The sequence below is a fragment of the Ovis canadensis genome, chromosome 15 (assembly GCF_042477335.2).
Source record: "Ovis canadensis isolate MfBH-ARS-UI-01 breed Bighorn chromosome 15, ARS-UI_OviCan_v2, whole genome shotgun sequence".
Taxonomy (NCBI): domain Eukaryota; kingdom Metazoa; phylum Chordata; class Mammalia; order Artiodactyla; family Bovidae; genus Ovis; species Ovis canadensis.
The window spans coordinates 56,744,529-56,816,617 of NC_091259.1; the positions used below are offsets into that span (position 1 = coordinate 56,744,529).

The 72,089-nt window shown below is 38.2% G+C and overlaps 4 protein-coding genes and 2 pseudogenes across 4 annotated transcripts; 5 read left to right on the forward strand and 1 right to left on the reverse strand.

Annotated features, from left to right (window-relative positions):
- Nucleotides 1–3,247: 3,247 nt before the first annotated feature.
- On the reverse strand, nt 3,248–4,204 carry LOC138420064 (olfactory receptor 51H1-like). Its single transcript, XM_069553167.1, has one exon. The coding sequence runs from the start codon at nt 4,202–4,204 to the stop codon at nt 3,248–3,250; it is 957 nt and encodes a 318-aa protein (XP_069409268.1).
- A 15,380-nt stretch (nt 4,205–19,584) lies between these two features.
- Nucleotides 19,585–20,552, forward strand: LOC138420158 (olfactory receptor 51G2-like; annotated as a pseudogene).
- An 11,041-nt stretch (nt 20,553–31,593) lies between these two features.
- On the forward strand, nt 31,594–32,541 carry LOC138420159 (olfactory receptor 51G2-like). The gene has a single exon (XM_069553308.1). The coding sequence runs from the start codon at nt 31,594–31,596 to the stop codon at nt 32,539–32,541; it is 948 nt and encodes a 315-aa protein (XP_069409409.1).
- Nucleotides 32,542–48,985: 16,444 nt separating this feature from the next.
- LOC138421237 (olfactory receptor 51G2-like) lies at nt 48,986–49,933 on the forward strand. The gene has a single exon (XM_069555240.1). The coding sequence runs from the start codon at nt 48,986–48,988 to the stop codon at nt 49,931–49,933; it is 948 nt and encodes a 315-aa protein (XP_069411341.1).
- A 3,602-nt stretch (nt 49,934–53,535) lies between these two features.
- On the forward strand, nt 53,536–59,379 carry LOC138420392 (olfactory receptor 51G2-like). The gene is made up of 2 exons (XM_069553581.1): nt 53,536–53,650; nt 58,068–59,379. Exon 2 carries the CDS (start codon nt 58,110–58,112, stop codon nt 59,067–59,069), a length of 960 nt encoding a protein of 319 aa, XP_069409682.1. The 5' UTR covers nt 53,536–53,650; nt 58,068–58,109; the 3' UTR covers nt 59,070–59,379.
- Nucleotides 59,380–63,772: 4,393 nt separating this feature from the next.
- Nucleotides 63,773–72,089, forward strand: part of LOC138420160 (olfactory receptor 51V1-like) — an 8,476-nt pseudogene continuing 159 nt past the window's right edge.

Consider the following 72,089-nt stretch of genomic DNA (forward strand, 5'->3'; position numbering starts at 1 on the left):
TTCACTGTCCAGTAGAAATAGCAATCTTAAACTCTTTATAGCATACTATGTAAAGGGGGAGAATTTTTTTCTTCAGTTTTTAATCTCTGCAGTTGAAAGGTCAGGAGAGGGATTTATTAGAATATTGTTATTATTGGTCTCATTCAAGCTGTACAGAGAGGTGAGGAGTTCCTCATCGGAAATTTGTCTGCAGTCTTCAAAAAATGGAACAATGCTGAGAAATGATCCCCATTTCTCTATCATCATATTTAAGACTGTTAAAGTTAAAATGCCTTTGAGTGGAAAGACTCAATAAAGAGAAACATTAAATCAGATTTTACAACTTGTAGAAACATACTAAGAATCAGAATTTCATTTTATGTTTTGAAGGTACTCACAATATTTCTCAAATAACTTCTCAGTAAGATCAAAGATTACACATTTAAATATATTTTACTCCCTCTATTCTGTTAATATATAACAGATTTCAGGTAGATGAATGATTTTGAAATTGAGATAGATATTAAGCTTCCATGGTCTTTCTTTTTGTGATCTTTTCAGTCTTGCAGGCAGAAGTTTCTAATAAACCCAGTTTTCACTGGCTTACTTTCCTTCTAATTTACATAATTTAAACCAAGTCTCCAATTCATTAATTATATTTAGGTGCATGACCTGCTGCTGTTCCATGATTTTCATTAATAGAATGGAAGCTATATGAATATTATAGTTTTCCCTTCTGTATGACTCTGATGCCTTACTAAATATGCTAGACAAATCTGAAAAATATTTTTATTACTTTAGAGATCATTTTGAAATTTACTTAGAACTTCCGTAAATTAGTTTGAAATTCTTGCTAAAGCTATTGTATATTTATTTATTGCCATTGACAATTAAGTCTTTTATTTGTTTCCTAAGCTAAAAAGTGAAGAGGAACTAAAAAGCCTCTTAATGAAAGTGAAAGTGGAGAGTGAAAAAGTGGGCTTAAAGCTCAACATTCAGAAAAAGAAGATCATGGCATCTGGTCCCATGATTTCATGGGTAATAGATGGGGAAACAGTGGAAACAGTGCCAGACTTTATTTTTGGGGGCTCCAAAATCACTGCAGATGGTGACTGCAGCCATGAAATTAAAAGATGATTACTCCTTGGAGGGAAAGTTATGAGCAACCTAGATAGCATATTCAAAAGCAGAGACATTACTTTGCTAACAAATGTCCATTTAGTCAAGGCTATGGTTTTTCCATTGGTCATGTATGGATGTGAGAGTTGGACTGTGAAGAAAGCTGAGCACTGAAGAATTGATTCTTTTGAGCTGTGATGTTGGAGAAGACTCTTGAGAGTGCCTTGGACTGCAAGGAGATCCAACCAGTCCATTCTGAAGATCAGCCCTGGGATTTCTTTGGAAGGAATGATGCTAAAGCTGAAACTCCAGTACTTTGGCCACCTCATGCGAAGAGTTGACTCATTGGAAAAGACTCTGATGCTGGGAAGGATTGTGGGCAGGAAAAGACAGGGATGACAGAGGATGAGATGGCTGGATGGCATCATGGACTCAATGGACGTTGAGTCTGAGTGAACTCCAGGAGTTGGTGATGGACAGAGAGGCCTGGCGTGCTGCAATTCATGGGGTCACAAAAAGTCGGTCATGACTGAGCAACTGAACTGACAAGACAGAAAGCAGGACAAGTCTTCATTTGTTTATGACTAACCTCAAGACTTGATCCCAAGAGAATAATTCATTTTTCTTCTTAGAAAGTTAGAGAAAGGAGTTGAATCCTTGTTTTAGAAGCCAAAATGTAACCCTATATACTCTCAGTATGGAGTGGGAAACCAAACAAGATCCAATAAAGTATGAATTCTGAATGAAGTAGCAGGATGAGTAAGAATAACCATTTCTCACATTCTTATATATTATTTCTTTTCATACAGTTCCTTTACTTTTTTGTTAAAAACCATCAGATTGGGATATCAACTCGTACTCCAGCTCCATGAAATGGTCAAAAATAGTAAGCATATAGTCATAAATTTATCACCAATTTAAAATTTTATAATACCTCAACTTAAACAACATGGGAAATTAAGTGAAACTGAATCAAGTGAAATCTTGTTTTCTCAGTAAAATCAGCCCCTCTTTGATCTTTTACCACTTCACACCAGTCAGAATGTCTGCGATCCAAAAATTTCCAAGCAATAAATGCTGGAGAGGGTGTGGAGAAAAGGGAACCCTCCTACACTGTTGGTGGGAATGCAAACTAGTACAGCCACTATGGAGAACAGTGTGGAGATTCCTTAAAAAATTGCAAATAGAACTACCTGATGACCCAGCAATCCCACTGCTGGGCATACACACCGAGGAAACCAGAATTGAAAGAGATACATGTACCCCAATGTTCATCGCAGCACTGTTTATAATAGCCAGGACATGGAAACAACCTAGATGTCCATCAGCAGATGAATGGATAAGAAAGCTGTGGTACATATACACAATGGAGTATTACTCAACCATTAAAAAGAATTCATTTGAATCAGTTCTGATGAGATGGATGAAACTGGAGCCGATTATACAGAGTGAAGTTAGCCAGAAAGAAAAACACCAATACAGTATACTAACACATATATATGGAATTTAGGAAGATGGCAATGACGACCCTGTATGCAAGACAGGAAAAAAGACACAGATGGATATAACGGACTTTTGGACTCAGAGGAAGAGGGAGAGGGTGGGATGATTTGGGAGAATGGCATTCTAACATGTATACTATCATGTAAGAATTGAATCGCCAGTCTATGTCTGACGCAGGATACAGCATGCTTGGGGCTGGTGCATGGGGATGACCCAGACAGATGTTATGGGGAGGGAGGTGGGAGGGGGGTTCATGTTTGGGAATGCATGTAAGAATTAAAGATTTTAAAATTGAAAAAATAAAAAACTAAAAAAAAATAAATAAATAAAATAAAAATAAAATAAAATAAAATCCAGCATCATACACTTCAATTTAGCAGTTGTGAATACATGATTTCATCCAACTCATACACCAAAAACACTGAACTTGAGTTTCTATTGCCATTTCCCCTTACCACTACCAAACCGTCATCACTCATGAGCAATTGTGATCATTTATTTAAGCCCTCTGCTTCTCTTTCCCTCTATAGTTAGATTAGCTTGAGGGAAAGGCCTGAGTCTTTTTATTTTTGAATTCATGGTGCCTATCATACTATTTGGCACATAGCGGATCCTGAACAGCACTCTTCTGATATAGAGAAAAATGTCATTCTCCAGCAATGATACGTTGCACCCCATATCGCTTGCGCAGAGCAGCCTGGATCTGCCCGGATTTGAGACTGTAGACAAGGGGGTTGAGCACTGGTGTCATGAGGAGGTAGGCGTTACTCATGCTGGTAAACAGAACTGGGGAAGTGTTCTGAGTGTAGTGATGCAGCACTGCCACGCTGATGAGGGGCAGGTAAAACACAAATACTGCGCATAGGTGACAGGCACAGGTATGCAGCAATTTCCAGTTTCTGTCTCGATTCTCCAGCGTTAGAACAGTGGCCAAGATCTTCATGTATGAAACTAAGATGAAGACAACGTCTGCTGCAAATGTGAAGAGTACAAACACCAATCCATAGACACCGCTAAAAGTGACGTCCCCACAGGCCAAGTTCAGCATATCAGGGTAGTAGCAATAAGAGTGTGAGAGGATATTGGCCCCACAAAAAGGAAAGGTCCTGAGGAGGAAAGGCAGAGGGGCCACCAGGGTGGCACCGCGTATGACAGCAGCTCCACTAAGACAGGCGACAGTAGAGTGGGTCAGGATCCTGGCGTAGTGCAGTGGAGCACAGATAGCTACCAAGCGGTCGAAAGCCATGGCTACCAGGACACCTGATTCTACTGAGGAGAGGGTGTGGATGAAGAGCATCTGCGTTAAGCAGGTATCCAGGCCGATGAAGTGGACATTGAACCAGAAGATAGCCAAGACACTAGGCATTGTAGACAATGAAAGGCCTAGGTCAGTAAGGGCCAGCACAGCCAAAAAATAGAACTGAGGTTCATGAAGATTACGTTCTGTTTTAACTAGGATAAGCAGAAGAGCATTTCCCATAAGGGCTAGGACGTACAGGAGACAGAAGGGAATGGAAATCCATATTTGGGCAGCCTCCAGACCAGGTATACCAATGAAGGAGAAGGTGGGCCAATTAGAAACAGTGTGATTAAAAGACCACATGGAAAGGTGTAGGTCAGACTGAAGTCCACAATGCTTCTGCTTCTCACCCTATAAAAGAGAAATTGTGTGTCAGGAAATCTGATTAAAAGCAAACTGATTGCCTATATATAGAGTTACAAAATTAAAACATGAAGAACTCAAAATTGAGTTTATAACTTCATAATTATTCCTCTTGATATTACAAATGGCAACTAAGCACATGAAAAAATGTTCAACATCTTTATTTATTTAGAAAATGTAAATGATAAATACAATAAGATACCATTAGAATGGCTAGAATTAAAAATACCTGAAAATACTGTGTTGGTGAGCATATGGAACAACTGAAATTCTGATGGGATACAAATGATACAGAGCCTCTTTGGATATCAGCTTGGCAGTTTCACATAAAGCCACATGCATGCTTATCAAACATTTAACAGAACCCAGCAATTTCACTTCTAAGAATTTGCCCAAGAGAAATAAAAACACATATCCATACAAAGACTTATACATAATCAAATAAGCTTATTCATGACAGCAAGAAAAAAAAAAAGGAAAGAAACCAAACATACACCCAGTGTTGAATGGATGCACATATTGCAAAGATCCATAAGCTTTAATTTGAAAAGGAAATAACTCCTGATGGAGGCAATAGCTGAATGGGTCATTTGTGCTCTGTGAAAGAAAGCAAATACAAACCACCACATATTGTATGATCTCATTTGTATGAAATTTTAGAAAAGCCAAAATCAGTGATGGTTGATCAGAGATTTTAGAGATGAAAAGCAAGTATAAAGAGACTGAGTACAAATAGGCAGGAAATGACTTTTTGGAAGATCAAAATGTTCCATATCATGGCTGATGTACTAATCACACGATTTTACATGTTATTTAAAGCTCATCAAATTGTAGTTCATTAAAATGTATCTCTTTAGGGATATCTTCCCTAATTCTTTCCTTTCAGTCAATTCAAAAAGGAAATGTCACTGTAGTTTGAGAAATAATTTGATCTCCATTACTAGAAATTGATTAATATCTGGGATGGGTATCAGGCTATTTTGTTTTATACATTCACCTATTTGATTCCCTCTAAGTGGTACAACATACATACTACATAGAAAAACAAATTAACTCTATCCATTGTTGTGAGCAGTGACTTTCATTTTTTCTCCATCTCAGAAGGCTCTAAATCTCTATATTATTTTCTTCATTAGAAACTTCAAGTATTTCTGTTACTCTTCTGCTTACATTTATGCTTTTTCCCTTTTGTTATGGTTCATGTAAAATTTCTGAGCAATTTGAATATTCTAAAGTCACCAATTAACTTTCAAATTTTCATACTCAATCCAGATACCTTTTCTGAACATGTGTTCAACTGATACAAAGACATATGTAGTCAGTTGCTTCACAGGAAATTCAAATATATGCCCTAAGCAAAAGAGTTAATTTAATCCTTTCCAACCCATACAACTTTTTCATGTATTTTATTCAAAAATATTATTGATGGACTATGTGTTCAGTCATGTCTGACATTTTTGTGACCTCATGGACTGTAGCCTGTCAGGCTCTTCTATCCATGGAATTTTCCAGGCTGGAATACTGGAGTGAGTTGCCATTTCCCTCCTCCAGGGGATCTTCTTAACAGAGAGATCAAACCCGCCTCTCTTGTGACTCCTGTATTACAGGTGGATTCTTTACCACGGTGCCACCTGGTAAGCCCTAGTGTTGATGAGACTATTGTAAACGTAATGGCAGTTTATTTTACTGTTGGTAATGTCGCTCTGAAAAGCAAAGTCAGGAGCCAGACTGTCGAGTTCAATAGATGGCGCCATTCGAATCGGTCATTTGCCTTTGGCTGTTGCCTTTCTGTGCTTTCTTCCCTCTTTGTGTAATGAGGATATCAGTATCTACTGTTTGTAAGGTTCTAATGGGAAATCACTAGAAAAAATGCCTCATTATATAAAAGAAGCCACTTGCAATGTAGGACACCCAGGTTCCATCCCTGGGTCAGGAAGATCCCCTGGAGGGGGAAACAGCAGCCTACTTCAGTATTATTTCCTGGAAAATTCCACAGACAGAGGAGCCTGGCAAGCTCCAGTCCATGGGGTCACAAACAGTTGGACATGACTGAGCAAGTAACACTTTCAGTTTTTTCACTTCATATATATATATAGATCTATATACATCTGTATGTTTACATACAGATATGTCTATGCATAGGCTTCCCAGGTGGCACAGATGGTAAAGAACTTGCTTGAAAATACAGGAGACTCAAGGGAGCTGGTTCAATCCCTGGGTCGGGAAGATCTCCTGGATAAGGGCAGGGCAACCTACTCCAGTATTCTTGCCTGAAGAATCTGCTGGACAAGGGAGCCTGGTGGGCTACAATCCATGAGGTCACAGAGAGTCGGACATGACTGAGCATGCACAAGACAGATATAAATGCTGTTTAAAAAGTGAAAGTGAAGTTGCTTAGTCATGTCTGACTTTTTGTGACCCCACGGACTGTAGCCTGCCAGGCTCCTCCATCCATGGGATTTTCCAGGCAAGAGTATTGGAGTGGGTTGCCATTTCCTTCTCCAGGGGATCTTCCCAACCCAGGGATCGAACTCAGGTCTCAACTCAAGGCTACTGTTATTAACTCTCAACATTGCTCTTTACCTTAAACAAACTAGTAATTTCTTATCTGAAAGCTCTTCCCCTAGTATTTCTCCTTTAGTACATTGTTCCTACACTTTTCATAGTTTCTAAAATGTCAACAAGACTACATTGTACCCTTTTAAATATTTTCTCATAAGCAACAAAATAAACTTAATTTCCTTTGCTTCTTTATTATGAGGCACAATACATTTACAAAACAAATGTGCATGGTTCTCTAAGTTCATCACTAATATAAATGACATCCCTATGCTCTGTATTTTGTTGCAATAATTCTGGAGGTGCTGGGAGCCCTAGCTTTATGCATTATCATTCTGTGTCTTTAAACCTTTGCTCAAGACAAGCCCTCTGGCTGGATCACTCGCTCCTCCCTCTCTCTTGCATACCCAGTGAATTTCTATTTAGTCCTGAAAAATTAATCTCAGATATTGTGTCTTCTAGAAAGCATTTCTTGTATTTCTGCCCTATTAACTAATCTGCAAGTATTTGAGATCACATGCCTCTTTCTCTAGTGAGATTTTTTTTCTGAAAATATTTTACTTATTATGATAAATTTTTTTTCTAAATGAGTGGCTTAACAAAATGGCTGAGGCAAGTTGTTCGATTTCAATAATTCTCAGCTTTCATTTTAATAAATTTGTAATAAAGATGCTATATTAAATGTTGCTATAAGGATTAATTATATAAGGCAGAGCAAAAGCACACCGCATATTGCCTAAAAGTTAGTCAGCATTTGTTTTTGAGCTTTTATAGTATTCAGTTCAAAACAAATATATACATAAGTAAATTGTAGACATTATAAAATAAAATCCCATGGTGATTTGACAAGAAAATACTAATTGGTAAGAAATTGTAGTTTAACAAGCCAATGTTCCAGCTCAATACATAGCAGCTTAATCATGTGTTGGATAAAGTAAAAAAGCAGCAGAAGCAGCAAGAATGGCAGAGTAAGACAGTGATACAGGTGGAAAGAAAAACAGAAGAAAAGAACGGAGAGAGGGTGGAAAGAAGGAAGGGAGGTGGAGGGAAGAAAGGTGGGAAATTTTTAGAAAAAATAATTAAGGAACTTCTGATGCTCACTGCAGTGCTGAAACCAGAACATATTTCTTAGATCCTAGTACTTGAATTTCTATAAGCAAAGTACTTACTATATATAAAAGAGTGTACATCAAAATAATATATGAATGTTGAGTGTTTTATGTGTGTGTGTTGATTTTTCTCTTCAAAGCCCAACTAGAAGCCAAGTTCTTACACAAAGTTTTAAAAAGAGGCACTTTGATTTTAAACATTCTACCTTATACAAGGAAAAATGACTAATGCCCAGGTAGAAGCAGGTTAAAATCACATAATGCATCTTGTTATAAAAATATCCTACATTTACACATAAACATATACATAAACATACTCATTCAAATACATATGCCATGCATATATCTTTGTTATTAGCATAAAATCTTCTTGCTTTATCATAACCTGAGCTTCAAAGAGCTAATAGAATATAATCCTTTTGATTTCAGCTTTTAGTCATGTTTTTTTCTATTTTTTTTAAATTTGTTTTTTTATTTATTTTGGTCAAAGAAAAAACTTGGTTCTAAACCCATCCTTATAACAGCTTCTGAAAGGAAAAAACTGTTTTGCCAGCTTTCTCATTTATATTTTGTTATGTCATGTTGTTTTGTTATGTTACACTTCCTTATACCAATCATGCAGTTTTTAATGAGAAGCCCTGCTTGTGTCAGCTACTGTTCTAAACATTAGAGAGTCAAACATGTGTGAGAAATAAACCAGTATCATGGAAGAAACTTCACCATTATGATTTAAAAATTAGCTTTATCATATTTTTCCTCATATCATCCCAAGGGTAATTCAATCTTTCTGAGAACTAATATTACTTGTCAAAATATGTGCAATTATACCTATTTTAAAGGGTACTCAGAAAGATTGAACATAAAACAGAAGAGAGCTTATAATAACACCAACACAATTGGAAAACAAAGTTTACATAAAAGTTATAATATGCCAAGGTCTGATTTAGAGTTACACACCAAGTTTACGTCTACATCTAGATCACTATATATATTTTAACTTGGGAATCTAGAGGAAGGCTTTTCTGATAAGTTGGAATATAGGAAGTCTGAAGAAGCATCAGCTGGGATAAAACCAGATGTATTATCTGTGTGAAAGAATGACATCATTAAAATTACAGAGATTTTAAAGAGAACTTGGATAAAAAATATTGTGGCTGTCAAATTTTATTACTGTTTCAAAATACTAGCAGAACAGTTCTTCACCTGGATCAATTCATAATTTTCTTAATCTGGAAAATTAAGTGTGATTTTGAATGACTATTTTTCTAAAGCACAAATTCTCATTCAAATATCTTGAAACTTGTAAAAAAAAAAGATGACAAATACTTCTAGTGAGCACAAGCTCAATTTAGAGTGGAAAAAAAAAAAACTGTTTTGTTTAATGGGGTCAGGTGGAGAGGACAAAGAAAAATGTCCAAAATTTGCAAAAGCACTTATGTTCTTCATGGTTCAGCACCTAAAAATAAAACATGCTGATTTAGTTAAATTTAATGCATGTCTGCAAATTATATTTATGAGACTCTGGTCTCAGGACTCAGGGAAAGCTATCAAAACAAGAAACACAGTTCTTAAAATTTGGAAATCTAAAAATGTAGTTTATGTAAACACATATGCACACATAGCATTAACAAATATTCTTTAAATTGGTCATGAGTATAGTAATTATTAATTAGGAGAAAACAAAATTAAACCAATTATTTAACTTTAAAATTTACTGATTATCAAATGAAGGATTCTCCAAACAATTTAATCCCACACATCCTAACTCATCAACACTAGCCATTCCTGTTGGTCCCTTTATCCTGGAAAGCTGGTTATTATTGTACTAATTTACTTGAATGGATATCCTCAAGTTTACAATTGTAGCTCGTATTATTTATGTCTGAAGTACTTTACTTACTGTGCAATGAATGACTTTTTCACTTTTGGATGTACCTGGTGGCAGGACTCCCTGTAAGGCATGGAAACCCAGAGGATGTTCTGTATGAAGAAGGAGGGCCTTACGTCTAGTACTGGATTGTTGAACGGCACTTTACAAACCAAGAGAGGGTCTCCTAGGTGCCTAAACCTCTGCTAAAATTTTAAAAGCCCAGGGAATTCCCAACTTTCTGAGCCAAGGGCTTAAATTTAATTTTCACCCCGAGGGATCTTTGAGAAACAAGAGACCATGTCTTAAATATTGTACATCATAGAGCACCTTCTGTACTGAAGAAACCAAAAGCTCTCATTTTATTGGAACCCATTGGGTCTGAGCCATTTTTTTCTATATTGTATAAAGAACAAATTGGAATGACAGCATACAAATAGAACTGTATGATATTGACTGTTTCTGAAACAGTAAGCTCTTTAGTAAATAAAATAATAAATGCCTAAAGAATATGCAATGAGAAAAAGGCAGTCTCTTCAGCAAGTCGTGCTGGGGAAGTTGCACAGCTGCATACAAAGCAATGAAATTAGAACACATTGCCATATCATACACAAAAATAAATTCAAAATGGATTAGAGACTTAAATATAAGACCATGACACCATAAAGCTCCTAGAAAAGAACATAGGCAAAGCATTCTGTGCTGTAAATTGTCCCAATATTTTCTTAGATCAGTTTCCCATGGCAATAGATATACAAGTAAAAATAAACAAATAGAACCTAATCAAACTTACAAGCTTTTGCACAGCAAGGAAACCATAGACAAAGTGAAAAGACAACCTATGGACTGGGAGAAAATACTTGCTAATGATGTGACAAACAAGGGCTTAAATCCCCAAAATATAGAAATGGTTCATACAATTCAATAACAAAAAAACAAACAACCCAATCAGAAAATGAGCATAAGACCTAAACAGACATCTCTCCAAAGAAGACATGCAGGTGGTCAGTACGCGCATGAAAATATGCTCATCAACATAATTTGTTAAAGTGCAAATCAAAACTAAAATGAAGTACCACCACACCCCAGTCAGAATGGCCAACATTAAAAAGTCTACAAATAATGCAGGAGAGTATAAAGGGAACCCTCTTACACTGTGGATGAGAATGTAAATTGGTGCAGTCAAAATGGAAAACAATATGGAGGTTCCTCAAAAAACTGAAAATAGAGTTGCCATCAGTTCACTTCAGTTCAGTTCAGTCTCTCAGTCATGCCCAACTTTTTGCGACCCCATGAATCGCAGCACGCCAGGCCTCCCTGTCCATCACCAACTCCCGGAGTTCACACAGACTCACGTCCATCGAGTCCGTGATGCCATCCAGCCATCTCATCCTCTGTTGTCCCCTTCTCCTCCTGCCCCCAATCCCTCCCAGCATCAGAGTCTTTTCCAATGAGTCAACTCTTCGCATGAGGTGGCCAGAGTACTGGAGTTTCAGCTTTAGCCATAAGATCCAGCAATTCTACTCTTGAGTATATATATACTCAGACAAAACTATAATTTAAAAAGAAACATGTACCCCTGTTTATAGCATCACTATTTACCTAAATGTACATTGATTGATGAATGGATAAAGATGTGATACCCACCCACACACAGAATATTACTCAACCTTAAGAAAGAATAAAATAATGCCATTTGCAGCAACATGGATAGACCTAAAGATTATCATACTAAGCAAAGTAAGTCAGAAAAAGAAATACAAACACCACATGATATCACTTATATATGGAATCTAAAACATGACACAAATAAAATATCTAAGAAACGGAACAGACTCACAGACACAGAGAACAGACCTGTCGTTGCCAATGGGGTGGCATGGGGGAGGGAAGGATGGGGAGTTTGGGATTTGTGGATGCAAATTATTATATATAGGATGGATAAACAATAACATCCTACTGTAAAGCACAAGGAGCTATAATCAATATCCTGTGGTAAATCATAATGGAAACAATATTAGTATATATATATATATATGTTAGTATATATATATATAATTAAATCAGTTGGCTGTTCAGCAGAAATTAACACAACATTGTAAATCACCTATACTTCGATAATATAAAAAATAATAACTGTCTAAAAGTATTCCATACAAATATGTACTTGTACATTGTCAAAATTTAAAATATGCAGAGTTGCTTCATGTAAGTTTGGGGCAAAAACATCAATTATTTTCCCCAGAAGTAACAAAATAAAACTCTCTAAATTTATTTTCCTAAGTAGATAATAAAATATATTAAAGTAATTTAGTACAGGACATCAGTTTGTATTCTACTAAAACTTGTTTTTCTCTTTTCTCAAGAACTTATTATAGATGTATTTCCTGACTATAAAAAGTCCCTGTGAGTTTTTAAAAGATACTAAATATTGAATAACAGGAAAGTAATATAACCCATTAACTATTTTCCTGAATTTTAAATTGTTTCTAGTTCACCAATATGAATAATTATGCCATCTTGGTACATATAATTTGTGTGCACTTTTCGTATGTTTCTATGGGATAAAATGTTCACATTAAATTGCCAGGCCAAAATATATCTATTTTATAAATTCAATTCTTGTCAACTTTCCTTTAAAAAATGTTAGCTAATTTTATTTTTTTTATTTTTATTTTTTTTTTGTTTTTTATTTTTTTTATTTTTATTTATTTTTTTTTAGTTTTTTATTTTTTAAATTTTAAAATTTTTAATTCTTACATGCATTCCCAAACATGAACCCCCCTCCCACCTCCCTCCCCATAACATCTAAAACATTAAAATATAGTATGTACAGAAGTATAAATATTTGTTTACTTTCTTTCATATTTGTCAAACCCTTAAATTTTCTATCATGAAAAAACTACAGTGTTATCCCCTTAATTTATATTTTTATATTGATTATCAGTGAAGATAGGAATGTTTTGTATATATTACTGGACATTTGTGCATTTTCTTTTGTGAATTGTCTGACCAGGCATTTCAAAAGATTAAAATGGATGCTTCACCTTAGCTCAGGTACACTTTTTTAAAAAACTGATTAATTAATTTTTGGCTGTGCTGGGCCTTCGTGGCTGCTTGCAGGTTTTCTCTAGTTGCAGCGAGCGGTGGTCACCCTCTTCGTTGTGGTGCATGAGTTTCTCAGAGGTGCCTTCTCTTGCTGCAGAGCATGGGCTCCAAGCACATGGCCTTCAGTCATTGCAGCATGAGGGCTTCAGCAGCTGCAGATCGCGGGCTCTCTAGATCGTGGTGGTATACTGGCTTAGATGCTCTGAGGCATGCGGAATCTTCCCAGAACAGGGATTGAACCTGTGTCCCTGCATTGGCAGAGCTTCCTCTCCACTGTACCACCAGGGAAGTCTAGGTCTTCTTTTATATTATAAAATAGAGGCATGTCAATTATTTTTCAAAATATGAGTCCATGTACATATTTGATTAGGGAGCATGCTTAACCAGAACCCCCTTCATAACAGCCCTCGCAATCATTTTACATCTTCATATCCTTGTCTTGATTCTGCCTCAATTGTGACAAAATATTTGCATTTAAGATTATCTTGGGAACACTGTATGATAAAACTCATAGTTATTATCTCTTTTAAGAACAGTTTATTGAGATATAAATTAAATATATTAAATCTCAGTATTTGTAGGTACACAATTCTGACCCTTAACAAATATGCATACTTTCACATAAACATCAGTAAGTTCAAATATATATTTTAATCACACCAAAAATGCCCCATGTGCTGCTTTGAGGAACCCATTCCTCCAAGGACTCTTGGCTTTGGAAACCACTTCTTTCATTTCTGTCTCTACAGCTTTAGTGTTTTCAGAATATCATACAATGGAATTCTACAGTATATAGCTATTCTATTTTTCTTTCTTCACTTAGCATTATGCTCTTAAAATTCATCCATGTTGTTGCACATTTAGGAAATTCACTGATTTTTTTCTCATACCCAATAACATTACAATATTAGCTACAAAATGATTTGTTGATTCATTCACCATTTGATAGACATTTGCATTGCTTTGAGTTGGTGCAGTTATGAATATTTGAGTAACAGGTATATCAGTGAATATGATTTGATTTGATTTGGTTAAATACCAGTGAGTAAGGATACTATTTCTGACATACCATGTTGCATTCTTATCATAGATATGTAAGAGTGAGAGGTGCTCCAAGTTCTTTTGAGATTTTACTTAAAAAGTAAATCTGAGCACTGCAAAGAGGTATCAGATTTAATTTGTATCTCCTTAATGACTAACAACATTGAGTATCTTTTCATACCTTATTTTCTCTTGGTAACTTTGCTACTGAGCAAAGGGCTAATAGAAGCCAATACTGCAGTACCATCTGTTGAGGAAAGAGAATGCTTTATTGAGTGGTCAACCCCAAAGGAGACATGAGACAAGACTCCATCAGAAGTCAAACTTTCAGATTTAGGGGAGGGGGACAGGTATGCAGAAGTATTGGCTGAGCAAGTTCTGATTGAAGGGCTCTGGGACCTTGCATTTATGGTAAGGGTGGTAAAGGGGCTGTGGCCCAGAATCTTCCTGGACAATGGACTCTTTGCTGCTGGAAGTGTTTCCGCGTTCATATTCAGGCCATGTCCCAGTTCTTTGACTCCTTGCAGAAGAAACTTTGGTTCTACGTGTTTGAGGTCAAAATTTTCTCCTCTTGCTCATCTTATGGCTGCATGACGTAAGGTTTTACTCTGTTGAGTCAGAAAAACAAATCATCATCTTGTTAGAAACAGGATACGGCCAGCTTGGGGCTTGTTCTGCAGTTACACCTTTTCTTTGGTAAAGTTTTGTTTTTCTGTTAGTTTGTTTTTGCCATTTTATGGTATTTATTTTTAATTATTGATTTGTGACATTTTATTACATTGGGTTGGTCAAAACGTTCCTTCAGATTTTAAGTAAAAAGACACATTTTTTCATTTTCACCAAGAACTTTATTGAACAACGTATTTACTGTTTTGTTCTACTACCTTCTGCCATTTTTCAGGCAACCTGATAATTCTACGTTCCCAAAATGTTTTATCTTTTTGAGTAAAGAGCTGTTCCAGGTGCCTTTTCTAGTTTCCCAGGATTTGAAATTATTATTATTTTTTTTCACAATGAGAATTTTGTAAAGACCAAAATAAATGGAAATCCAAAGTTGCAATGTCTGGTGAATATGAATGAATCATAACTACCACTGTTTGATTTTCTGGAAGGAGCTCATAATAGAGGACTCCCCTTCCAATTCTGCCACATACACAATTTTACCTTCTTTGGATGAAGACTGGCCTTTGGTGTGGTAGATGGTGGTTCATTTTGCTTGTTCCATGATATCTTCTCTTCTACATTATTGTACAATATCCGCTTTTCATCACCCATCACAAATTGTTTTACAAATGGAAATTTCTTATGTTTAAGTAGAGAATCACATGCAGAAATATGGACAAGAAGGTTTTCTCCACCTATGTGGAACCCAAACATCAAAGTGATGAACATAACCAAGCTGGAGCAAATAATTTTCTTTTTTAAAATATTAATTTATTTATTTGGCTGGGTTGGGTCTTAGTTGTAACATATTGGATCTTCCTTGTGTTGCACAGATTCCCTAGCTGTGTTGTGTGGGCTCCAGAGTGAATGGGTTCAGTGGTTGTGGCTCTTGGATTTAGTTGCTTTGCAATATATGGGGTCTTACTTCTCCAACTAGCAATCAAATCCACGTCTCCTGCATTGCAAGGTGGATTCTTAACCACTGGACCACCAGGGAAGTCTCCATTTTCTGTATTCTTAATAAAGCAACTTTGCAACAAGGGAAAGCATTCTAATTCATTAAAGTATGAAAAGTTTACTTAAAAACAAGTGTTCCTTATTTATAATAAAACAAATATTTTCATTATCAGGAACTAAATGCAAAGAAACTGGACCTTGCACACATGAGATTTAACCTACTATTTATTACATCACAGACATACCTAAACAAGTGACTCAAGAGTTATGGCTTTTGAACCACAGTAGGAAGGCAAATATAAATTAGATCCATAATTTGGTAACTGCACTAAGAGGGAACACTTAAAAAAATTTATTTTTAATTGAAGGATAATTGCTTTACAGTATTGTGTTGGTTTCTACCAAACATCAATATGTATCAGCCATAGGTTAACCCATGTCCCCCTCCCACCTAAATATCCCTCTCCCTCCCTCCTCATTACACCCCTCTAGCTAGTTACTGAGCCCCAGTTTGAGTAACGGAACAGTTTTTTAAACACAGTTTCATGAGTGTTTTAGAAGAAGATGGTCAGGTTCAGATATTTGTAGGGGTTGGGAATCGAGGTCAAGATCTGAGATATTCCTTTTAATGTGGGAACTGAAAGGCACTGGATAAAGTTTATGGCATAACAGCTTAGACTTGGTGAATAGGATGTGCTCTGGACGTTAAAGGTCATCTTGATAAATTAATTAGCTGTTGTCTAAGTGATCTAAGCTGTTTTTCTTTCTTTCTTTTTTTTTTTAAGCTGTTCTTCTATGTGAGAAATTTATTATTTTCAACTAATTTTCACTCATCCAGAAAAGCATATTAAGTATTTGAATAAATTTATATTCAGGAATTCAATGAAATGAATGGTGATGTTATTTATTGCTTTACATCTTTAGCTTTGGGGGCAAGAATTTTCTTGAACAAATAAGAAAGTTGACAGAAGTATTCTAAGTTCGTAATCTGGATACAATCTATGTGGGTGTGGGTGTACTCAGTTCTGTTTATTATTTCACTGGTAGGAAAATACGTTTTTACATATAGTAGAGACGGAGTTGGATGGTATATGTTGTCTAGTCCAGTTCCAAGATTTTGTATATTTTTAGTTCTCAACAGCTCCCAAGAGGTTAAATTTATTCATGAATTCTGTAATGCTATTTCAAAAACAGTCATATTATTAAGACACTAAGACACACAAGTGTTCAATACGTATAGTGAACAATATATTCCTGAATTTGTAAGTATCAATATAAAATTTAATATCTTCTCTGTGCTAGGCCTTGATATATCTGATAAATAAGCAAAATAATAAAATACAGGAATAAGAAATACTTTTTTTGGAAGCGATCAAACTCTATAAATTTGAACATCTCATCAAAGAATTTGTCCTTGCATTTTAGGAAGAACTTATATGGGAAATCTCTACCTTGTACCCAGTGTTTTTCTTTAACTTACACTTTTTCCAAAGGTCATGGGTCTTTAACAACTTTGAGTGGAAAGGAAATTACTTATTTATTACTCTAAGACATGAAGAAAATTTAATGAGTTAAGAGTTTATGAATATAATGTAAATTTCAATATGGCTACCTTTAATTAGACAAACAGCAACAAAAGTACCTTTAAAAATGGCAAGCTGTTCCTTCTTTTTGGATGATACATGTTTCTCAGTGGTTTTGATACTTTATTTTACATACGTTAGTGGCTTCAATTCCACAGTGTCAGGATGGCCATAAAAAGCCTCAGCTTGAGAAGAAGCAATGGAGACAGCTAATCAGCCTACATTTTCACTGATTTCCTTATAATTATTTCTTCTCCACAAAAGAGAAAAATAAATACTCTGCAATCAGGGAGGAGATACTTTACGAATAACATTCAGATCTACACCAATGATAGCACTGATGTTATTTTAAAGTATATTTTGATAGAAGGGAAAAAGTGCTCTGCATCGTAAATGACCTTTGAAACACAGACCGCCTACATATTTACTGTCTGATATAAGGTAAATAAATTAATTTATTTTAATTTTTATTTCTTCAAATATAGCAATAATTTGTTTGGTTGATGTGAGGAGAAAGGGTGACTTTGTATGTAAAAAAGTAAATGATAAAAAACACATGAAAATAGCTTTTAAATCCCTGGTGTGACTCATCATAAGGAGCGTCTACTGCTATAATTACAATATTCCTAGCTGAATCCATGAAAATTTAAACACCAATGTTGCTGAACTGTGGGTTTTGCTAGCCTAAAAGGTTATTTTTAAACAACATAATGAAACTCCCTTAATATTCAGTTGTGTGTTTCCGCTTGTGAAAAATTAGTTGTGTGTATATGGATAGGGTGTGGAATAATGACAGGAAAGTATATATAGTTTATCATTTCGTAAGTCTAAGGCAATTTCTATATATATTCAATTTGGTTTCATATCTTAAAACATATAATATGAATTCAAAAATATGTGGTGTGCTTTGGACTGTAGCCCACCAGGCTCCTCTGTCCATGGGATTTTTCAGGCAAGAATACTGGAGTGGGATGCCATTTTTCTCTTCCAGGGAATCTTCGCGACTCAGCGATAGAAACTGCATCTCCTGTATCTCCTGAATTGCACACAGATTCTTTACTTGCTACGTTATTGGGGAAAAGACAATTGTTATTATTGGATACTAAAATAATGTTTTTATTAAATTCAAGAAGCAAATCTTGTCAGATTAATGCAAAAGTTTCCAAATGTTCAGCTTAAATCTCAACACTGTTCTCATTGCAGAAGAAATAGGATATATAATGCATCCATGAACTTCAATTTGACTTGTTGCTGTTGCTTAAGAGAAGGCAATGACACCCCACTCCAGTACTCTTGCCTAGAAAATCCCATGGATGGAGGAGCCTGGTGGGCTGCAGTCCACAGGGTCTCGAAGAGTCGGACACAACTGAGTGACTTCACTTTCACTTTTCACTTTCATGCACTGGAGAAGGAAACGGCAACCCACTCCAGTGTTCTTGCCTTGAGAATCCCAGGGACGGAGGAGCCTGGTGGGCTGCCATCTATTTGGTTACACAGAGTCGGACATGACTGAAGTGACATAGCAGCAGCAGCTGTTGCTTAGTTGCTAACTCCTGTCCAGCTCTTTGTAATCCCATGAACTCTAGCCCACGAAGCTTCTCTGGCCATGGGATTTGCCAGGCAAGAATACAGGAGTGGGTTTTCATTTCCTTCTTCAAGAGATCTTCCTAACCCAGGGATCGAACCCACGTGTCCTCCATTGGCAGGTGGATTATTTACCAGTGAGCCACCAGAGAAGCCCCCTTAGCTTGAGTAGCACTATCTAATATGTTGGAGAAGGAAATGGCAACCCACTCCAGTATTCTTTCCTAGAGAGTCCTATGGAAAGAGGAGACTGGTGAGTTGCTGTCTATGGGGTTGCACAGAGTCAGACATGACTGAGGCAACTTAATATGCATGCATGCATTGGAGAAGGAAATGGCAACCCACTCCAGTATTCTTGTCTGGAGAATCTCAGGGATGGAGGAGCCTGGTGGGCTGCCATCTATGAGGTCGCACAGAGTCAGACATGATTGAAGTGACTTAGCAGCAGCAGCAGCAGCATCTAATATGTATCATGGCTGACAAAGGCAGTAAGAAATACCCTAGAATGATATACTATGGTAATTAAAATTACAGGTATGAATTTGCATAAAATAAAAAATTTATTTAAAGGGCATTATTTTGGCATATTACTTTAAAATGTCATTATAGCAATTAAATGGCTTAGGTACAATAAGTATCAAGTGTATTTTTCTCATTTTTATTCAATAAAGTACAGTATCTGTGGAAATTAATGAAAACAAAGTCTCACTTTCTAGTCCAAAGCCTCAAATGCTCTCTATTGGGAAACATCATTTACTCTCATATTAGACACATATCAGGGCCAGCTTAAAAGAAGCAGTATTATAAGTAGTCAAATGCTCAAATAAAATTTTAACATCTGTGGAGGCAATGCATTTCATTTTAGGAAAGACATGCAGTTCTGGCATCAATAGCACCAGCTCCACATTCTCCACCTTCCAGGTGACAGGCATACCTGGGCTGGAAGCTGTTCACATCTGGATCTCCTTACCCTTCTGTGCCGTGTTCTTGGTAACCCTGTTGGGCAATGTGACCATCATGACAGTTATCACTCCATGTGCCTGTGTACCTCTTCCTGGTCATGCTAGCTGCCTCTGATTTGGGTCTGTCCCTCTTCACCTTCCCCACAATGCTAAGGATCTTCTGGCTGGATGCTAGAGAACTCACCTTATATGCTTGCTTCACCCAAATGTCTTTTACTCACACTTTGCCGGATTTTGAGTCAGTTATCATACTGGCAGTGGCCTTTGACCACTATGTGGCCATTTCTCATCCACTGCACTATTCTTCCATTCTCACCAGCAGTGTAATTGCGAGGATAGGTTTGGCCATTGTAGGGCGAGCCACGATGCTCAAGTACCCCTTCCTACCCTCTTGAGGAGGCTGTACTTGGGCCATTTTAATGTACTTTCTCATTCCTACTGACTGCATTCTGATATTCTAAAGCTTTCTTGCTCCAGCACTAGGGTCAATAGCATTGTTGGACTCTTTATGGTGCTTTCCAACATGGGCATTAATTTTCTCCTTTCTTACCTGTTGATTCTGAAAACCACCCTCAGTGTTTTATCCCATGATTGCTACCTCAAAACTCTCAACACCTGTATTTCCCACCTCTCTACTGTAGCCCTCTTCTTCACACCTATGATCTGCTTGCCTATACTTTACCAATTTGGCCCAGGACTTTCTCAAACTTCTTTGTACTCCTGGCCAACATGCATTTTCTCATTCCTCCTGTGATGAACCGCATCATCTATGAGGAGAAAATCAAGCAGATCCAAGATAAAATCTTAAAACTCTTCATCAAAAAAGACCTGAAGAATCCTGAGCCAAATTTATAACATGAATTTTGGAAAACAGATACAAGTCAATAATCACTATCCCAACTCTTCCAGCTAAAGTGACTTTCCTTCTTTACATAAGGAGGCAAGTAAAAGGGCTGAAAGTGTTTTATTTTCACAACTTACACTGGCCATGATTCTCCCTTTCAGCACCAGCCTTTGGTTTAATTTATCATGATAGTTTTCTGTGCCCAATTACTTAATGAATTGATGATTACTTTCATTTCAAATTTTGGTAGTTGTTTACAATTTTTTGTGTTTTTCTTCAGTTCTATAAAAGACACTTTTTTTTTTATTACCCCTTGTCCCATGTTTCTTTATCATTATCATATAACAGTTCCATTAAATACTTCAGTATTTCAATCCAGATTTTCTACACATGTAAAATTCTCTCTTTCTTGAATTTTCACTATTCATTATAATTAAGTTTAAGACATCTCATAAAGCAGCATTGATTGATTAGATCAGGTAAGTAGAAGCTTAGGATGTAGTGTAGTTATGTGAAGTGAAATTGGGAGGGTTAACTCTGGTGGGGACGAAATGGCAAGGTAAAATTAACACAAGAACTCAAATAACAGAAAATTGTTTCAAAATGATAATATAGTCAATTATACAAAAATTTTAGTCTCTTTCTTTTTGATCAAATACAACAAAAAAATTCTTGATTGTACAGTAAGATTTGTCACATTAGATGTGGCCTGATTATTTTCAAAATTGCATCAAGAGTATTAATTTATTATATGTATCTTTTAAAACTGCTTTAATGGAAGTTATCAGAAGTAATTTCAGGTTGGACTTTTGAAATTCTCTTTATCTGCTATACTGATACTAGATAACCAATATAACCAAGATAAGAATTTGTCATCAGGTTCTACCTACAGTATAAGTAAAATTGGGAAAATTACTCTTTCCTTGCAATCCCCCAAATACCTTACAATTTCAATGTTTGAGAGACAGTAAAATTCCTTAACACACAGGTTAGGCTAGAAACTCTGTATGTTGAGACACCTGCCAACTAATGTAAGATACCTTTGCAAGCATTGGCTACCTAAAGTTTCTTAAAAGCTTCTTTTCATATCTGATTAAATGAGAATTATTTCAAATATGATATTTTAGCAAGGGGGTGATTTCATTACCAATATTTCCAATTCAGTTCAGTTCAGTTCAGTCATTCAGTTGTGTCCGACTCTTTGTGACCCCATGAACCGCAGCATGACAGGCCTCCCTGTCCATCACCAACTCCCAGAATTCACCCAAACTCATGTCCATTGAGTCAGTGATGCCATCCAACCATCTCATCCTCTGTTGTCCCCTTCTCCTCCTGCCCTCAAACTTATATCATAGTAAATAAAAAAGAAGAAGCTGATGGAGGTGATGGAATTCCAGCTGAGCTATTTCAAATTCTAAAAGATGATGTTGTTAAAGTCCTATACTGTGTATGTTAGCAAATTTGGAAAACTCAGCAGCGGGTACAGGACTGGAAAAGGTCAGTTTTCATTCCAATTCTAAAAAAAGGCAATGCCAAAGAATTTTCAAACTCATTTCTCATGCTAGCAATGTCATTTTCAAAATTCTCAAGCTAGGCTTCAACAGTACATGAACCGAGAACTTCCAGATATGCAAGCTGGATTTAGAAAAAGCAGAGGAACTAGAGATCAAATTGCTAACATCTGTTGGATCATAGAAAAAAAAGGGAATTCCAGAAAAAAAAAAATCTACTATTGTTTCATTGACTACGCAAAAGCCTTGACATTGTTCAGCTCAGTTGAGTTGCTCAGTCGTGTCCGACTCTTTGTGACCCCATGAACCACAGCACACCAGGCCTCCCTGGCCATTACCAACTCCCGGAGTCCACTCAAGCCCATGTCCTTTGAGTCGGTGATGCCATCCAACCATCTCATCCTCTGTCATCCCCTTCTTCTCCTGCCCTCAATCTTTCCCAGCATCAAGGTCTTTTCCTGTGAGTCAGCTCTTCCCATCAAGTATTGGAGTTTCAGCTTCAAGATCAGTCCTACCAATGAACATCCAGGACTGATCTCCTTTAGGATGAACTGGTTGCAGTTCCAGGGACTCTCAAGAGTCTTTTCCAACACCACAGTTCAAAAGCATCAATTCTTCAGCACTCAGCTTTCTTTATAGTCCAACTCTCACATCCATATGTGACCACTGGAAAAACCATACCTTTGACTAGACAGACCTTTGTTGACAAAGTAACATCTCTTCTTTTTAATATGCTGTCTAGGTTGGTCATAACTTTCCCTCCAAGGAGTAAGCATCTTTTAATTTCATGGCTGCAATCACCATCTGCAGTGATTTTGGAGCCCAGAAAAATAAAGTCAGCCACTGTTTTCCACTGTTTCCCCATCTATTTGCCATGAAGTGATGGGACCAGATGCCATGATCTTAGTTTTCTGAATATTGAGATTTAAGCCAATGTTTTCACTCTTCTTTTTCACTTTTATCAAGAGGCTCTTTAGTTCCTCTTCACTTTCTTCCATAGGGTGGTGTCATCTGCATATCTAAGATTATTGATATTTCTGCCAGCAGTCTTGATTTCCTCCAGCTTGTGCTTCCTCCAGCCCAGTGTTTTTCATGATGTACACTGCATAGAAGTTAAATAAGCAGGGTGACAATTTACAGCCTTGATGTACTCCTTTTCCTATTTGGAACCAGTCTATTGTTCCATGTCCAGTTCTAACTGTTGCTTCCTGACCTGCATATAGGTTTCTCAAGAGGCTGGTCAGTTGGTCTGGTATTCCCATCTCTTTCAGAATTTTCCACAGTTTATTGTGATACACACAGTCAAAGGCTTTGTCATAGTCAATAAAGCAGAAATAGATGTTTTTTCTGGAACTGTCTTGCTTTCTCCATGATCCAGCGGATGTTGGCAATTTGATCTCTGGTTCCTCTGCCTTTTCTAAAACCAGCTTGAACATCTGAAAGTTCATGGTTCATGTTTTGCTGCAGCCTGGCTTGGAGAATTTTGAGCATTACTTTACTAGCATGTGAGATCACAACAAACTGGAAAGCTCTGAAAGAGATGGGAATTCCAGACTACCTTACTTGTCCCCTGAGAAACCTATATACAGGACAAGAAACAACAGTTAGAACTGGACATGGAACAACAGATTGGTTCCAAATTGGAAAAGGAGTACATAAAAACTATATATTGTCACACTGCTTATTTAATTTCTATGCAGAGATAATATGAAATGTTGGACTGGATGAAGCACAGGCTAGAATCAAGATTGCCAAGAAAGACATCAGTAACCTCAGATAGGCAGATGATACCACTTTAATGGCAGAAAGTGAAGAGGAAATAAAGAGCCTCTTGATGAGGGTAAAAGAGGAGAGGGAAAAAGCTTGTTTAAAACTCAACATTAGGAGAATATGTTGCCTCACCAATTTAGGGACAATGCCCCTTCTCAGCTTGGAAGCAGTTATGGAACAAGAACGATGCCCCCTTTCCCTAGGCAACATAATTCCCCTAAAAGAAAAGGGAGGAATGAGAGAGTCATTTCCTAGGCAGGTTGATAAGAAGTCTAGGGGTCCCCAAGGAGAGAAGGGTCTGGAATTCTCAAGGAGGAAGGAAGGGCAAACTTTTTTTCTGTCTCTACATTCCTTAGGATTATATAACAATAATGTATTCTGCCTGAGGACAGTCTCTGGATTAAACCTTCTGGCTAATTCTGTTATCTTAAAATGTAAATTATGGGTGTAGGTCTGGTGAGGTCTTTACAACCTGCAGACATTCTTTGGATTCATTGGAGAGTATATAAACTCATTGCTAAGATCCAACCAGTCCATTCTGAAGGAGTCAACCCTGGGATTTCTTTGGAAGGAATGATGCTAAAGCTGAAATCCAGTACTTTGGCCACCTCATGAGAAGAGTTGACTCATTGGAAAAGACTTTGATGCTGGGAGGGATTGGGGGCAGGAGGAGAAGGGGACGACCGAGGATGAGATGGCTGGATGGCATCACGGACTCGATGGACGTGAGTCTGAGTGAACTCTGGGAGTTAGTGATGGACAGGGAGGCCTGGTGTGCTGTGATTCATGGGGTCGCAAAGAGTCGGACACTACTGAGCGACTGAACTGAACTGGACTGAACACTAACAAGCGGGTAGTCTTTCTGCCCCCTTCTGATGCCTATGTCAGAAGCTTTCTCTATTTCCTTTATACTTTAATAAAACTTAATTACACACACATATACACACACAAAAAAAAAACCTCAACATTCAAAAAATGAAGATCATGGCATCTGGTCCCCTCACTTCATGGCAAATGGAGAAAAAGTGGAAACTGTGATAGATTTTACTTTCTTTGGCTCCAAAATCACTGCAAACAGTAACTGCAGCCATGAAATTAAAATAAACACTTGCATTGTGGAAGAAAAGCTATGACAAACCTAGACAGCATATTAAAAAGCAGAGACACCACTTCGCACACAATGGTGCATATAGTCAAAGCTATGGTTTTTCCAGTAGTCATGTACAGATGTGAGAGTAGGACTAAAGAAGGCTGAGCACCAAAGAATTGATACTTTTGAACTGTGGTGTTGGAGAAGACTCTTGAAAGTCCCTTGGACTACAGGGAGATCAAACCAGTCAGTCCTAAGGAAATCAACCATGAATATTCATTGGAAGGACTGATGCTAAAGTTGAGGCTCCAATACTTTAGCCACCTGTTACAAAGAGCCGATTCATTGAAAAAGACCTTGAGGCTGAAAAATATTGAGGGCAGGAGGAGAAGGGGGCAACAGAGAATGAGATGGTTGGATGGCATCACTGACTCAATGGACATGAGTTTGAGCAAATCTGGGGGATAGTGAAGGACAGGGAAGCCTGGTGTGCTGCAGTCCACAGGGTCACAAAGAGTCAGATGTGACTTAGCAACTCAACAACAACAACAACACAAAGAAGACAGACACCTCCTAAACCTGTACAAATAATCACTGCCCTGAAAATGAGAATATTCACTCATCAATATTTGACAAGATTGACTGTTGACTTGTTCTTAGATATCTGTGCTTTTTCAGCAACTCCAAAACTTCTCTATGCTGGTTATTCTCTGGTCTCTCTGGATAAATCTACTCACTGCATTTTCTGGTCAGTCTACAAATACAAATGTTGCCTTTTTCAGCTCCAAGCACCTCTCTCTACTAGGCTACATACAAATTGACATTTGACTTGGGGATAATTATATGCGTCTGCTATACAGAAATCTTAAATTCCACAAGCCCAAGATAGAATTTATTCTCTGCTGCTCCATCCTCTACTGCTACTCCCTCCTGCTCCAACTTTAGAGTCTTCCGTTTAGGTGAATGGCATGTCTGTTCTCTTCTTCACTCCAGTCAAACTATATGAACTATTGGCCCTAGATGATCCTCAATTTCCCATAATTTCCACTTACTAATATTGTAGATTTACTTTCTTAATATTTTTCCATAAATCTTCACTTCTACATTCCCATTGCTCATGCCTCAATTTTGATAGGAAAAAGTTGCCTCAATTTAGAACCATTCCACTGGTTTGTTTCCTTGTCTGCATGCTCAAACCACTCCAAACAGAACTGAAAAATCTAAGCATGATTATACTGCACATGTATTTAAGCTATTCCATCATTTCTCTTCCCTTGCAGGTTTCTCTTTGCTCACAACTACCACTATTATTTATTGATAATTTTCTAGCTCAAAATGTTCATTTCTGATTATATATTCTATGCTCTGAAATAAATAACCTTCCTATTTACCCTTCTGATGATCTCTAGCAAGTTACTATAATTGTTTCTGCTATACTGTCTTCTTTAAATATGTTCCTCTTTATTTAGGGGCCCATAATAGTACCCATCTAGCTTTGAATTGAAAAGCCATGTTAATTCATGGCCCTTGACCAAACTCTGAGAACTAACCCTCTGAAATGTTCATATAGTTATTGAGTAATAGATCATTATCTATGCCCAAAGTAGTAACCCAGGATGAACCAGATTGGCAGCATGTTTAAGATTAACATAAAATTTATTATGTGTACTTGTTGCTTTGGGGTCATATAACCAGAAACTTTGAAGAGCTCTCTCGCTCCAGGCTTACCTGGATAGAGACATTTCTCATATGTCTCTGATATTTCTCATATGTCTCTGATATTTCTCTCATATGTCTAGACTGATCCTTCAAGAAATAGGAACACTGAGAAGACTCTTATGTGACCTCTCTTGGCTTCCCTGGTGGTGGTAGTGATCAAGAACCCGCCTGCCAACGCAGGATACATAAGAGATACAGGTTCAATCCCTGGGTCAGAAACATCCTCTGGAGGAGAGCATCCATGGCAATCCATTCCAGTATTCTTGCCTGGAGAATCCCATGGACAGGGGAGCCCGGGAGGTTACAATCCATAGGGTTGCAAAGAGTCAGACAGGACTGAAGCAACTGAGCACTCATGCATGAGACCTTTCCAGCCTTCACCAAAGTATATCCTTTTCTTGCTGTCCTACAGAGTGTCCCTTGCTACATTAAATCTCAGCCACAAGACCAGCTTTATGGTGAGTTGCACAAGTGTTTTAGTGAATCACTGAACTAGGGTGTGGGTGTAGGACTCTTGAGATGGCCCCTCTTTATCACTATATCATGTCCAATTTGGTCCCTACATTACTTCCCAGACCACTTCTGTATAGCTCCACACATTCTGTGACCAGGATCTGTATCTTATATCTCTCTCCTTTAAAACAAAACCCAGACCCCATTTCACATGCTCCTGGTGAATCCTTTTAATCTCCTCCACCATCATAATCATTTATCAGGAAAAATAAAGAACCCACTTTTAGGAAGAAGGGAAGAGGATAGGGAACTCATAGTGGAAAAGTAAACTGTATATTATTTTATCAAAGATCAAGCAGTAATAAATGAATTTATCTTGGAGGATATATGTTAAGATTATCACTTATGGAAGTAATGCTCTAGATATTCAACTCTCACCTTTCTAGATATTTATAACTTGAGAAAATATTATCTGGATTTGGAGGAGGAGGGTTGGAGAATATAAAGGATTGTATATACTGCAGATCTAAAATGTATATGCTAAGTTGCTTCTGGAGTATCGACTCTTGCACAGACTGTAGCTTGCCAGGCTCCTCTGTCCATGTGATTCTCCAGGCACAAATCCTGGACAGAGTGGTTTGCCATACCCTCCTCCTCAAGGGGATCTTCCTGACCCAGGTATCAAACCTGCATTGCTTATGTCTCCTGTATTGGCAGGTAGGATCTTTACCACTTGCACCACCTGGATCTAAATATGATGTCAGATATTTCTGGGGCCAGAAATCTATGATCTGTATGATGACTTTCATCTGTATGGAGTTAAGAAAGTAAGCCTGAAGCAGAGGTGACTGTGTGTGCTAATCTTATACCATACATCCTTTGGAGAGCTGGCAAAGATTCACAAAAATTAGCAATGGACAGTTCTGTCTGCCACATGCACATGTGATGCTACTCTGAGAACCTATACCACAGGGACTGAATGTAAGCCTCCAGGGAGAGCCAGAGGCAGTGCTTTATAAACCTGCTCGCCTGAAACTATGCTCAACACAGGAGCCATACAAGGTCCCAGCTGCACTTGATTTGCAGAATTTGTGCCCCTGCACTGGGGTCAGGTGAGTGAGCAAAAACCCTTGAGCTAATTTAGCTCAAATCACACTGTATGTATATTGGGAATGGCAGTCAAGAGAAGTCATGGGCTATCCTAAATATGGTTGCAAACTCGACTGTGAAGATTTCTGAGGCAGGATGGACATTTGTTGGAGGTATACAACATCTCTTTTTCTCATGTATGATACATTCTATATCTTTGGGAAACCATCCCTGGCCCCTCTTTCCTCACCCAATAATCACTCAATTCTTGCCATTTAGTTTAAGATCAACTGCAAGTCCATAATTAATGTAAGGAAGAAGTAATACCTAAAAGAAAAGAAAAGGAAGGCAAGGAGGCAGGGAGGGGGGCTTTCCAGGTGGTTCAGTGGGTGAAGAATATTCCTGTGATACAGGAGACGCAGGACACGTGGGTTTGATCCTGAATTGGGAAGATCTGCTGGCAGGGGACATGGCAACCATTCCAGTATTCTTGCCTGGAGAATCCTCATGTACAGAGGAGCCTGGTGGACTACAGTCCACAGGGTTGCAAAAGTCAGACATGACTGAAGCTACTGAGCATGCATGAGGAAGAAGGAAGGAGGCAAAGAAGAAAAACTGGAAATATGGTTTATAAGTCTCACACTACATTGTAATAGAGGCAACACAATGTATTTATCAATGAAGCGCTCATGATGAAGAGCTACGTAGAGGTCTTGTCTTAAATAGTTTAAAGAACTGATAATATTAAATCTATATGGTAAGATATTTAAAAAGCACAGTAGCTCTGCATTTATGCTCTGAAGAACTGATATGATTTAGTTTAGGTAGCATTTCTCAGGGCAGTGCAAGAAACTCCAGGACTCTGTGCAGCTTTAGTGCTCTGAAGCAGCACTAACACCTTTAAAGTTCTATATGGCCAGAAAGCCACTTAGCATATTGGCATTATAGCAACATTTCTCAGAAAGTTGCACATTCAAAAAAAAAAAAAAGACTTTTGGAATTCGACTTACACTATTTTCTATAACTATTAGACACAGATCAATAAGCATGCATTGGTTTGTTTTGCAAGCTCTGACCTTTGTCCAGATATGCTCTGTCTTCCATTGCGTGGTAACTCCTTTCATTTTAGCATTTGTTTGTGAGACAGTCCAGACATTTTTAGTGTATCTCTCTTCTCCATGTGTAAATGAATTCTAAAACTGTATGACTGTTCCTTGTGTATGTGTGTGTGTGTGTGTGTGTGTGTGTGTGCTCAGTTGCTCAGTCATGTCCGACTCTTTGGGACCCCGTGGACTGTAGACTGCCAGTCTCCTCTGTCCATGGAATTCTCCAGATAAGAATATTGGAATGGGTAGACTATCCCTCCTCCAGGGGATCTTCCTGACCAGGAATTGAACTGGGGTCTCCTGCATTGCAGGCAGATTCTTTTCCAGCTGAGCTACCAGGGAAGCCCTTGTATAACTATACTTCCTCAGAATTTGGCTTCATATATACCATATTTGCTCTCTGCAAAGCCCAGCTATGTGGCAGACCCATAATAATTACTGAATTATGCTGGAAGAACTAGTTCACACCACTAACCAATGCAGTACCCATTGCTGGTTTTCTTTCATACATTCCCTTCTCTGGTAATTCTCTGCATTCCTAGTGTATCTGTGATTTTAAACACACTGTAATTAAAAGCGTGTGTAGTGCAGGGAATTCTACTCAATGCACTGTGGTGTTCTCAATGGGAAGCAAATCCAAAAGGCAGGGAGATATATGTATATTTATATGTACGTCTTGTTTATTTTACTATCCAGTAGAAGCTAACACAACATTGTAAAGCAACTATACTGAAATATAAATTAATTAATTAAAAAGTAAAATTTGTCAAAACAGGTGGATGGATACTAAGTCCACTCATTGCCCATCTCTCCCTCTGTAACCACAACTCAGAAAAATTTTATTAGGACAATATAGATAAATCATAGCACTCACCCCCCCCCCCTCACATTTCAGTAGTTTATCTATAAAAAGATTTAAAAAACAGCTTTCCTTTTTCTATTGCAGATCCTTCTTTTCTCAAATAGAATAGCATGACACCTGCCATCTTTGCTTTTCTTATAGGTGTTTCTCCTTCTTCTTCTCCTTCTTCATCCACTACTTGCCCTACCATCAGTGCCAATATGATTTTACTATTCAATTGCCATGCCTTATTTTGGGTTTGACGACATCGCTCACCTTTCATAGAATATCTTTTCTGGATTTTCCTTAGACTAAGAGTTAACATGTGAAATGGGGACTGCAGGCATTCTTCATGAGTCTATACAGCAGCATTATAGTTGGTTTACGAAAAAGAATTAGGCTAAAATGAAGATTAACTGTTCATAACTGCCACATACATAAGACTGCCCAAGGAGATGTTGACAAACAGAAGCATCATTCAATGTGAACAAAGTATCATTTGAACTCGATGAACTAAGATTCCACACTTTATTCCTTTCATTAATAATTGTCCATGAGGGAATCAGGATCATTAAAAAGGTGAGTCGTGGAGAGCAGGATGCAGATAGAGAGTTGGAATCCTTTATGTGTCCCATAGTTAGTGCCCTCATGAGTTAGCTTATGGATGTGTTCTCTGTTGACCCATGGGTTAGTGGACTTTCAAAAACATAAGCTATACATCATCTGTAAGTATATTATTTAAACTGAGTACATAGCAGGAACTCAGTAATTGTGCATGGCATTGAGATTATACTGTATTTCTAATGACAAATATTATCTAGTTTTGACCTTCCTTCTTTCACAGATCTATACCAGATATTCAAATATTTTTTAAACATCTGAAACTAGGATTAAGAAGGGACATAAATCCAGGAAAAATACAGATAAAACGCAAACTCTTCCTAGTATTTGTCACAGGTATTTGTTCTGATGTCCCAACTGCCAGAGCAAAAGATAGATCTGGTTATATCAGGAGGTCAGACTTACTGTTAACATTCTTATACACTTTTTTTTCTAACTACCAAGAAGTCATTGAATACAATTATCCAAATCTCGGTTTGTTTAGAACCCTATTATTATGGTACAAAAACTGATTTAGATTATGTACAAGGACACTGCATTTTCAATACAGAGTTTTGCTTTGCCTTTTTTATTCATTAAAATATCTGCCTATGAGAAAGAAATTTTCTAGAAACCAAAGGCCTGATTTGCTTCTGTAAACTAGGACAAACCACCCAAAAGAGAGTGTAGCATTATACCCTAGGGTAATGTCTAAAGGAATAGGATTCAGTATTGTGAGGAGAAAAGAAGAGCAATATTTATCTGAAGGCATGGGCCAGGGGTGCCATATGGGATGAGATGATAGGAAATGCTATAAAAGAGTAACTGTTTGCTGTCTCCATAACTTCTAAAGGGCAAAATTCTCTCAGAGTTATGGCAGTTCCTATCAGCAATAATGCCAGCAGTTTCTTCTTCATACTGATGGATTTCCCGGGACTGGAGGCTGCTCACTGCTGGACAGCTATTCCTGTCTGCTTCATCTATGTTCTCTCTTTGCTGGGCAACACCACCATACTGCACATGGTCAAGTCCATTCCCAGCCTCCGCACACCCATGTACCTCTTCCTCTCCATGCTCTCAGTGGCTGACCTGGGCCTCACAGTTTCCACACTGCCTTCCATGGCAGCTGTTTTTCTCCTGGGCCAGAGGAAGGTGGGAGCTGCAACCTGCTTTGTGCAACTCTTCTTCATCCACACATGCTCAGTAATTGAGTCAGCTGTGCTGTTGGCCATGGCTTTTGACCGCTGCGTGGCTATCCGAGAGCCCTTACGCTACGCCACCATCCTGACAGCCAAGCGCATCGGGGCCATTGGACTGGCCAGTGTGACCCGTAGTGCTGCCCTCCACCTGCCCCTGCCTGTACTCCTTGGAAGACTGCGGTTCCCACCTGTGAATGCACTGTCACATTCCTACTGTGTTCACCCTGATGTTCTGAGGCTGGCCAGTTCCAGCACAGTTGTGAACAGTGGCCTTGGGCTGTTTGTGATGCTCTCCACATTGGGTGTGGATGCGGTCCTCATTCTCCTCTCCTATGTGATGATTTTGAAGGCAGTATTGAGCATTGCTTCCAATGCTGAGAGACTCAAAGCTTTCAACACTTGCATTTCCCACATTTGTGTTGTATTATTATTTTATACCCCACAGATCAGCCTGTCCATGATCCATCGCTTTGGGAAAAAGAAGCTGCCAGCTCAGATATTCATGCTTCTGTCCTATTTGCACTTTCTTGTACCTCCAGTGCTCAACCCAATTGTCTACACTGTCAGAGCCAAAGAGATTCGAGTATGCATTCTGAAGATGTTTCAATGCAGAAAGTTCTGAGCCTCAGGGATAAAACACTGGTTATGACAGCCAGCCTGCTGACTGAAGATTTCTCAGAGAGGAGGCAGAGAATTCCTTCCATCTGGCCTATCAATTAATTTTTGAAAAACACTGACTGAAATACATCATAATGTTTTTCTAGCCATCAAAACAGTGCCTGCTTAATGAAAAAAGGAATATGCTTCTTGTTTGAGAAAGTCATTACCAGTCTGTTAAAAAACTCAAGATTGTTATAGAGGAGACTGACAGCCTCCTGAGAGTATCATTTTCATGTAAAAGCAAGCAAATTAGATAGGATTCAAAAACTGCATCTAAGATTTTTCCCAACTAAAAATCTAGAATCACAAAATTAAACTCAAGAGGACCTCACTTGGTTTACTATCTAAACATCTGTAAAAAAGTGAAACCAAAATGTTTTTCTTATGATCTGCATACTAAGTAGAGAGATGAGTTACACTGGAAAATGTAAACCCAGTGGAATTCTTCAAAAATTGAAGTGTACTTAAGAAATAAATGTGTTCGTTATCATAATAAAGTGAAGTGTATCACAATGTGAATATTATGCAGCTCAGAATTTCTTTAAACTCCAGTACATCTAAAAAGCAGGCACAGCCTCTAATATTTTCCAGCCCTTTGAATGTAGTTAAAGCACTGCTCCTCACTTCCTTATGGAGACATAGGATATTTTGTGCCCTCAGAAACTATCATGTTATAATCTTTGAATGATGAATACCATGTATAAGTGGATTGTCTCTGAAATTTAAGGAAGATTTAAAAAAATAAGCAAAGTTGTCATCCTGTAAGACCATTTTTATGAGAACTGACTGGATTTTATAAACAAGTCAAAGCTAGAGAAATTGATTTACTTTGTCAGAGTCTCTTTCTTTCTGGACTAAATCATTAGCTAACTTCTCTGATGGAACTGATCTTTGCCAAAATAAACATTATCAGGTCAAGTAAGTCTGTCCCTCACATGCTAATATTTTCCATCAAGTTGTACCACATTGGGGATTCCCTGATGGCTCAGATGGTAAAGAATCTGCCTGCAATGTGGGAGAACTGGGTTCAATCCCTGGATTGGGAAGATCTCCTGGAGAAGGGAATGGCTACCGAGTTCAGTATTCTGACCTAGAGAATTCTGTGGACAGAGAAGCCTGGCATTCTACAGTCCATGAAGTTATAAAGAGTCGGACACGACTTTCACTTCACTTCTCTGTACCATATTAACAGTTTCTTATGATGTTAGGATGGAAAGGAGATGGGTAAATGGGTAATGGGTAAATGCAAATTACCCATATTTTATTTCTCCCTTACAGAGTCATTCATTTAAATCATATTTATTTACCTATGCTGAGCTAATCCCTAGTCAAAGTATAACGAAACCAAATTGGAATATCTCTTTCTCAGTGTGAAAGTTTAATTCATCAGGGGAAATAATATTGTAAACAAATAATTCTCTAGTAATTTGAGGAGGTTTGGTGGCAGATAGTACAAGTTAGAATGAGGACACATGGAAAGATAGGTCCATGTCCTTATTGGGATATCAAGAGACACACCTTTGAACACTTACTAAGATTTCCCAAAATCTGGAGGAGTTAGGCATAGAGAATAAGATATCATATATAAATATTGAATTTCAGCTTACAAAAATTGAATCTACTAAATTAGTATGACTTTCAGATAGCTTGAGAAGAAAGAAAAGATTTTAGTATATATCCTGAATACCAAATTATGAAACATCAACAATATTTGAAGAAAAATCTAAAATCATCCCTCACTAGTATAATTAGTCCCATGTAATTAATTCTCATTCTGCTGGAACTTGGCTTGGTAAACTCATGGCTCCATCTGCACTACTAATGTTCTGGAGATTGTTATTCAGTCCATCAGTAAAATCTCAAAATTGTTTAAGTAATGTCATCACAACTCTCTACCCAAGAATTAATAATTGGTACAGTTATTCATGGGCTTCCCAGTTGGCTCAGTTGTAAAGTATTTGCCTGCCAACATAGGAGATAGGGGTTTGATTTTTGGGTCTGGAAGATCCCCTGGAGAAAGAAATGGCAACCCACTCCAGTGTTCTTGCCTGGGGAATTATATGGACAGAAAAACCTGGTGCACTGCAGTCCATGGGGTCACAAAAAGTCAGACACACTGAGTGGCTAAGCGTGCACTCACAGTTATTCATAGGAGCTCTGAGACAGTCTTTTTTAGTTGAAGAAGAAGCCATCTGTCCTGTGGCTTATTTCAAGAGCTCGCCAGGGAAGTGCCAGAATAAAACAACAACCAAAACAACAAAACCATTTGCAAATAATGAAATACTTAAAATGTCTATGTTCATTTTATTACTGACATTTTTCAAAAGAGAAAGATCAGATAAGAGGTCATGAAAAGACAAGGAGTTTGTTAGTTCCTGTGGCATTCAAAACAAATATAATAAAGTCAAGTTAAGAAAAAACAAAGAAACAATGGGTATGAGTTTGAGCAAACTCCAGGAGATAGTGAAGAACAGGGAAGCCTGGCACGCTGCTATCCCTGGGGTCACAGAGATGGACATGACTTAGAGACTGAACAACAATAAAATACTAGACAAAATGTCTATATGGATAATGATTTTACCTATTTTCAAAGAAAGTATAATATCTAATTTATAAAAATGAATGAATGCAATCTTCATTGAGAAAGAAATCTTGAGCTATAACAATATTATACTGAGACATAAATATGTATAATTTATAAAAATTTATTAAATACATATCCAAGACATAGAAGTTCAGAGTTTCAGAATAGTTTTATAGGTACTAAATGCCTGCATTTTCATTAAACTGCCAACAGAAAACTATTGCTACATTCAAATTAAAGAAGTAGGTCATGACCAAGTAAATATTTTTTAAAAAATAAATTAAGTTACTATTAATACACTAGTTTCCTTCTATCAGGCAAAGCTCCTTTAGGTTTCTGACAAATAGATATGGATTATGAAGAGCAAGACATTAACAAATCTCTAGGAAATACCATACAAAGAGAATATAACTTGTGAGATATTTATACCAACAACATTTTAATTGTACCAATTTAACCTAGGGAAAACAGAGCATCTCTTCTAATCTGACAATTCTTCCTATTGAATCCATCCATCATAATATACCAAATAAACTTAAATACTTATAGCACCTCTCTTTTTATAAGGTGAAATAACAAATCTTTGTGATTTTCCAGTGGCCAATGGGAAATCTGAAAGATTGTTTTAAGAAGAAAGATACTCTGAAATTTTTTTTTGACCGCTTTAATTTTATTTTACTTTTAGGATTCAATTTTGGGAAGGCAAAAGTCAAAAGTTGTAAAATATCTGTACATTTAACATAGGATCCTAGGTACTTGAGAATACTTGTTTATTTATTTGCAAATGCCAATAAACTTTTAAAAAATAGAATGTAACTGACTATAAATAACCTTAGCTGTTTTCTAAATGAGGAATCTTTTTAATAATCAAAAACATAATAAAGTCAACATCACCATAGAAGGTTATTCTGTCAATAAAAAGAATCTTTCCTATATAGGGAGATCATATATGTTAAAAGTATGAACCTTTATACTGAAGATTAGGTAATGAACATACAGAAAAAAACTCATCAAAATCTATATTTAACCAAATTGAACTATAATTCTGACTACCTTGTGTTTCATTATATTTTGTAGTATGTCTCTGAAAGATACATTTCTAGAATATGGAAATATTGAAATCCTAGAATCTTGCCAGAGGGAATATAAAATAGCGCAGCTACTGTGGAAAAGAGGTCAATGGTTCCTCAAAAAGTTAAACAGAATTTCCATGAGATCCAACCATTCCATTCAGGTACTTGAAAGAAGTTAAAAAACAAGTATTCAAATGACACTCATATGTGAATGTTCATTGCAGTATCATTCTCAAAGGCCAAATGGTAGAAACATCGTCAACTGATGAATGTTAAACAAACTGTGGTATACATAAGAAATGGGATGTTATCCAATTAAGAAACAGAATAAAATTCTGTTACATTCTGTAACATAGATGAACCTTGAAAACTTTATGCTGCAAGAAATAAGCCAGATATAGGAGAAGAAACACTGTGTGATTGAAACTGAGCAGGACCCTGAGGGAGCCCTCTTGGATAAAAAACAAAACAAAATGGCTCCATTTCCTGTTTACAGAAAGAAAAAAGAAAGAAAGAGAAATAAAAGACTTCAGTCTCTTAGGCCTTCTTGGATTAGAAGACTCAAGCAGTTACTGATTAGGACAATAGTCACAAGACTCCTAGTTCCTTCTGAAGGGATACAGATAACAATCTGATGCACACCTTTGAGCAGTTCTACAGTAAACCAAGGCTTCCCTAGTGGCTCAGCAGTAAAGAATCTGCCTGCCAATGCAGGAGACACAGGTTCCATCCTTGGGTCCGGAAGATCCCCTGGAGAAGGAAATGGCAACCCACTTGATTATTCTTGACCCAGACCTGCTCCCTCTGCAGGTGGAAGATGTGACTACATGCTGACCTCTAGGAGCATGATTGGAACCAGAAGTTAATGACTGATATTCCAGAAAGAGCATGGTGTTGCAACACCACCAACCAACCAGAAGGTCCATAAGCTGAACACGTATCTTAAGACCCTCTCCCCTACACTTTTTGCCTTTAAAAATGTTGGTCCTGGGCCAGCCAGCAAAATGGATTTGAGATAAGCCTGTGTTTCCCATGGGCTTCCCTAATAGCTCAGTTGGTAAAGAATCCACCTGCAATGCAGGAGACCCTGGTCTGTGTGTTTCCCAACTTCAAAGTTGGTGCCTACTTGGCTAATGACTTTGCTCCAGGCTCTGGTGCTGCAGTTTTCTTGGTCTCACTGTGCATCAGGCACACAAACTTAGTTTCAACAATATGATGAAATTTATATTAAATTCAGAATATGGAAATTTATTAGTTCACTTTGGGAATATACTTATTATCACTGAACTGTATACTTAAAGCACTTAAAAATGTGAAATTCTAATTTGAAATGTTTTGAATATGAAGATAGAGAGACTATATCTGACTTATAGTGAGAAAATAAATTAAATTCAAATAATCCTCCAAAATAATTTAGGTCTTAGTTAAAAGGTAGATAAAATTCCCTTCTTAGTTACTCACACCATTTGACTATCTTCTTTCACATTTTTGTAAAAAACTGACTCAAAGTCTACATTTATAATGCAACACTTGGGATTTGGTTTTGGTCACTAATCCATCTTAAAGTGTAAACCAAAGAAATCCTCCCAAATTTTTGAATTAATATATAATTTCATAAGTAATTATACTTTCCAATTTAAATAACATGCAATCCCTAATTTTTTTTATTTCTCCACTTTGCTTAAAATTTGCAATGTCACCAATGTATTACAAAACTCATTATTCTCAATATTTTGATTACAACTAAAATATCATCATCATTAAAAATGAGTGTAATCCTCAAATCCAGTATATCAATTTTTGTTATTATATTCTATCTTTCAAGCACGTTTACTCCTTGACTTCATAGCATCTGTACTTTACCCTTTTTTCTGGTCCCAGTTTTTTTCATCTTTCATATTCACTCTGGATCACACATACTCCTAAAAAAGCTCCATCAGTATCCTTTCTTTCTTGTTTTTTTATTTTTTGCATTTCTCAACTTTGGAACCATTTTAAATATCTTTATATTTTCTACTCAACACCTGTATGTTTTAATTTTAATTAAGAGTAACACTAGATTCTTTCATATTGTAATAGCTACAAATTAATAATATTAAATTTATTTGGCCATTTGGTGGCTTAAATGTATATATTTGAAACTCTCGCTGACTTTTTTCATAATCCACAGTTTAATATCAAATGTTAGCAACTCTTCACTTTCATTTGCATAAAAAAGTCTGTATCTAGATATACCATCAAATTCTTCTTTCCAATATCAAAGAAAAATTGTAATCTCCTATATTCAAAGAATATCAAACTATCATTACTTTGAAATGTATTTATTTTAATATTATCTGAGATGTTCAATTTTGCTCTCAATCCAATCCTCTTTTTCTCTTGTTTACATATTATTATTATTATTATTAGAAAATATTTCAAGCATGCAAAAATGCAGAAAATGATGCAACAAACCTACATATATTTTTCGATTTGATTCTTCTGAATTATAATTTTTTGCCACAATTGAATCCAAACTTTTAAAATAAAAAGAGTTACAATAAAGGGAACGATTCCTTGCTGAATCAGACCTCCAACTCAGTTCCCAAAAGTAACCACATAAATTTCAGTTTGTTGATTATTTTTCCCTTTCTCATTGAAAGTAAAAGTATTAATCATTCAGTCATGTCCAACTGACTCTTTGTGATCCCATGGACTATATCCTGCCAGAATCCTCTATTCATGGGATTCTCCTGGCAAGAATACTGGAGTGGGTTGCCATTTCCTTCTCTAGGGGATCTTCCCGACGTGGGGATTGAATCCAGGTCTCCTGTATTAAAGGCAAGTTCTTCAATATCTGGGTTACCTAGAAAGACTATATTTAATTAATATGTATGTGTATATAATAAGCATATGCATTGTATATATAATAAGCATACACATGGTATATCAGTTCAGTTCAGTCGCTCAGTAATGTCCGACTCTTTGCGACCCCATGAATCAGAGCACGCCAGGCCTCCCTGTCCATCACCAACTCCCGGAGTTCACTCAGATTCATGTCCATTGAGTCCGTGATGCCATCCAGCCATCTCATCCTCTGTCGTCCCCTTCTCCTCCTGCCCACAATCCCTCCCAGCATCACAGTCTTTCCCAATGAGTCAACTCTTCGCATGAGGTGGCCAAAGTACTGGAGTTTCAGCTTTAGCATCATTCCTTCCAAAGAAATCTCAGGGATGATCTCCTTCAGAATGGACTGGTTGGATCTCCTTGCAGTCCAAGGGACTCTCAAGAGTCTTCTCCAACACCATAGTTCAAAAGCATCATAACATGTTTAAAATGCTTTTCATGAAAGTCACCAAATTTTTTAACATTATTGTCTTTGAGATTTGCCAATATTATTATATGCAACTTGAATATATTCATTTTCATAGTTGTGAGCTTTTGTTTGTTGTTCAGAATATAAGAAAGAGCTCCAGAGATTTAGCTCTTCCATTTACTCTTGCCTTTCTTTACTCCAAATATTACATTTAGTAGGATAGAATAGGCTTCTAGAACTCTACATATTCTTTCATTTCCTTAATATCCTCAGACTCAAACACAATATCTGCATGGAAACTTATGGAGAAATTTCATTATACCTGCTACCCTTCTGGGAGAAGGCAATGGCACCCCACTCCAGTAACTTGCCTGGAAAATCCCATGGACGGAGGAGCCTGGTAGTCCATGGTGTCGCAAAGAGTTGGACACAACTGAGTGACTTCACTTTCAGTTCTCACTTTCCTAAATTGAAGAAGGAAGTGGCAACCCACTCCTGTGTTCTTGCCTGGAGAATCCCAGGGATGGGGGAGCCTGGTGGGCTGCCATCTATGGGGTCGCACAGAGTCGGACATGACTGAAGCGACTTAGCAGCAGCAGCAGCAGCTACCCTTATATATATCAGACTCTCATATCATCTCTTGACTTTAATTCTCATATGGCAGCATAAAATTCCTTTTTAAATTATTTTTACCTTTTTGTTTTGTATTGGGGTATAGCCAATTACAAATAATGTTGTGACAGTTTCAGGTGAACAGCAAAGGGACTCAGCCATACATATACATGTATCTATTCTCCCCTAGACTCCCCTCTCATCCAAGCTGCTACATAACATTGAGCAGAGCTCCCTGTGCTATACAGTAGGTCCTTGTTGGTTATCCATTTTAAATACAGTAGTGTGTACCTGTCCATCCCAAACTCCCTAACTATCCCTTCCTCTCATCCTTCCCCCTGGCAACCATAAATTCATTCTCTAAGTCTTTGAGTCCCTTTCTCTTTTGTAAGTTCAATTGCATCAATTCTTTTTAGATTCCACATATAAAGGATGTCATATGATGAGAGTTGGACCAAAAAGAAAGATGAGCACCAAAGAATAGGATGCTTTTCAACTGTTCTGTTGGAGAAAACTCTTGACAGACCCTTGAACTGCAAGTGAATCAAACCAGTCAATCCTAAAGGAAATCAATCCTGAATATTCACTGGAAATACTGATGCTGAAGCTGAAGCTTCAATACTTTGGCCACCTGATGGGAAGAGTCTACTCATTGGAAAAGACCCTGATGTTGGGAAAGATTGAAGGCAAGAGGAGAAGGTGATGACGGAGGACAAGATGGTTGGATGGTATCACCAATTTGATGGACATGAGTCTGAGCAAGCTCTGGGAGATAGTGAAGGACAAGGAAACCTGAAATGCTACAGTTCATGGGATCACAAAGAGTCAGGCATGATTGAATGACTGAACAAATATGATATTTCTCCTTCTCTGTCTGATTTACTGCACTCAGTGCATAAAATTCTTTTTAACCTATATTCTGGTGTTTCAACCAAATTTTTACTTTCACTCTATGTTTTTTCTCCTCAAACAGTAGGCTGAATTCTGGCTTATCAAATATCCCTACATTTAACCTGTGAATGAATATATTACTTTATGTGGCAGAAGGAACTTTGCAGATGTAATTAAACTAAGGATTTTGAGATGAGGACATCAACCTGAATTTTCTGAGTGGACCTGAGGCAACCACAAGATTTTTGTAAAGGGGAGGCTGTCAGAAGAGAAGACATTATATTGATGGCTTTGAAGGTAGAGGAATGAGGCCATCTTATTCCTCTAATGCCAAGGAATGCAAACAACTGCTTGGTTCTGAGAAAGGCAAGACAACAGATTCCTCTCCATATCCATCAGAAAGAACTTGTCCAGCAGATACCTTGATGTTAGCCCAGGAAGATTCATTTTGGATGTTTTAATTTCCAGAGAGAAACGTTGTGCTATTTTAAGCCATGAGTTTGTGGTGATTTGATTTAGCAACAATAGGAAATGAACACATCTACCTTACCAAGCATGAGTATCCTGTGCTTCTTTAACTAGAAATAATTACCTCCAGTGACTGCTTTTCCACTAGCTGCTCAGCAACAGTTTTAAAATACATTATTAAGACTCTCCATCAGATATGGCTATCACTCAGTACTTAACCTAAATTTTCGCTCTGGCTCAAAATTAGGCTACTTGAAAAAAAAATGCATAAATGGTCTTAATAGTCTTATTCTTCTCAAATTATTTTAAAATACATTTTGTTGGAGTTTAAAACCTTCATGGAAATAAATAAACAATTTAACAAATTTTTGTAAAATTGGGCATCCACATAAATATCACCTAAATAAAGAAATAAAACCCAAATTTCCTCTTCAGTCTTTCCTGAACATAACCTTACAACTGTCACCACATTAAATCGCTATTCTGACTTTTATAGTGTTCAGTTCATTATTTTTCTTTTTATTGTGATTATATAAGTGTGCATCCCGAAACAGCATAGTTTATTTGTATTTAAACTGAAGTAAAAATCATTTTACCAACTCCATTTGCAATCAAATTTTGTCTTTATTTCTACATTGAAACTGCTTGGGCAAAGGTCCCCAGTGAATTCTAAATTATTAATACCAAATCAAATAACCTAGTTCAAATCCTGTCTCCTCATTCCTGGACCTCTGGTCAATATTTGATACTATCAACTGCTGACTTCTTAGATACCTGTGCTTTCTCAGCTCTTCCAACACCTCTCTATTTGGGTTATTCACTGGTCTCTCTGGAAAATTCTGCTCACTGCATTTTCTGGCCAGTCTCTGAGTACAAATGTTGCCCTCTTCAATCCCAAATTCATCCCAGGGACAGGAAGGGGCTGAAGAGGCAATACAAAGAAATTATTGTAACAAAGATCAATCTGTGCAAAACCAATTTATCTTGGAGAGAATCTATTAACATTATCACTCGTGGAAATAATGCTCTAGAGATCCAACTCTTAATATATTTACAACCAAGATATTTACAACTTAAGGAAACCATCCTCTGGATTTGGAGAAGAGTTGGAGGATATATCTATTTCTGCTTTATTGACTATGCCAAAGCCTTTGACTGTGTGGATCACAATAAACTGTGGAAAATTCTGAAAGAGATGAGAATACCAGACCACCTAACCTGCCTCTTGAGAAACCTATAGGTATGTCAGGAAGCAACAGTTAGAACTGGACATGGAACAACAGACTGGTTCCAAATAGGAAAAGGAGTAAGTCAAGGCTGTATATTGTCACCCTGCTTATTTAACTTCTATGCAGAGTACATCCTGAGAAATGCTGGACTGGAAGAAGCACAAGCTGGAATCAAGATTGCTGGGAGAAATATCAATAACCTCAGATATGCAGATGACACCACCCTTATGGCAGAAAGTGAAGAGGAACTAAAAAGCCTCTTGGTGAAAGTGAAAGCAGAGAGTGAAAAAGTTGGCTTAAAGCTCAACATTCAGAAAATGAAGATCATGGCATTCCGGTCCCCTCACTTCATGGGAAATAGATGGGGAAACAGTGGAAGCAGTGGCTGACTTTATATTTTTGGGCTCCAAAATCACTGCAGATGGTGATTGCAGCCATGAAATTAAAAGACGCTTACTCCTTGGAAGGAAAGTTATGACCAACCTATAGACCATAATCAAAAGCAGAGACGTTACTTTGCCAACAAGGTCCGTCTAGTCAAGGCTATGGTTTTTCCTGTGGTCATGTATGGATGTGAGAGTTGGACTGTGAAGAAAGCTGAGCGCCAAAGAATTGATGCTTTTGAACTGTGGTGTAGGAGAAGACTCTTGAGAGTCCCTTGGACTAAAAGGAGGTCTAACCAGTCCATCCTAAAGGAGATCAGTCCTGCATGTTAATTGAAAGGACTGATGCTGAAGCTGAAACTCCAATACTTTGGCCACCTGATGCCAAAAACTGACTCATTGGAAAAGACCCTGATGCTGGGAGAGATTGGGGACAGGAGGAGAAGGGGACGACAGAGGATGAGATGGCTGGATGGCATCACCGACTCGGTGGAAATGAGTTTGGGTAAATTCTGGGAGTTGGTGATGGACAGAGAGGCCTGCTGTGCTGTGATTCATGGGGTCATGGAGAATCAGACACAACTGAGTGACTGGACTGAACTGGAGGATATAAAGGATTGTATGCCCTGGTATCTAAATACAATGCAAGATGTTTCTGGGGACAGAATAACTATGATCAGTGTGATGATTTTGATCTCTATGGACTTAAGAAGAGCTTAGGCTGGAAACAGAAGAAAGGAAGCCTAAGCAGAACCGGTTGTGTGTTCTAAGCTTATGCCATAGATCATTTGGAGATCTGGAGAAGATCTGCAAAAATTAGCAATGGACAGCTCTGTCTGGTATATGCACACCTGATGCTTCTCTGAGACCCTGTACCATAGGGACTGGATATAAACCTCCAGGGAGAGCCAGAACCAGTGCTTTATAAACCTGCTCACTTGGTATTATGATCAAGACAGGGAGCCTAGCTGCACCATGATCCACAGAGGTTGCGTCCCTGCCTCCGAGTCTGGTGAGTGATCGAAACACCTTGGGCGAGTTTAATGCAAAGCACGCTGTTTGTATACTTGGGATGGAAGTCAAGAGAAGTCATGAGCTATGCTAGATCTGGTTGCAAACTTGACTGTGAGAATTCCTGAGGCAGGGTGAACATTTGTTGGAGGTATCTAGTATCTCTTATCCTCTTATATGATACATTGTATAGTTTTGGGAAACCATCTCTGACTCCTCTTTCCCCATCCAAAAATCAGTCAATTTTTTAAGATTAACTGCAAGACAAATTTCATTTATGTAAAACATACATTAGATAATTGATAATAATTAATGTCAGAAAGAAAAGAAAGAAATAATGAAAACAGAAAGAAAGGCAAGAAGGCTGGGAAGCAGGGAAGGAAGAAAGGGAGAGAATGAAAGCTGGAAATACGGTTTCTCACACTGCATTGTAACAGAGGTGATACCAAGTATTTACCAGTGAAGCTCTTACAATGAAGAAATAGTCTGAAAAGGAATGGTAGAAAGGACTGAAAATATTAAATCTATAAGATTTTTTAAAAGCATAATAGTTGTGTATTTATACTTTGAAGAACTGAAATGATTTAGTTTATATAGCATTCCTCAAGTCAGTGCAAGTAACTCCAGGACTCTGTGCAACTTAGTGTTCTAAAGCAGCATTACCACCTTTAAAGATCTGTATGGCCGCAGAGCCCCCTAGCATCTGGACAACATAGAAATGTTTCTCAGAAAGTTGTAGTTTTGAAAAAAGAATTTTAAAATTCATATTTCCATAATCTCCTATAAATATTAGAAAATGTTCAACAAAATGTCATAACCGCTTTATAACAATGAGACAGTTAAAGGTGAAACTGTTGAGGGAAGCATTATCCAGAGAAAAGCAAGTATTGCCTTACGCTGGAAGCTCTGGCCATTGTCCAGAGGTGTTCTCTTCCATTCTGTGTTATCTCCTGTCATTTTAGCATTTCTTTGTTAACAAATCCAGACATTTTGTAATGTGTGTCTCTTCTCTATGTATACATGTGTCAGAAATGTATAGTTGGTCCTTACTAAATGTTAATATTCAAAAATCCTTTAAGGCTATGGGAGAGAAGGAAATATCCAGCTGTCTCTTATCAGACAATAATGCAGACTGGAATATTTCAACACAGGGAAAATCTAGACTCAGTTATTTAGTGAGGGCTTGGAACCCTTCTCCTTCATGCATCAGAACCAATACAGGAAGGTACATTTCCATAATTACTTAAGTATCACAATAAAATGAATTTGCTTTCTGAGACATAAAATTTTCCATTCCTTTCAGCGATGTTACAAAATCTATTTTATTCATTTGATATTGTTGTTATTGTAGTCTCTAAATCGTGTCTGACTTTTTGTGACCCCCTGTTCTGTAGCCTGCCAGGCTCCTCTGTCCATGGGAATTCCCAGACAAAAATACTGGAGCGGGTTGGCATTTCCTTCTCCAAGGGATCTTCTGATTCAAGGATCAAACCCGCATCTCCTGTTTTGCAGGAAGTTTCTTTAGCACTGAGCCACCTGGGAAGCCTATATTGTATTCACACTACAGTTTCATCCTTATCTGTCTCATCATTATAAACTGGTTACGACATTTTGTTGAACAGTTTCTAATATTTATAAGAGGTTATGGAAGCCTGAATAAAATATTCTCCACAAATAATAATGCTGAATTTCAGGGTTTTTTTTTTAACTTTTATTATATATACTTACAGGAATTTCATTTTATTACATTTTGAGGGGGGTGTTTTTCCTCTCTGTTGAAAATATACTGTGATTAACCATGTATAAATGTAATTTGTTAGGGGCAGTTTGATGGATACAAAGAATACTCATTGCCCACCTCTCCCTCTGGAACTACAACTCAGAGAGTTTTTTTGAACAATATAGATGATTCCTAGGACTCATCTGCCCTCACATCTCAAATTAGTGTTCTCACATAAAATTCCAGTATTCTTCTTTGGATCAGAGATCCATCTCAAATATGATAGTCCTGCTTCTGCTTTTTGCTGTCTTTACAGATGGCTCTTCTCCTTTTCCTTCTTTTTCTTCTTCTTGTTCATATTCTTCATCCTTCTTCACTGCTGCTACTGCTGCTACTAAGTCACTTCAGTCGTGTCTGACTCTGTGCGACCCCATAGACAGCAGCCCACCAGGCTCCCCTGTCCCTGGGATTCTTCAGGCAAGAACACTGGAGTGGGTTGCCATTTCCTTCTCCAATGCATGAAAGTGAAAAGCTGTCACTGCCTCCTTCACTACTTGTCCTATAATTGCTGCCGATATTTACTATTAAATTACCCAACTTGTTTTGATTCTGACCATTGTTGCTCACCCTCCACAGAAATTCTTGCTCACCCTCTACAGAAATTCTTCTTGAGTTTCTCTTTAGACTAACAGATAACATGTGGAATGGGGATTGTAGGTGTCTTTTATTACTTTGTCTGGCAACATTACAGTCAGTTTATGAAAAAGAATTAGAATATCATGAAGATTAGTTAGGGCTTCCCTGGCGGCTCAGACAGTGAAGAATCTGCTGGCAATGAAGGAGACTTGGGTTCAGTTCCTGGGTGGGGAAGATTCCCTGGAGAAAGGAATGGCTATTCTTGCCTGGATAGAGGAGCTATGTGGGCTACAGTCCATGGGGTCACAAAAACTGGTCATAACTGCAACATACATGACTGCCCAAGAGGATGCCAACAAAGAGACTCACCATTAAATGTCAACAGTTTCTTTAGAACTCCATAAATTCAGATTTTTCACTTTAGTCCTTTCTTTAATAATTGTCCTCAAGAGACCCAAAATCATTAAGAAGGTGAGTCATGGAAAGCAGGATGCAGATTCACAGTTGGGATTCTTTATCTGTCTCATGGTCAGTGCCCTAGTTTGTGAACTAGTTTGTGAATGTGTTCTCTGGTGACCCGTGGGTTACAGGACCTTCAAAAACACAATTACTCAAAACACAATTAAGTATATGACTTAAATTGAGTACATAGCAGGAACTCAGTAATTGTGTAAGACCACTGAGAATATATTGTATCTCCAACAACAAATACTATCGAGTCTTCAACTTCTCCTTCTCACATGTCTGTACCAGCTATTCAGATATTTTTAGAGAGCTAGAAGTAGGATTGAGAAGAGACTTGAGTCCAGTAAACAAACACATCAAGCTCAAACCCTTCTTGGTGTCTTCCTGTCACAGATGTTACTTTTGATGTCCTGACTTCCAAAGCAAAATATATATCTGGTAATATCAGGAGTTCAGAGTTAATATTAACATTTTTATATACATTATTTCCTAACCCCTGAGCATTCATTAGATACAATTATCTGAATCTTGGTTTCCTTACAACCCTATTATATCATAAAAACTGTTTTAGATTAGGCACATGGACTGTGCTCTCAATACAGAGTTCCCCTTTGCATTTTTTATACCTTGAAACATCTTCATATGAGGAAGGAATTTTCTATACGTGAAGGGCCAAATTTGATCCTGATAATTAGGACAAACCACCAAGAAGAGAGCACAGCATTATTCCCTAGGCAGAGGTCAACAACCTTTATGGCATCAAGGATGGTTTGCCTGGAAGACAATTTTTTGCCTCCCAGACCAGGAGGGGGGGTGGGTGGTTTAGCGATGACTCAAGTGCATTATATTTATTGAGAATTTTATTTCTAATGCTATTACATCACTTCCACCTCAGAAGATCAGGCATTAGAACCCTGAGACCGGGCAATCCTGTCCTAGGGAAATTTTTACAGGAATATGATTCAGTATTGTGACCAGAGCAGTATTACTGCAGGCATGGGCCAGGGGAGCCATATGGGATGAGATGATTTCTCCAAAGAAGACATACGGATGGCTAACAAACACATGAAAAGATGCTCAACATCACTCATTATTAGAGAAATGCAAATCAAAACCACAATGAGGTACCACTTCACACCAGTCAGAATGGCTGCGATCCAAAAATCTGCAAGCAATAAATGCTGGAGAGGGTGTGGAGAAAAGGGAACCCTCCTACACTGTTGGTGGGAATGCAAACTAGTACAGCCACTATGGAGAACGGTGTGGAGATTCCTTAAAAAATTGCAAATAGAACTACCTTATGACCCAGCAATCCCACTTCTGGGCATACACACCGAGGAAACCAGAATTGAAAGAGACACATGTACCCCAATGTTCATCGCAGCACTGTTTATAATAGCCAGGACATGGAAACAACCTAGATGTCCATCAGCAGATGAATGGATAAGAAAGCTGTGGTATATATACACAATGGAGTATTACTCAGCCATTAAAAAGAATTCATTTGAATCAGTTCTGATGAGATGGATGAAACTGGAGCCGATTATACAGAGTGAAGTAAGCCAGAAAGAAAAACACCAATACAGTATACTAACACATATATATGGAATTTAGGAAGATGGCAATGACGACCCTGTATGCAAGACAGGGAAAGAGACACAGATGTGTATAACGGACTTTTGGACTCAGAGGGAGAGGGAGAGGGTGGGATGATTTGGGAGAATGACATTCTAACATGTATACTATCATGTGAATTGAATCGCCAGTCTATGTCTGACGCAGGATGCAGCATGCTTGGGGCTGGTGCATGGGGATGACCCAGAAAGTTGTTATGGGGAGGGAGGTGGGAGGGGGGTTCATGTTTGGGAATGCATGTAAGAATTAAAGATTTTAAAATTTAAAAAATAAAAAACTAAAATTAAAAAAAAAAAAGCTCAACATTCAGAAAACTAAAAAAAAAAAAAAAAAAAAGGAAATGCTATGAAAGAATAATATTTTGTTTCTTCCACATTTTTAAAGGGCAAAATTCTCTCAGAGTTATGGCAGTTCCTATCAGCAATAATGCCAGCAGTTTCTTCTTCATACTGATGGATTTCCCGGGACTGGAGGCTGCTCACTGCTGGACAGCTATTCCTGTCTGCTTCATCTATGTTCTCTCTTTGCTGGGCAACACCACCATACTGCACATGGTCAAGTCTGTTCCCAGCCTCCACACTCCCATGTACCTCTTCCTCTCCATGCTCTCAGTGGCTGACCTGGGCCTCACAGTTTCCACACTGCCTTCCATGGCAGCTGTTTTTCTCCTGGGCCAGAGGAAGGTGGGAGCTGCAACCTGCTTTGTGCAACTCTTCTTCATCCACACATGCTCAGTAATTGAGTCAGCTGTGCTGTTGGCCATGGCTTTTGACCGCTGCGTGGCTATCCGAGAGCCCTTACGCTACGCCACCATCCTGACAGCCAAGCGCATCGGGGCCATTGGACTGGCCAGTGTGACCCGTAGTGCTGCCCTCCACTTGCCCCTGCCTGTACTCCTTGGAAGACTGCGGTTCCCACCTGTGAATGCACTGTCACATTCCTACTGTGTTCACCCTGATGTTCTGAGGCTGGCCAGTTCCAGCACAGTTGTGAACAGTGGCCTTGGGCTGTTTGTGATGCTCTCCACATTGGGTGTGGATGCGGTCCTCATTCTCCTCTCCTATGTGATGATTTTGAAGGCAGTATTGAGCATTGCTTCCAATGCTGGACGACTGAAAGCCCTCAATACTTGCATTTCCCATATTTGTGCTGTACTGTTATTTTATACACCACTGGTCAGCCTGTCTGTGATCCATCGCTTTGGGAAAAAGAAGCTGCCAGCTCAGATATTCATGCTTCTCTCCTATTTACACTTTCTTGTACCTCCAGTGCTCAACCCAGTTGTCTATACTGTCAAAACCAAAGAGATTCGAGCACGCATTCTGAAGATGCTCCAACCCAGTAAACTCTGAGCCTCAGGGTTGAAATCCTAGTTATGATTACTAGCCTGGTGACTGAAGATTTCTCAGAGAGGAGGCAGAGAGTACTTTTCATACAATCTTTCAATTAATTAGTCAGAAACACTGACCAAAATACATTATGGTTTTTTTCCAGCCTGCTTAACAATGCCTGCTTAACGAAAAACAAACTAACCAACAAATATGTTTCTTATTTGAAGTCATTATCAGTCTGCAGACTACTCAGATTATTGCAGAGGAAACCGACAGCCTCCTGAGAATATCATTTTCATGTAAAAGCAAGCAAATTAGAAGAGTAGGATTCCAAAATGACATCTAATGATGCCTTCCAACTAAAAACCTAGAACCATACAAAATTAAGCTAAAGAGAGCCTTGCTTTGATGTGCTGTCTGAAAATTTGACAAATATGTGAAATCAAAATATGTTTTTCTTATGATTTGCATACTAACTCAAGATGTGAGTTACACTGGTTCATGTAAACCAAGTAGAATATTTCAAAAAATTGAAGTGCATTTTGAAGAAATAAATACATTAATTATCATAATGAGATGAAATGTATTAAAATGTGAATATTATGCAGATCAGTATTTCTTTAACCTTCATGGGGTATGAAAAGCAGATACAGACTCTAATATTCTTCAGCCCTCTGAATGTAATGAAAGCACTGCTCCTCACTTTCTAATAAAGACATGGGGTATTCTGAGTCTTCATAAACTATCGTGTTATAGTCTTTGAATGTTGAATACCATGTACAACTGAATTTTCTCTGAATTTTAAGGAGGATTTATAAAGTTAGCAAAGTTGTCATCCTGCAAGGCCATTTTTATGAGAACTGACCAGGCTTTCATAGACAAGTCAAAGCTAGAGAAACTGATTTGCTCTGGTGTCATGGTTTCTTTCTTTCAAAAGTAAATCTTGAGTTAACTTCTTTGATAGAACTGCTCTATTACAAACATAATCTGTACCAGTGATATAGGGAAGAGCAAATTTTGACTATGTATTGTATCTGTTTCTTTCACTTTAATCTTTGCTTACCATTGCTTTTGTTCACTAAAATGATATTGTCTATACATAATGGCCTGCCATAGGGAACCCTGCCCCTCTATGAATGTTAAACCAAAATGCCTTTGTTCAGGACCCTGTCCACATGTAGATATCTACAGGAAGGAAGAAATTAACACATCACTTCCCTGAGACTGGCCATTCCAGGAGATATTTGTGAGATTAATGACCTCCTTTTACTTCCTCACCTTCCCCTTCTCCTGCATCTGTGTTATATTAAAGAATCTGGCATCCAGACCCCAATAAGATGTTATTTGCAGACAGTAGTCTGCCATCTTCTATAGCAGCTAGCTTCCTATATAAGGTCATATTCCTTACTTCAACACCTAGTCTCTCAGATTTATTGATTTCTCATGTGCTGAGATTCCCTGATAGCTTAGTTGGTAAAGAATCCGCCTGCATTGCAGGATACCCTGGTTTGATCCCTGGGTTGGAAAGAGCCCCTGGGGAAGGAATAGGCTACCCACTTCTGTATTCTTGGGCTTCCCTTGTTGCTCAGCTGGTAAAGAATCGATCTGCAATGCAGGAGACGTTGGTTCATCCCTGGGTTGGGAAGATCTCCTGGAGAAGGGAAAGGCTACTCACTCTAGTAATCTGGTCCAGATAATTCCATGGACTGACTGTATAGTCCATAGAGTCCCAAAGAGTTGGACAAGACTGAACAACTTTCACTTTCATATGTGGTAAGCAGAGGGAGCTTGGATTTGGTAACACTAGGTAACATTAGGTCAAGTAAGTCTGTCACTCACAGGCTAATACTTTCCTCCATTAGGAAGAGAACTGCTGTAAATTTGCATTCAATTTCCCTGTCTGAGCTTGTAAAACACCGTCAGGCAGAAAGCCCAGATGGATATGAATTTCACATCTTGTTTCCTTTATCACAAGAAATCAAAGATCTTCCTGCTTGTTTTTCAAGGTTTGATATATTTTACATATCTTGCCCAGAGTTAGAGTTATTTATTTATTAGTTGGAATATGTTTAATATCCACTATTTCTTTATGACATATAACATGAAGGTGGAAATTGAAGTGGAAAATTTTTCAAGCCTCTCTATTTTTCTGCGTTCATACTCAGGGATTTGACGAGTAAGTGTGTCTACAAAAATTAAGCTTTCATTTTATTTTGCCTATACTGTGAAACAAAGAACTTTACAAAACATTATTTCATAGTAGCATTAATTGTCTTGGTTTTCAATGCTGTGGCTAAATTTCTAATTTCTATTTAACTCATGTTAAATTGACATGTCCTCAAAGTTGGAAAGTCTTTCATTTTATTGAACTTTAAAATTTCTGTGGCAACAATAGAAAGTTTCTTTGCTGCATTTGTATGACCATCATTATCATATAATTTATTTCATGTTATTATGTGCTTTTAAAATAACTTATTAGTGATTTACATATTATTATATTAAAAACTCACTATAGTATTATAAAATAATGATCATATTAAAATAAGAGATAATTATTCAAATATTTGAATAACAACAAGCATTGTCTTAAATTTTTTAATGGAGTACCTGGTTTAATCCTCAAAAATACAGTGAATTAGCTCTTTTCACTATTCCAATTTCATGGATAAGGAAACTGAGTCAATGAGAGATTAAATGACATACCCAAATATTTTGAGCTATTAAGCGACAGAGTTGAGATTCAATCCTAGACAGTTTAACCCTAGGGCCATTGATGTTAATCATATATCTGTTACTTCCCAATGGTAGTAATGTTATATTTTAGGGTCATGAGAAATGAGGCCCAAAAGAGCCTGCGCATCTTAGACAATTACCAGTAAAGACTTTTCAACTCAGGCCTTTCTGATGTTGAAGCTTGTACTCTCAAAAAGACCAATTGCTTTTTAATTGGAATAATCAGGGACACAGTAACTGAAAAACTCAGCGTTGGCAGGTCCAAAGAACTTCCAATCACAACAGAGTCTTTGGCCCATTACAAAACTTGTTTGGCAGTGACATGGTTAAAAGCAATTGCTTCCCCAAAGCCTAGAGTGTTCATCAAGGGAGAAAATTCAGGAATGTACCCAGGAGAGGGGTGGGAAATGTTCTCAGATCTTATCTCCTTCTGGGTAAGTAAACAATCTATGGGGTTTGGAGTGGAAAGAAGGAAAAAACCCAATTTGCCAAGTTTCCTTATTAGTGCTAGTTTAAGGACTTGTTAATATGTTTTGAATTAAGACCCTGGAAAAGGATATTATGTTGAAGATTTAGAGGAAGAAAAGGGGCTCTTCATCTTCAGATACTATCAAGAGCTATTGGATAGGTTTTCTAAAGAATCTCTCAAAAGTGTTATCATAACAGATAGAACTAATTAAATGGCAAGTAGGAGCTGGTGACTTATTTTCAAAAGCCCCCACTGTCTTAAATACAGCCTGATATGTGTGTACCTGAATTTCTAGGCAGATGGATTCTATGCTCCTTAAGGGAGATAAGCTTAAGTGAGGAAAAGTTTAAGGAACAGAATGGTATGGGGATTGCTGGTTTGTGAAGACAGTTTGAAAAGATGGTTTATTTCTCCTTGCAAGATGGAAGTGAACAAAAAGATGTGAATTGATAAGCCTAAAGTGATCAACATTAATTGGAATTTTGTCTAAATCTCTGAAGAATCAGCATTGAAAAGTGCCTTGGATTTTGAATATGGTAAGTAAATTTTCTAAGTTAAAGGATGGACAATATTCACAGTTATTATTTACTTTCTAAATATTTTATAGGCTACTAGGAACTCTTCTATCCACTGTCTTAGTTTATCTTCAAGTAAAACTATCAGATTGACACACTATGAGAATTAGTACAATTCACCCGTTTCCATTCTTTAGATGATGGGAGAAGTGAAATTAGCATAGTATATGTGAGTGTGTGTATATAGTGTGAGAGGAGAATCCTTTATGAACACGAAGTCTATCCTCTGATTATTCCCTATTACTATCACGGCAGAATATTCTCTCTCAATGCTGTTGATCTGAATTCTAACGTGCCTAAGGATTCTATGGTCATTCCCTGTGGCTCAGCTGGTAAAGAATCTGCCTGTGATGCTGCAGACCCAGTCCCTGGGAAGGGAAAGTACCCTGGAGAAGGGAAAGGCTACCAACTTCAGTATTCTGGCCAGGAGAATTCCATGAACTGTATAGGCCATGGGGTCGCAAAGAGTCAGACATGACTGAGCAAGATTTTCACTTTAATGTGCCTGCAGAAGAAAATAAGTATTGGTGTTAGAAAATCCAGTGTGGCTTCCCGCTTTGTACCTTGATGCCACAGGTTTTCTCCTAGTTGGAAATCTGTGGACAAAACAAAAGGAGGAATTCCTATAAGGAAGAAGCTCACAGTGCATCCTTAACTCTTATGGAAACAGCTCTTGTTAAGTCCAAGTTTTATTGAAGTTGCTTTGTTTGTTTATTTATTTAGTGTTTTATTGCTGGAGCCTGAACCAGAGGCAGGTATCCAGACTTTTCAACCATATTATTCTGCTTCTTACAATGAAATCCCTTCACTTAGCAAATACATTTTTAAAAAATTAAAACAAGAAAAATCATCACATACACATGAATACACACACACACAGACAAAACTTTCCCTCTTCTAGGCAGTCAATTTAGTACAAAACATAAAAAGTAATAATACACACTACATATATGTGCATCTTCTTTCAGAGCTCCATTTTCTCAAAAACTAAGTAAGTGAAATAATGCCAGGAACCCTGAATCTGCTTATTTTAGAGACATTCATTGTACTTTTACCTATACGTGTAAAACCTGTGAGTAAAGCAAAGGGTCTTTCAGTCTGTTAAAGAAATGTTAAAGATTCTTCTCTAACTTTGAAGAAACCCCGGGGTGAAGATAGGATGAGAATTCAGTAACTGACTAGAAATTTCATAAATCTGTATGTAAAAAGGATAAAAAAGCATGTCCACGTTCCTACAGCAACAGAATTTAGTGGACAGATTACCTTATTAACAATGTGATACTTTTCAAACAGATTCTTTACCTAGTGAACCATCCGGGAAGTCCTGAAAAAAATTTTTTTAAAACAGTATCCTTATTTATTATAATCTCTACATGTTTCTTTAATCTGTAATGATCTATGGTAAACTCATTTGGTACATCCTACTAAAACACTCTGAGTTTGTGGCTGTCTTTTTTGATCCCATCTCAGAGTTTAGCCCTAAGATGCAAGGTTTCTTTCTTTGTCTGAGTGTTCCTTTTCTCTTAACTCATGCCTTTTGATTTTCCCCCACTTTTTTGTTTTAGTGGGACTTCAAGCGCACTGCACTCATCTGTTTACTAAGCAATACTATTTCTAAGAATGTCCCACAATGACTCTCTGACTTCGGTTTGCATCAGAATTACCTGGAGAATTGGTTAAAGCACCTTAATTCTGGGCTTCTTCCTGAGAAACCATCATTCAGTAGGCTTGGGTGGGACCTAATAATTTTTACTTATTACAGTTTCTCATGCAGCTGATACCACTAACCCAGGGTCCACACTTTCAGAGCCATTTGCTATATATTCAGCACAGAAGATAATACCACCCTGATCACTGAAGTCCCAGCAAATGGAATACAGTTTTCTTAAGTGATGGTATTGGTTCTAGAAGATTCGCCTAACTCTCTTATTTCTGTTGCAATTACATCTATCGTAGATATCTACCTCCTAGTTAACCTGTGTGCTAGTAACATAAGGTATTCCTTGATACATCTGTATAGGACAGGAAAGACTGGCATGCTGCAATCCACGGGGCCACAAAGAGTAGGACATGACTGAGTGACTGAACAACAACAACAACAACAACAACAACCCAACCACTTAATCACAGACACAAAAATCTCCAACTTTTTTGTTCCTTTTCATCCTTCTGCTTTCTTCAATTGCCCCCTCCTCAGAGAACTTCAACCTAATCTGGAAGTCTAAAGTAACACCCCCTTCTCTTTCCACATTGTTTTATCTTCTTCACATATTTGAAATAATATTGACTCATGCATCTCTTTTTATTGAGATTTTATTATTTTTTTCATCATTCTATTTCCTGAATCTTGAACATTGCCTCAGACAGTTTGATTACTGACTGAAAATGAAGGCATCTCATCTGGTGGTAAGAAAGTAGATTACAGTAGACAAACCTGAAGAGGCCATTATGAAGGAACTTTAAAAAACAGGAATTCATGAGAGTTTTTAGTTTACTTTGATTTAAAGGTAAGATTTGTGAGTACCTCAAGTCTGTTTGACTGGCATTTGTCTTCCAAGCAACAATATTCAGGGTAAAAAGCACTGAGTCAGAGAGAATCACTTCCAGTCCTGGATCCTCCTTTCACTTATTTATTTTTAAAATAATTATATTTATTCCTTTATGGCTGTGTTGGGCCTTTGTTGCTGCATGGGATTTTTCTAGTTGCAGCAAACTGGGGATACTCTCCAGCTGCAGTGTGCAGGCTTCCCGCCGCAGCAGCTTCTCTTGCTATAGAGCACGGGCTCTAGAGCAGGCTGGCTTCAGTAGCTGCAGTATGTGGGCTCAGTAATTGTGACTCCTGGTCTCTAGACTACAGGCTCAGGAGTTGTGGTGCATGGACCTAGTTGCTCCGTAGCATGTGGCAACTTCCTGGACCAGGAATCAAACCCGTGTCCCCTGCATTGGCAGATGGACTCTTTACCCCTGAGCCACGAGGAAAGCCTCCCTCCTTTTATTATCTATGTAAACTTAGGAAAGTTAAGTATTTGAATTCTTCATGATTAAGTTGCTTTGTCTGGAAAAACTGATTTGCTACATTCTGAAGTTTGAATTGCTTTAAAATGGTATATATGAAAATGTTCTGTAAAGTACTTTAAATGAAGTAAAAAGGTAATGAACTACATATTTTTACCTGAAGAAGAAAAAGTGAAAGAATTCACAAATATGCAGACCTTTTCAAAGAGAGAGTAATACTGGATTGCATTTCTCCTGGCATATAAAATGAAATGTGATAAAGGAAAAATACCAATACCATCTGAAAAAAAAGAATCTGAGTATAAGATTTAGTAAGATTGCTCAAAATTAAATTACCCTTCATTGTGATTCTTTAATGTTTTGTATTTCTGGAAAACTGCAGTAATCTCCCTTTGTTTATGATTAGGAAGGAAAGTGAAAAAACTTTCGAATTGAATTCTCTTTCACTGTATTCTCAAAAAGGAACTCATAATGGGCAAAGTATAGAAAGGTGGTTGAGATGGCACGGAGTGACAAAATGGCCAAAATTCAAGGGAGAGAACACAGAGAAAACAAAAGATCTACTCTCAGATTTTTGTCCTCCTCCAGAAATTACTTTTTAAGTGGAGCTAAAATCTGATTTCTTGGCAAACAAATGTCTTTTTCTAGTCCCTATAATTTCATAAATATAATGCTGAATAGTTACTGATGATCTTTAAAGTGTCTGCTCAATATGCAATGAGTTAGGAATCATTTTATTTATATATTATACTTATGCATATAAGACAGTGAATCATAGGCATTAGACAATGAATCATATTTGGGTAAATGCCCATAACTTGGCATTTTAGATTGCATGTAGAAAGGCTTCATTTGTGTGCTCACACGGGTGTGTTAATGTGTTAAAGGAAACCATGTTTTAGTATGTATGAAAGTATCTCTCTGCAAAATTCTCCTGTTCACCTTATTAAAGAAGTACTTACTGAAAAGTATTCGAAGGAGATCCTGACAAGGAGTGAGGAAAACTGAACTCTGCTTTTAGATCAGACACACTGACTACACTGGATCCTGGATTTAATTTCCCAGTATGTATAATGTAGAGTTAGAATCAATATGGTCTCACTCCCTTTTAAGAACCATGATTCAAACTCTGATTTAGGGTTAAATTTTGTTGTGTGGCTCCAGAGCCAATCTTACTACATATGCATGATTTCTTCTAATAATTCAAACTCACTTTTGTTTTTTTAAGGGTTTCTGATCTATGAACTAGGAGGAATACTTGGAAAAATTAAAAGGCTGTAATTATCACAGAATCATTTTGGGGAATCTTTTCAATGTATTAATTTATAGAACCGGTTCTGACCCAGTAATCTTTTAATTTTAGGACGTGTGATTGTGCTTTTGGAGTTCCACCCCTCAGGTCACCATGGCAGACTCCAACCACACTGGCACCTCCTTCTTCCTCACAGGTCTGCCAGGCCTTGAAGCTGTGCACAGGTGGCTCTCCATTCCTCTGTGTGCCATGTATGTGGCTGCTCTGGCAGGAAACAGCCTGATCCTGTGGGTGGTGAGGTCAGAGCCCTCCCTGCACCAGCCCATGTACTACTTCCTGTCCATGTTGGCTATGACTGACCTGGGGCTGTCTGCCTCCACCCTGCCCACCATGCTCTCCATCTACATACTGGGAGCCAGGGAGGTGGCCCTGGATGTGTGTCTGGCCCAGCTCTTCTTCATCCACACCTTCTCAATCATGGAGTCCTCTGTGCTGCTGGCCATGGCTTTCGACCGTTTGGTAGCCATCAGCAAGCCTCTGCACTACGGTACCATGCTCACGAGCCCCAGGATTGCCAGGCTGGGCCTAGCCATTGTGGTACGCAGCATCGGCCTCCACATCCCAGCCCCCATCATGCTGAAGCAGCTGCCTTACTGCAGGACTCGCCTGCTGTCCCACTCCTACTGCCTGCACCCAGACGTCATGAAGCTGGCCTGTGCTGACACCCATATCAACAGCGTCTACGGTCTCTTTGTGGTGCTGTCCACACTGGGGGTGGACTCTGTGCTCATTGTCCTGTCCTATGGGCTCATCCTCCAGACAGTGTTGTCCATTGCATCCAAGGCCGAGCGCCTCAAAGCCCTCAACACTTGTGTCTCCCACATCTGTGCTGTGCTGCTCTTCTACACACCTATGATTGGCCTGTCCATGATCCACAGATTTGGCAGACGAGCCTCCCCTTCCAGCCATGTGCTGCTCTCTTATCTGCACTTTCTCACACCTCCAGTGCTCAACCCAGTGGTTTATACCATTAAGACCAGGCAGATCCGACTGAGGATGCTGCACCTCTTCCGCTCAGATGGGACCAACATCAGAGATGCTCAGGATCGTTAAGTCTTTGGTAGAGAGGGAAAAAGCATGTAAGACTCCATCATAGTTTTCTAATGAGCCACTGAACATAAAGTAAGTCCCATAATGAGGAGAAGACAGGGATGAGACACACAACGACTTCCACAGAAAGTTCTCAGTCATGGGAAGAAATAACCACACCAGTGACTTGTTTTTCATTAAACAAAGTCCAGCCTCTGTTTTAGAAGAAAAGTTCATAAAATTTAAGGCTCAAGGGGAGAATTGTCATTCTAAATGGAAAAGGGACTGTAAAGAATTACTTGCAAACTTTACGAATGTATCAAAAAAAAAAAAAGATTAAATAAAGCTTTTCCTGGGAGTTTAGGAGAATTTGGCACACATAGGGTTATGGGTATGTTTGGAATTCAGTGATATTAGAAGTATTTTGGAAAATCTCCATTAAATATAATCTTCATGAGGGAATGAATTCATTTATTGTTGACAATTACATCCCCTTTCTTTAACATAGCACTTTCTATTTATTAGGTTTTTGGCTGTATTTATTGAATTAAAGGATAAATGAATGCCTGGGTTATATTTTTGAGGAAGACTGGCAATAATGAAGTATTCATAAGGTAATAAATGTAATTCTAGATACGTGAAAATCAAGCATAGGAGTACTTCTTAGTTTCCTTTTTAGGGCATTTCCGGATTTTGCTGTTTCCCTCTATTTCTCAATATTAATTTCAAAGATGGTTTCAATATTCTACTTTTAAACAGCAAATATGTTTGGCCAGAGTTATAACACCATTTTTTGAATAATGAGAATGAAAGCAAGTAGATTGTTCCTTCAGAAGGCTCATAACATATAATTTTAATAAATTAAGCTTTCATCAAACATTTTTAAAGCAAAAGTATTCATAGTAATGGTTATATGATAAATGTTGCTACGGGCACTTTACCCTGAAGTGTTTTTTGCCACTTTTAGGACCTCATTAATGATCTAATAGGTAAATATCCTCTTAATCATGAAAAAAAATTCTCAGAAACTAGTTTTTTATGATCAATAAATTAGGGAAAGAGGGACACCTGGAGAAAAATCATGGTTCAAATTGTTGCTAATTATAACTGCAAATCTTCTAATAATAAAGGTATTTTCATGTCATGAACTGTGAAATTTCAGCTTATTAGTCACTATTTGAACTGAAAAAGGGAAGCAGAGAAGTGAGATTCAGCTGAGAAGTGGTATTATTTTGCTACTTTTATGATATACCATGATAATAGGCATTCTGCAATTTATGTACACAGTACACTCACTGCACTCAATATGCCAGAAAATTTGGAAAACTCAGCAGTTGCTAAAGGACTGGAAAAGATAAGTTTTTATTCCAATCACAAAGAATGGCAATGACAAGTAATGTTCAAACTATTGCACCGTTGCACTCATCTTGCATGCTAGCAAAGTAATGCTCAAAATAATCCAACCCAAGCTTCAACAGTACGTGAACCAAGAACTCCAGATGTTCAAGCTGGATTTAGAAAAGGCAGAGGAACCAGATATCAAATTGTCAACATCCATTAGATTGCAGAAAAAGCAAGAGAATTCCAGGAAAATATCTACTTTAGCTTCACTGACTACACTGAAGCAGTGTGGATCACAGCAAACTGTGGAAAATTCTGAAAGAGATGAGAATACTAGACCACCTTACCTGCCTCCTGAGAAACCTGTATGCAGGTCAAGAAGAAACAACTAGAACCAGATACGAAACAACAGACTGGTTCCAAATTGGGAAAGGAGTACTTCAAAGCTCTATATTGTCACCTTGTTTATTTAACTTATATGCAGAGTATATCATGTGAAATGCCAGGCTGGATGAAGCACAAGCTGCGATCAAGATTGCTGGGAGAAATATCAATAACCTCAGATATGCAGATGATACCATCCTTATGGCAGAAAGTGAAGAGGAGCTAAAGAGCCTTTCGATGAAAGTGAAAAACCAGAGCAAAAAGCTGGGTTAAAACTCAACATTCAAAAAATGAAGATCATGGCATCTGATCCCATCAATTCATGGCAAATAGATGGGGAAACAATGGAAACAGTGACAGACTTTACTTTCTTGGGCTCCAAAATCACTGCAGATGGTGACTACAGCCAGGAAATTAAAAGACACTTGCTCCTTGGAAGAAAATTATGACCAGCATAGACAGCATATTAAAAAGCAGAAGCATTACTTTGGCAACAAAGGTCCATATAGCCTAAGCTATGGTTTATCCAGTAGTCATGTATGGATGTGAGAATTGGACCATAAAGAAAGCTGAGCACCAAAGAATTGATGTTTTTGAACTGTGGTGTTAGAGAAGACTCTTGAGAGTCCCTTGGACTGCAAGGAGATCCAACCAGTCAATCCTAAAGGAAATCAGTCCTGAATATTCTTTGGAAGGACTGATGCTGAAGCTGAAGCTCCAATACTTTGCCCACCTGATGTGAAGAACTGACTCACTAGAAAAGACCCTGATGCTAGGAAAGATTGAAGGCAGGAGGAGAAGGGAAGGACAGAGGATGAGATGGTTAGATGTATCCCCAACTTGATGGACGTAAGTTTGAGCAAGCTCTGGGAGTTGGTGATGGATCAGAAGCCTGGTGTGCTGCAGTCCATGAGGTCGCAACGGATCGGAGACAACTGAGTGACTGAGCTGAACTGAACTGAATTGATGTACTCGACTTCCCTGGTGGCACAGTGGTAAAGAATCTGCCTGACAGTCCAAGAGATGCAAGAGACATGGGTTCCATCCCTGTGTTGGGAAGATCTCCTGGAGTAGGAAATGGCAATCCACTCCAGCATTCTTGCCTGGAAAATCCCATGGGTTTAGAAACCTGGTGGACTGCAGTCCATGGGGTTGCAAAGAGTTGGCTATGACAGCATGCATGCAACTGATTTACTAGAGTATGCAAAGTATTCATTATATACCCACATCTATATAACAAAAACAGCAGGTGTATATGGTACAGATATTTAGATTCCCTTCAAACATACTTTTGCAAAAAAAATTTTAGTCAGTTCTCTCCAGGTGGAATAAGATGTAGTATATATTCTCAGGATTTCCAAATGCAAGATCAAAGGAGCAAAGGGAACTCAAGACACATTGACAAGAGCTGCCCAAGCTAAACTGTAAGGAATTAGCCAATGTGTGTTGAGTTGTCCTTTGGGAAGCTGTGACACAGAGCACTTTTTCCCGTTCTGCTGTTTTCCTCTATTTCTTTGCACTAGTCACCTAAGAAGATACCCAAATACAACCACAATTGGATGTCATTTCCGCTTTGGCTCAGGCTTTTCATTCTTCATGCAGCTGTTTCTCCACTCTGCCCTAGTAGAATACTGTGCACCTACTTATGAAGGCTTGCGGTTCTCTGGAACTCTGCATTCAGCTGGGTGTATCTTTCTCTTTTTCCTTTGCCTTTCACTTCTCTTCTTTTGTCAGTTATCTGTAAGGCCTTCTCAGACAATTACATTTCCTTCTTGTACTTATTTTCCTTGGGGATGGTTTTGGTCATCACCTCCTGTACGTTATGAACCTCTGTCCTTAGTTCTTCAGGCACTCGGTCTACCAAATCTAGTTCTTTGAATCTATTTGTCACCACCACTGTATAATTGTTAAGGGATTTGATTTAGTTCATAACAGAATGGCCTAGGGGGTTTCCCTACATGCTTTAATTTGAGCCTGCATTTTGCAATAAGGAGCTGATGATATGAGCCACAGTCAGCTCCTGGTCTTGTTTTTGTTGACTATATAGAGCTTCTCCATCTTCAGCTGCAAAGAATATAATCAATCTGATTTCAGTACTGACCATCTGGTGATGTCCATGTGTACAGCTGTCTCTTGTGTTGTTGGAAGAAGGTGTTTGCTATGACCAGCTTGTTCTCTTGGCAAAACTCTGTTAGCCTTTGCGCTAATTAATTTTATACTTCAAAGCCAAACTTCTCTTTTATTCCAGTTATAGCTTTTGACTTCCTACTTCTGTATTCCAGTCCCCTATGATGAAACGACATCCTTTTTTGCTGTTGGTTCTAGAAGGTCTTGTAGGTCTTCATAGAGTCATTCAACTTCTGCTTCTTCAGCATTAGAGGTTGGGGACAGACTTGGATTACTATCATGTTGAATGGATTGCATGAGAAACAAACCAAGATCATTCTGCCATTTTTGAGATTGCACCCAAGTACTGCATTTCAGACTCTTGAGTATGAGGGCCAGTCCATTCCTTCTAAGGGACTCTTCCCCACAGTAGTAGATATAATGGTCATCTGAATCAAATCCTCCAATTCCTGTCCATTTTGGTTCACTGATTCCTAAAATGTCAATGTTCATTCTTGCCATCTTCTGTCTGACCACATCCCATTTACCTTGATTCATGGACCTTATATTCCAGGTTTCTATGTAATACTGCTCTTATAGCATTGGACTTTCATTACCAGATACAACCACAATTGGGTGTCATTTCTGCTTTGGCTTAGTCTCTTCATTCTTTCTGCAGCTATTTCTCCACTCTGCCCTAGTAGAATACTTGGCACCTACCAAACTGGGGGTTCATCTTTCACTGTCATATCTTTTTGCCCTTTCACACTGCTCATGGGGTCCTCAAGGCACAAATACTGAGGTGGTTTTCCATTTCCTTCTCCAGTGGACCACATTTTTTTCAGGCCTTAACTAGCAGGGACATGCCCTTCAGTTGCTCAGCATAGCTGGATGACATGCCGGGCACCCTGGCTGTCCCACTGCTGGTCCTCACTGAGCATTTAAACTTTCACTGGCCATCAGGAGCTGGTCAATGTGTGACCAGGGGTCAAGGTAAAGGCCCTTCTGGAATGGCTGGGAAGGGGGCCCAGAGAAGGCTGGAACTGACGTTGGATGATGCCCAGGAACAGAGGGCACCCCGGCCTCACCTCTGCCATTGGCCATCTTCAAACCGATCCTCTGCCCAGAAGTTGCTGGCTACCCTGGGGCACATCTACCATCAAGTTGTCACAGTCCACCATGGAAAATTTGGAAATAGTGTCAGATTTTGTTTTCTTGGGCTCCAAAATCAATGCATATAGTGACTGGTTTAGTTGATAAGTCATGTCTGACTCTTGCAAACCCATGGACTGTAGCCTGCCAGGCTTCTTTGTCCATGGGATTCTCCAGGCAAGAATACTGTAATGGGTTGCCATTCCTTCTCCAGGGGATCTTCCCAACCCAGGAATGAAACCCAGGTCTCCTGCATAGTAGGCAGATTTTTTACTAACTGAGCTATGAGGGAAGCTGCAGCCCCCAAATTAAAAGATGCTTGATCCTTGGAAGAATAGCTATATCAAACCTAGACAATATTTTAAAAAGCAGAGACATCACTTTTCTGACAAAGATCTGCATAGTCAAAACTATGGTTTTTCCAGCAGTCATGTATGAATGTAAGAGTAAGACCATAAAGAAGGCTGGGTGCTGAATACTTGATGCTTTTGAACTGTGGCACTGGAGAAGATTCTTGAGAGTCCCTTGGACAGCAAGGAGATCAAACCAGTGAATCCTAAAGAAATCAACCCTGAGTATTCATTGGAAGGGCTGATGCTAAAGTTGAAGCTCCAATACTTTGGCCACCTGATGCGAAGAACTGACTCATTGGAAAAGACCCTGATGCTGGGAAAAACTGAGGGTAAGAGGAGAATGGGGCAACAGAGGATAGATGTCAGATGGCATCACTAACTCAACGGACATGAGTTTGGAAAAACTCAGGGAGATAGCGACGGAGAAGCCTGGTGTGCTGCAGTTCATAGGGTTGCGAAGAGTTGGACATGACTTAGCAACTGAAAAACAAGAATAGCTAACATCATACTCTATGAAATGCTGAAAGCTTTCCGCCTAAGATCAAGAATAAGACTAGAATGCCCATTTTCATTACAGCTTCTCAACACTGTACTAGAAATTCTTGCCAGGAAAATTAGAAAATAAAAAGGAGTAAAGCATCTTAATTAGAAAGGAAGAAGTAAAGCTATATTAATCCACAGACAACATAATTCTAAATAGAGAAAAAAGAATCCACAAGAAAGCTACTAGAGCTAATACTTTCTGCAAAGTAGCAAGCATAAGATTAACACTAAAAAATCAGTTGTGTCTCAATACACCAGCAACAAATGTTTGAAGAGGAACCTAGGAAGGTAATTCTACTTTAATCCCATATGAAAATAATAAAATGCCTAGAAATAAATTCAATCAAGAACATGAACCAAGACAAGGATTTATGTTTTGGTTTTGCCCTCATCAGGCTCCCTTGTCCTTCCCTGACTGCACATCCTCAATCTACTCAACCATGACCTTTAGATGACGTAGGAAGACTGCAGGAGCTGGAGAGGAGAGGAATTCTCTTCCCCAAATTGTGATAAATTTCTGGCAGTCTTTTCCCTTGAAATGATGTGTTATGGAGAGGCCTGTGGGTATATTTCACAATGGTTGGCCTTCCCTTCCCTTTACCAGAGATACAAGTTTATCTTTATTTTATATCTATAACATGTCTAAGTTTATGAAGTAAAAACAGATATTGTGGATGACCTTGGAACGAGGTCTATTGCTTTAGAATTTTGGTTGAAAATAATAAAAATATAGATAAATCAAAATTAAGCAACCTATTGCTTTAATTACACAAAGGCAGTCTGTGAAAGACAACAGCAGAGATGCAGCCTGACTAGCTGAGTAATAGAATGTCTGACCAGAAAAGAAATAAAGGATGGAAGTTAAGCCAGGTCCTTCCTCCCCTCTCCCATACATATACACATTCAATGATATATCATTCCTTTTCTCTGCATAGTTTTGCATGACTATTTTGTTGTAGCTTATCTTCAGATCTGCTGATACACCTGAGTATTAACTGGCACTCCATTAAGGTGGAAGATCTAATTCACACTGAGGAAAGTATGCATTGAGTAACATTGTGCATGGGCATGAGGGGTACTGATGCCTAAGATTATTCTCTCATTCCTTAATTCTCTCAATAGGAAGGTGATATAACTTAGTTCAGTCACTCAGTCACGTCCAACTCTTTACAACCCCATGAATTGCAGCATGCCAGCCTTCCCTGTCCATCACCAACTCCTGGAGCTGATGTGTTGAACAAACTTATGCCCATCAAGTCAGTGATGCCATCCAACCATCTTAAATATAACTTTAGGATAATAAATTTATCCAAAAATAATCAAAACCCAATTTTGATTTCTGACTTGTATTTTCTGACTTGTTCCAGGTTTGGCCATATATACAGTGGCTATAAGATGGCATTTTTTTTTTCTAAATTGAGAAAAGCATTAAAAATTAGGAAAATAGAAATTGAATATTTCCCACTGATGATATGAGAAAGTGGGATGGATCACTGAAATCAGCTAATCATCAGGGAAATGCAAACCACAATTACAATAAGATATTACCTCACACTGGTTAAAATGGTTATTATAAAAAAAAAGAAATGGCTAAAGGGTAGAGAAAATGGGAACTGTGTACACTATGGATAGAAATGTAAACTAGTGTAGCCATTATGGAAAACAATATAGAAATTCCTTAAAAATTAAAATTAGAACTATCATATGATTCAGTAATCTCACTTCTAGGTCTATAGCCAAAGGAATTAAAAACATAATTATATACATTTAAAAAATTTAATTGGCGTATAATTGCTTTACAGTGTTGCATTAGTTTCTGCTATACAACAAATCAGCTATATACATATATCCCCTCTCTCTTGAACCTCCCTCCCACCCCTGCATTCAACTCCTCTAGACCATCAAAGAGCAGCAAGCTGAGCTCACTGTGCTATACAGCAGCTTCCCCCTAGCTATCTATTATACCCGTAGTGAGTGAAAGTTGCTCAATCATGTCTGACTCTTTGTGACCCCATGGACTATATATTCCATGGAATTCTCCAGATCAGAATATTGGAGTGGGTAGCCTTTCCCTTCTCTAGGGGATCTTCCCATCCCAGGAATTGAACCAGGGTCTCCTACATTGCAGCCAGATTCTCTACCATCTTGTCTCAAAACTTAGCTTTGTGGAAAGAGTTTTTCTACATTACCTTAAGACTTGGGGTTACAAGACTTGTCTCAACTCTTAGCCTTTCCCTATGTTCCTTGACTCAATTTAATTGTCATTTAGAGAGCAATAATGTATTTCACTACATAAAGATTATTCTCTGTAAGGATCAGAACTGCATAGATATTAAGAATGTGTGCATACTTAGTTGGTAAGTCATGTCTGAATCTTTGTGACTCCATGGACTATAGCCTCTCAGACTCCTCTGTTCATGGGATTTTCCAGGCAAGAATACTGGAGTGGGTTGCTATTACCTTCTCTAGAGGATCTTCTCAACCCAAGGATCAAACCTGTGTCTCCTGCTTTGGTAGACAGATTCTTTACCAGTGAGTCACCTGAGAAGCCCCAAGTAGTAGGTGCTGATGCAGAATTCAGGCATTAAAGACGAATCAGTTTTTCTTGGTGATTGCTTAGGATTTGGATTCTATCTACCACTTTCCTTGCTGGCAACCATATACTAGCTATACCAGAAGATAGAAGATTTCTATCTCTCAGCTACACTGGGTAGGTCCTTTACTTTGCTTGATGCTTATCTATTCGCCCACCCCCATTCTACACACACATAAACACATTCACACAGAGAGACACACACACAAGCACAGGCAATTTACTCATAGTCACACATACACTCACACATTCAAATAGCAGCTTTCTTACTTTCATTCTGATCTTATTCCAGTTGTTTCTTCCTTGGGAATTATCCCCAGAACACTTAATATAAAACATTATCATGTTCTAGATCTTCTATCAAGACACATTTTCTTCATAATATTTAGCTCTATTTGCATCTATCTTGTTCAAGACACATCACTGTAGCAACAATTTTATCTATTTTAAAGACAGGCATAATGTGAATACCTATAAATAATGGTCTTCAACAGTTATTACTTTCTTAAAAATATATTTAAACAAAAGTTTGGGTTTAAGACTATTTCATTGCAGATAAGGGAACACCTGAAGCTGCCTCATATTGGAAATTTTTTAAAAATCAAGATTTCAAGGGAGACTTTAACCTTTGCAGATACACTGATGGAAGACATACTGGACCTCTAAATGGGCTTCCCTGGTGGCTCAGACGATAAAGAATCTGCCTGCAGTGTGGGAGACCAGGGTTCGATCCCTGAGATGGGAGGATCCCCTGGAGGAGGGCATGGCAACCCACTCCACTATTCTTGCCTGGAGAATATCCATGGACAGAGGAGACTGATGGGCTGCAGTCCATTAGGTCGCAAAGAGTCAGACACAACTGAGTGACTAAGCACACACACAGGCCTCTAAATACTCAAAGTTTTCTTTACCACAGCAGAGTACTTACCCTGTGTTTTCCTTTTTCTTTATTATTTATGTATTTACCATATGCTAAAACACTCAGAAACTGACTGACAAAATCAGCAAAAACTGTGTGCCAGTCCTGCATTCACTCTTTATCATTATAAATAAGAGGATTCAGGCAAGTTATTATCTTCCCTTCTCGAAGATGCTATATATTTATTTGGAAACCAGGCATAATAAAATTTGATATCCCAATTTTACAGAGTTGAGGGGACCTTACAGATAAAAGCATGATTTTACAGTAAAGTGAAATACAACTTCAAAAGATTACACCTGTACATAGCTATCTTCAGAAGAGTAGCAGTATACATCAGGGGAATATTATTGGAAAGCAGTTGAATACAAGAATATGTATCACCAGACACTTTAGTTTTCACTACAACTTTCAACTCTAAGTCAATGGCTGAAGAAAACAAAACTAATGAGTAACAACAACAAAAGCCCCCAGACTGAATGTTGAATTTTGTGAATCTTCAAAATTCAATTGTTCTTACCAGCTGTTTGATCATTTGAGTTTTCTAGAAAGTTTCTGACTTGGTTTTTGTTGAAGAGGGGTTGACAAATACTTTAAAACAGCATAATTTTCTACTGGGTTCTGGGAAGAAGAAGTCCAGAGTAGAAGATATATGAATGGCTGCTAAGAGATCCTTGAGGTCCAGAGGGGAAAAAATAAGGAAGAATGGACGATAGTGGTTCTGGTCCCAAATTGTGGTGTACAATGAGGCTCACATGACATGATTCCTTGACAAGTTCTTATCTTTTCACAGTTACTCGAACCTCATTAATAAGATACTGGTGAATGTCAAAGGTCTAAAAGCTTCATTTTAATTCTAAGATATTTTAGTCTGAGTTTAAACTCACACTTGAAGAGTTATGTTTCAACATTTATACAAATCTCTGCTTAGAAATTTGAAAATAAAAGACCAGCTATGTCCAGAGATGGACATGAGTTTGAGCAAGCTCCAGGAGTTGGTGATGGACAGGGAGGCCTGGCATGCTGCAATTCATGGGGTCACAAAGATCCAGACAGATCTGAGCTACTGAACTGAACAAGAGCCACTGGCAAGAGTCTCAAGACAGGCTTATTAATGTCACAGATGATTCTGAATTTCTTTTGTTATTATTGTTTTTATTATAAATTACCCTAAGGGTGCAATTGAAAAAAGTTGCATGGGTTCTTAAAATTCCATGGTACTAAATTGCCAATGTTAATTTCATTATTTGATGATTATATAGTTACCTAGGATTATATCTTTGTTTGCAGAAAAAATACACTATAGAATTTGGGAGTTATGAAATATCAGATAGCAAACTTGTTCTCAAATATATTGAGAAAAATATTTTTATGCTATACTTGAATTTTTTCCATAAAAAAGGCTAAGTGAATATGTCTTTGAGGAAAAAAAATAAATTTAAATAAAAATAGTTATCAAAGTTTTCATACCTAGTATTTGCCAATAATTACACATACAAAGAAGAGAAATATTTAAGTATTTTACATGTAAATGCATAATTAACTATGTAGAACCAATAAATAAGTGAATGATTTAAAATATGGCATGTTTTACAGCATTTTAAAAAATATTTTTTATACAGGCTCTTTATATTATTTCTGTCAGACTGGAAATACATTTCTCAGGGAGGCTCAGCTGGTAAAGAATCTGCCTGCAATGCAGGAGACCTGGGTTTGATCTCTGGTTTGGGAAGATCCTCTGGAGAAGGGAAAGGCTACCGACTCCAGTATTCTGGCCTGGAGAATTCAGTCCATGGGGTCACAAAGAGTCGGAAATGACTGAGTGGCTTTTACTTTCACAGGGATTCAGAAAAGAAAGAAATTTTTACTGAGGAATTCAGTGAAAACTGAAAGTAAAATTTAGGAGAAATGAGCCTCTGTAAACATTTGTGTTGATTTCAGACTGAAATAAAGGTAAAAATTCTTCAGAATTCTGAGACTCTATTTTCCCATTGAATGGTCATGTCTTGCCTTCTCCTTAGTGCAGTGAGTCTTTCTCTAAGACTAGAAAAGACTTGTGAACTCTGGGGAAAATGCTGTTATTCACCCATCCCTCACAATCCTGGGAAATATTAAATATTAGCTTGGAAGAGACCACACAGAATCTCTCACTTGCATTATCCACCCGAGAGAACAGTGGTCTCCCAGGAGCCTGGGTTCACTCCACCCACACAATCAGTCCTCTACGTTCCTTCCTCATAAACCTGAGCATTCTGACTGCCTGGGCTCAAGGACTAGGGATGAGAGTGTGCAGATGACTCTGAGGAGCAGCAGAGCAGGACACAGTGCTCTAAATAACTGTAGTCACTGCAGCCTGGTGTGGTGTGGTGTGTGCTGCCAGTGGCTCAGAGAGACTGAAAGGGAATGAAGTTTTTCCATAAATTGAGTTTGTCTAAAACAGTCAGGACTTTGATTTGCTTCTATAACCTTGGACTTCCCTGGTGGCTCAGACAGTAAAGCATCTGCCTACAATGTGGGAGACCTGGGTTCTATCCCTGGGTTGGGAAGATCCTCTGGAGAAGGAAATGGCAACCAACTCCAGTATTCTTGCCTGGAAAATCCCATGGACAGAGGAGTGTGGTAGGCTACAGTCCATGGGGTCGCAAAGAGTCGGACACAACTGAGCAAATTCACTTTGACTTCACTTTCTATAACTTCTGAGACTAATATCAAGGAAGTTCCTTGTGAAGTCATCTTGTGCTGGAGTTCCTTCTATAGTATACAGTTTCTCTGGAGATCTACAATTAGCTTTACCTGTGCTACATTCCAAGTAGCTCTGCTATATCTGACTGTAAACAAACATTTATCTTATTTTGGAAATTACCTTCAAATATCCATGTCTGCTTCTTTGCTTTCATTATCAACTCCTCGATATTCATTCTTGCAGGGTTTCCTGGCCTAGAGCAGTACTGTCCCTGGTTTTCAGTTCCTTTTCCTTGATCTATGCTGTGGTTTTCCTCAGAAACTGCCTGGTGCTGCATGTGATCTGTACTGAGCAGAGCCTGCATGAGCCCATGTTCTACTTCCTGGCCATGCTGGCCCTCACTGACCTGTGCATGGGGCTGACCACAGTGCACACAGTGCTGGGGATCCTTTGGGGGCTCAGCCAGGAGACTGGCCTAGATGCCTGCATTGCCCAAGCTTATTTTGTTCATGAACTTTCTGACACAGAGCCTGGAGTCCTTCTTGCCATGGCCTTTGATTGCTTTATAGCAATTTGCAGTCCTCTGAGATATACATCAATCTTGAATAATAGAAGGGTCATTCACTTTATGCTGACTATTTTGATGAGAAGTGCTTTGTTCATTCTTCCCATCATCATTCATTTGAAGGTCTTTCCTTACTGCCAACCCCACTTTCTCTTTCACTCCTTCTGATTGTATCAGGACCTACTCCAGCTGGCCTGCTCATACATCTGCTTCAACAATGTCTAAGCCCTGGCTCTGGTGATTTGTACCATGTTGTTGGATGCTGTCCATATTCTTGTCTCCTAAGTTTTCATCTTGCATACAGTGCTGGAAATAGCATCTCAAAAAGAGAGACTCAAGGCTTTGCATACCTGTCTCCACATCAGTGATGTCCTGGTTTTTTATATTCCCATCATTGGTCTCACC

Coding starts and splice junctions, on each gene's coding strand:
- LOC138420392 (XM_069553581.1), top strand. CDS start 58,110: ATGGCAGACTCCAACCACACTGGCACCTCCTTCTTCCTCACAGGTCTG.
- LOC138420159 (XM_069553308.1), top strand. CDS start 31,594: ATGGCAGTTCCTATCAGCAATAATGCCAGCAGTTTCTTCTTCATACTG.
- LOC138420064 (XM_069553167.1), bottom strand. CDS start 4,204: ATGTGGTCTTTTAATCACACTGTTTCTAATTGGCCCACCTTCTCCTTC.
- LOC138421237 (XM_069555240.1), top strand. CDS start 48,986: ATGGCAGTTCCTATCAGCAATAATGCCAGCAGTTTCTTCTTCATACTG.